The 72,089-nt window shown below is 43.9% G+C and overlaps 4 protein-coding genes across 4 annotated transcripts in view; all 4 read right to left on the reverse strand.

The window, feature by feature from the left end:
• Positions 1-4,354: 4,354 nt before the first annotated feature.
• LOC310854348 (rho-related GTP-binding protein RhoE-like) lies at positions 4,355-17,858 on the reverse strand. The gene is made up of 5 exons (XM_083758946.1): positions 17,604-17,858; positions 17,104-17,191; positions 9,251-9,360; positions 5,702-5,836; positions 4,355-5,214 (listed from the first exon to the last, which is right to left on the reverse strand). Exons 1-5 carry the CDS (start codon positions 17,760-17,762, stop codon positions 4,960-4,962), a joined length of 747 nt encoding a protein of 248 aa, XP_083615072.1. The 5' UTR covers positions 17,763-17,858; the 3' UTR covers positions 4,355-4,959.
• A 2,871-nt stretch (positions 17,859-20,729) lies between these two features.
• LOC310853921 (uncharacterized protein) lies at positions 20,730-23,156 on the reverse strand (the record flags this gene model as incomplete). Its single annotated transcript, XM_083758395.1, has 1 exon — positions 20,730-23,156. The coding sequence occupies one exon, from the start codon at positions 23,154-23,156 to the stop codon at positions 20,730-20,732; it is 2,427 nt and encodes an 808-aa protein (XP_083614521.1).
• Positions 23,157-39,385: 16,229 nt separating this feature from the next.
• On the reverse strand, positions 39,386-42,340 carry LOC310854184 (uncharacterized protein). Its single transcript, XM_083758723.1, has 3 exons — positions 42,077-42,340; positions 40,982-41,076; positions 39,386-40,661 (listed from the first exon to the last, which is right to left on the reverse strand). Exons 1-3 carry the CDS (start codon positions 42,261-42,263, stop codon positions 39,582-39,584), a joined length of 1,362 nt encoding a protein of 453 aa, XP_083614849.1. The 5' UTR covers positions 42,264-42,340; the 3' UTR covers positions 39,386-39,581.
• A 505-nt stretch (positions 42,341-42,845) lies between these two features.
• LOC310854201 (R3H domain-containing protein 1-like) overlaps positions 42,846-72,089 on the reverse strand; it is a 67,490-nt gene continuing 38,246 nt past the window's right edge. The window contains exons 12-22 of the mRNA XM_083758740.1: positions 68,149-68,463; positions 67,282-67,451; positions 66,316-66,462; positions 63,679-64,095; positions 61,676-61,802; positions 56,289-56,446; positions 54,735-54,889; positions 52,631-52,737; positions 47,243-47,340; positions 46,737-46,812; positions 42,846-45,177 (exon numbers count right to left, since the gene is read on the reverse strand). Of these exons, the coding sequence (XP_083614866.1) occupies positions 44,954-45,177; positions 46,737-46,812; positions 47,243-47,340; positions 52,631-52,737; positions 54,735-54,889; positions 56,289-56,446; positions 61,676-61,802; positions 63,679-64,095; positions 66,316-66,462; positions 67,282-67,451; positions 68,149-68,463 (1,994 nt within the window). The 3' untranslated portion in view covers positions 42,846-44,953. The remainder of the gene's footprint in view (positions 45,178-46,736; positions 46,813-47,242; positions 47,341-52,630; positions 52,738-54,734; positions 54,890-56,288; positions 56,447-61,675; positions 61,803-63,678; positions 64,096-66,315; positions 66,463-67,281; positions 67,452-68,148; positions 68,464-72,089) is intronic.

Raw genomic sequence — 72,089 nt, forward strand, 5'->3', positions numbered from 1 at the left:
GTATAATCTTTCCATTATCGAGTGCTAGTTGCTTATGACGTAACTGTTCATGAAGTGGTTTTGTTTAGTAACCAAGATTGAAAAGACAGTTGTGGCCAATTCACCCTGAGATCAGATTCTAAAAATGTCTTCTACATCCTGACAGTTTTCTGAAAAAGCTATGTTTCTATGTCAGTCGATTTTTCAAAAATAGCAGACCTACAAGCTTGTAGCGCGCCACTCGGTGGAGCGCCATGGGCTTGTAGATCTGCTATTCTTCAATAGCTAAAGCACAACATAATGCTAACACCAAAAGGGGTTCCCGCCCAAAATGGGTTAGGTTGCTGCTTTCTCTCAGGCCTGAAATATAAACTTAGTTGTAAATCCAGGTATCCTCTACTAGAACTTACAGATGATATCCAGCCTTGGTATTAAAACAATTAATCAGAAATGGTCTTATCCGAGAGACAATATCACAACATGGTTATTCAAAATCGAGGAAGAAGGTTGACTATTAAAATGTTGGATTCAAGGTATTTGTCTCTGTATATTTCATGTAATGGATGGGTTATTCATGCGATAGGTAAATGGGTTATTTGTAAAACTAACACATCTGTCCAATTAGGAATTGGTATATCCTCCTAGCTATATTAACTTTTAATAGGCGTACAGCCTGGGGCCATCAACCATCATTGTAATGGGCTCGAAGACAGACATATGTGCAAGCATTTATCTTTCCTGTTACATATGTTGACAAGACTCACCAATCTCATTTTCTGCGATTGATTTCTTTCTTCTGTGCCTGTGAGGACAAAAGCTGCAAAAGTGAAGCCAGGCTTTGTATGATGTGCATGAACAGGAAAGGATGCTTGTTATGTTAGACTTTTCTTTTCATATGAAATCGGTTAGCCTTGAGCTGTGCGATTTTTTGTTATTGTCAATTGTCATCATGATAATAATATGCCCAACATTGGGACACCAGGGTTAACCAATGAACACAGCAGCTGCAAACCATTTAAAACCACGCAGCCTTGGGAGGACCCTGATGGAAATCACTGCCAGCACATCTGCAATCAATCGATTAGCTCACTTCACCCCCTGAACTTACATAACGGTTTAACATGGCTGCATAATGTTGGACATCATATGACATGGCTATGGGTGGACTAACAGGCCTTCACCCATGGGAAGTGTGGGTGGCTGGGAGAACATCAGGGTGGTGTTCAGTTAACATTTTGAACGCTTTAACGAGATTCCTTACTTATTACATTTTCTGGGTCAGCCTAAATTTCATTACACGTCTTGACCTAAATGGGTCTTCAATCAAATTCTCAATCTCAATTCAACTTGAAAGTGTAAAAATGGAACCAAATGGACCCTACCATTTGGAATTTACACCTTTAGAATTAAATTAACATTTACTGTGTAGTATTAAAAAGATCTATATAGCTCTCTTTGACAGGGTCAGTGAATGGAACATTTCAATGGACTGCAGTAAGCTGTGTATGTATGTGTATAAAAGCTAAATTACCACATGGGATGATGACTGGTTTCCTTCCAAATAGCATTAGCATTTCTGACTTCTGGCTGTATGTAGGACAGGTGTACGTGATATTCACCCATGGCACACCTGACACATTACCATCACAAATACATTAGGCGTTCAGCTCTCATGTGTACAGTATGGCCAAGTCATTGTGTGATAAATAGAGAAAACAGTTTTTCCATTCCGTCACTGACTAGCCTTAAAGAATGAGCCCTTTCCAAGGACTAGAGGCGCAGATTCAAACTAGTGCTGAAAACCGATGCCGGCTCCCTATTGGTTCACCAGCCTATAAGATGAATTTATTTTTTTACACGTTTGGAGCAAATTATTAAGCAAAGCATTATTAAGCTATTTCAAAGCAACACCCTGTTATAATGTCATGTGCATTGCACACCTCTAGAGCTGTGTGTTCCACTGACCACTGAGTGGTTAATCATATAGTATACAATACTTCATAGTTAATCTAAAGAAAATAACCTATTTACAAGATCGGAAAAGTTTAGAAAAAACATTTTTCTGTGCAAAATAAGTGTGTAATTAAGTGTTTTTTGTCAAGGTCACCTTGGCTACAGCATTACTTCTGCGTGGTTATAGCAATAGGATTGCAAACTGAAGAAAGGAAAGTAAATCCACCACAGCTGCTATTAAAGCACCATATTGTTACTTTTACAAGGACAGCTTACAGCCCACCAATAAACACAAAATACACCTCTACTTAATCAAGTTTGCATTTATTCAAAAGGGAGAATATACAAGTCAATAAATATCGTGGCAACATCATTGGGGAAAGACATTAAAAAGTGGCATCAACAATCAAAAACAATACAAATAAAAAAAGGTAATGTACACGAGGACAACACAACACATCCCAGAATTCAGATCAGGAATAAAATACAAAATACTAATAATCTCGTGTATTTGAAAGTGTTGGAGTCAAGCCTTTTAGCCAAGCATGTTTGGCCTCATAACAAAGTGCATCAATAGCTTTTATTATTAATTTACCCTCTTGCAGAACTGTCGTTGACAAATTAGAACTCTTTAATCTTAAATGCCCATGTTATTTTGAATGTACGAGCTCACCTGGCTTACTCAATTAGTGGACTATTTGGTTTCTAGGGCTAGTCAACAGAAATATTTCAATATTTCAAAAATCCTGGAAAATTGTATGGATATGTCATGGTGCAAATCGACCCATATAGTCGAATAGTAAAATCCACAAACATTTCTTAGATGGCGACTTAAGCCCAGTAAATTATACCCCAGAATACATTTGTTCGGTTCGGCTGGTCCGAAACTACAATATTCAGAGGTTCGGGTGGAAAGGATCTGAACTAAATTTGGGTGTTCTGTGCCTCCGACATGTTGTGAGCACCTGAACCAGTTTTTGGTTCAGTTTCTGCATTCATTCGGCCCAGCTTCAAGCTCATTCTGTCAGCAGTGAAGCCAGCGACAAGCAGAGGTAGTTGGGAAGAGACCCGAGTCAACTTCCAGGAGGCACAGACACCTCTGTGAAATCTCTCTTTAGTGACCATTCATAAACGCAACAACGTCGCGATATGCCAAATCCAGGTATTATTTTATCGGGTTCCAGCAGTGCTGCTGTCTGTAGTGTACGGTACACACTGCCACCACCAAGCCGTGGTGGACGCCATGTGCGGGTTCTGGCTTCCAGAACACAGTTGTGTTTTGAGGCAGTAAGAAATGCAATCAGTCTGTCAAGACGTTTCTTTCGGCTCGGGGAGCCGAACTGACTTTGGTTGTTCTGGTGTAGTGTGCAGCTACCTTTTTAGTACCTAATGGCTCAGCAGTACAATATAATAGAAAGTAGAGGTGCTCCGATCCATCGGCCACCGGTGATCGATCGGTGATCGGCTGACTTTCACTCCAAATGACTCGATCGGTGATCGGCAATTTACCCGATCTGGAGAAACCGATCTTTTATATAATTTAAGTGGTATAAAAGTCAATAATATAGTATACTTCTATACTATAATTTTGCATCTTTGTGACAGGCATAAATATTCTCCCCTTCCTCCCTACACACAGGAACAGTTTTGACGTCGGTTTTGGAAATATTCAAATGTTCCCCTTACGCACAAGATCGGTATCGGCCGATTGTGAGATCGGGATCGGTCCCCAAAAAGCTGACCGGAGCACCTCTAGCAGAAAGGACCCCATTCATATCAGCATGTACACAATCTGCTGTATGTTAACAGTGGAATGTCATTGAACAGCCAGAGACGCTGAGCTCAGATGAATGGACATACAATGGGTGACTGGCTGGCAAAGAATTATAATTCTATAGCTTCTAATCTGTACTACCCTGATCAATAGAGCTTTTCAGCTCCCAACACAACAGCATGCCTTTTATATTTGGTTGAAACCTGTCCAGATAATACAATACAAACATGTCAAGAAATATGGGAGGTGGGGGCAATAACATTTAATGAACGTAATTTTTTTGTCCCAAATTTTGACAAAATCTGATTAGTTTGTAATTGGTAGACTATTTTACAGTTACAGGAGGTGGTGTGAGATTGAACGAGTTCAAAACTTCACTGAACTTTGGAGCCTTTTAATCCAGTGCAAATGAGGTCCATTTATGTGTCCCAGGTGGTCTGACTTGCAAACTCGCCTGTCAGCTGACCAATGTAAGCAGCTTTGGCTCTAGTCCAAAACATGTTGTCATAACCTTACTTTTACAAGAGAAGCCCTACTACTGACCCCCCCCCCCCCCCCCCCCACCCATTTCCTATTCCTGTGGAAAGGACATGACTGCTTCCTCTCTTCATCCGCCTCAGTAGAAGCGTGTCACTTCCTGGAGCGCAGCGTGTCGACGGATAGCTTCCTCTTCTTGTGTGGGAGGTTTGTGGAGACGCTGGGAAGGTAAGTACGTGTAAAATGAAATAGAAACTATTTTTCCGCTATAAAAAGGTAACCCAGAACCTGAAACTTTCCAGAACCTGTGACATTCTGTGATTTTTTTTCTTCTTTTTTCCGTTGTAACCATAGCCACCCGTGAATTGGGAGGTACACGCTTAACACACAAAAGAAACCTCAGAAAAAGTGATAATACAAGCTATACATGACTCATTGTGAGCTTGTAGATCAGTTATTTTCACCATTAAAATAAAAAACAAACAAAACATTTCGAAGTTCTGGGTTCACAGAACTTCCAAGAAGCGTATGGAATCAAATCAAAAAAACGTTACACGACACGGTTCACTTAGTTCTTGTAGTCGAAAAGAGACTGAAGAGTTCTCATTTTCATTTGCACAGTGTTTTCCACCAGCATGGGATGGAGCGTATTAAAAAAAAAAAACACTTCAGGATGAAGGAAGGGGCATTCACCTGCCAGCTACCATCCTGTGCTCTGTCTTCCTTGGCATATACCCCACCCCCCTCCCCCAACCTCAGGTCTGAGTCCGCCCCGATCACATGACCGAGCAGCTTTTGGCTTTGTCCTTGCGGAGGTCGGAGGTGACGACCGCCGCCAGGTCGGGCCTCACGGGCATGTGAGAGATCCGCTTGGCGGAGCGGGCAGCCTTGTTGCCGCGCTTGACGTTCTTGCCGCTCTTGTTGACGCAGGCCAACGTGGCCACGTGGAAGATGTCCCTGACGCTGTTCTCCGACTGCTGGGCGGAGCACTCGATGTAGGGCGCCGAAATCTGCTTAGCCATGCTAGAGCCCTGGGGGAAGGAGAGAGAGAGAGAGAGAGAGAGAGAGAGAGAGAGAGAGAGAGAGAGAGAAAGAGAGAGAGGGGATGGGTCAAATTTAGTCACCATTGAACGGTAAATGCCAAGTGTTTTTGGCAAGAGAGGGATTGAATTGTGTCACCATGGTGTAGGGATTTCCCTTCCTTAAGGGATCAATCAAGGGTGACGTAAACTAGAACACAATGTCAACTCATTCATGAGTGATATGTTGTAATGACTGTATTGGCATTGCAAAATTATAAATCCTCCATTTAACCCATTTTGGTCACGAGGCCGAATTTAAAAACACAGGCTTTAGTTCCGACAAAAAACATTTGAGACTGTTCAGCTGACTTCAGAATCAGACAAGAATACATACATACATTAATACAAATAATCTATTCGGTCAAAGACATACAATATTATTATTATTAATAGCTGAAACTAAAACAAATAGCCTGTTACTTTTAGAGCAGTGTACCTGATCGTAGGAGACAGGTGACTGCCTGTGGTTGGACAGCTCCACCAGTGTACTCAAGTCAGTTCGCAGGTCCGACTTACAGCCCACCAGCAGCATCTTGGTGTTGGGGCAAAACTCCTGGATCTCTCCTTTCCACTGAGGAGAAGAGAACATACGCTGTCAGTTCAATCACTGAAATGCACAGTATTCATGCTAAGACTTCATGTGCTTATGAGCTTTGTGCCTTGCTCAAAGGCACTTTAACGTAGCTACACACACACACCACACAAGTGCACAATTTCTGAAAATATTATGACCAATACCTCTGCAGCTACAGAGGAAACATCGCAGACACAAAACCTGGGAAATGTACCGAAGCCCAAGGCTGAGAGCTCCATTTCCTCTACCTCTGCTGAGTCCCAAATCCATCTTAAAGTTATATTTCACTTTGTTGTTAACATCGGGGTCTCAAAGATAGAAATGCCATTGAATGGGGGTCCGTAGATTAATACATGTTAAACTGAGGGTCCTTGAAATTAAAATGGTTGAGAATGGGGGTCCACGGGCTAATTAGTGCCCATTTGGGGGTCCTTGACATGAAAACGTTTGGGAACCAGTGTTTTACAGACAAGGTGCTAGAGATGAGCATTGAGTGTTTGTCCTTCTCCTCCCTGCCTGCGAGGGCGCAGCTGCTGGCTTTGATTCTCTCTGTGCAGCAGAGCTCTCACTGGACCACAACTTGCTTATTTATGAGGGTGTCACTCATACCTCGCAGGGGTTGGCACTAATGGCTTGCCTGATTGCCCGGGGCAAGTAAAACAAAAATAGTTGTGAGTTTGTGGAGTTTACTTTCTGCTTGCCTGAACTGGCAAGTAAGTGGGATTTTGTCACTGTACAGTAGCTATGCCATACAACCCCAAAGTTCAGCATCGCTTAAGAGTAAAGTGCAGACGTGGGGAGAACCTCACTTGTACAAGTGACACAACAAACTACACAAGCACACTCACTGTGCACTGTGGGGCTAAATGATCCAAATGTATTATTAGTGTGTTTGTGCGTGTGTAGGTGGGCATTATTATTATACATTCATATAGTGAATATATAATTAACAAATTAATTCATTAACAATTAATTAACAAATTCACAATAACAGCAAAAGCTTTAAGGTGAATAAAAATACATAAACCTACAAAGTGTCTTTAAAGCAGAAAACAAGGGGTTGCGCTTGATTAGAAGAAAGGCCGTGGGGTCAGTAGGGTCAGTCAGTCAATCAATCTGCCCATTAGATTTTGAGATATCTTGTGCAAGTGGAAATGTTGGCCTAAGGGTGGCACTAGAGGAAAGGCCATGGGGTCACCGAAATCAGTAAGGGTCATCGTCTGCAGAGCATGAATGTAAACATGTAATTCCATTTCTATACAGCCAGTAGATTTTGAGATTGTACTGCGACCAAAGAGTTAAGTCAGTGTTTTTCAACCTTTTTCATATCAAGGCCCATTATAATGCAGGTGTTTAACCCTGACAGGTCCATTTGGTTTCATGTTACGCTCCCAAGAGTTGAAGATCTAATAAGGGTCCATTTGGTTATCAACATCATTTAACTGGGGAGTGGGGACCACCTGGAACCCCGTCAAGGACCACTGGTGGTCCCCGGACCACTGGTTGAAAACCACAGAGTTACTGTAGGTTGATGGACGGACAGACACCACTAGCAGGGCAAAAAAACGACATGATGTGACCAATTCATATTGTTGTTCACAAAGGATCCACGTATTTTATTGAACCAGCTGGCTCCATATTGAAACTTTATAACCTTTCTAGCGAGGAGTGTAGTAGTGGAAGCATGCAGTATAACCTAACGCCCACGAGGATCTGCATGCAAGAATGCATGGTGACAGTGGCGTGCACAGACATTTAGAGGGGCAGGTGCTCAAGTGAAAAAAGGGCACCTTGTGCAGCGAGTGGAACCGGCCTGGTTGCCTTAATAGTGTGAGATTTATAGATTTTGGGGCATAAATAATATATTAATATAATATTATATATCAAGAATTGATCAATGTCACCACTAGTGCTGTGGGAACCAACACACGGGCACCGGCCACGAGGACGTCCCACGCTAACATATGTGGATGTACTCAAGAATGACGCAGGAGCGCAAAGTACCAACGAACTGGCCAGATTTATGGAGAACCGGGATGACTGGAAACGACGATGGAGGGCTCGTCTGAGGACGACCTAGAGAGAGACCATGGTCCACATACTGTACAGTACACTGTACCAAAAAAAAAGAACTTTTTTCTCTTCAAAAGGGAACATTGCTGTCTAGAGGGCCACCTATTGTCTATCTGTGCACGCCACTGCATGGTGATGATCCATTCAGTGCCAGCCTGAGGAAGGGAAATGGGGTAGTAAATCAGGACGAGTCAAGACGCAACCGATATGAGATCCTCCATCGCCACAAGCAGCACTTTGTGAGGCAGAGATCTTTATCCGCCCCCCCTCGGCCGCCCTTTAAGTACCAAGGTTAAAGTAGCCACTTCCTGCTCCCTCTCACATGGGCCGCTGCGCTTTGAGCCCTGGAAAGAAAACCGCACGTAATCCCCATGGCTTCCTCCCGGAAAACAATAGGTGTTCTGTGATCAATGGCATTTCACTGGGAGAAAATCCTCTGGGGTTAATGTGGCCGTGGGCAGGCTGGCTGGTCAGTTGGGGATAGAGTTCACTTTTTTGGATGTTGGACCTCGATAAAAACCCACTACTAAACCTTGCATGGTTGGTAGCACGCGTGCACAACCGCACAACCACACACACACACACGCACACGCGCGAAAGCCTAGACCATTTAAGTCTGATTGTCTAGACATTCCCACGACTGAAATCTGTCCAATAATTGAAGCAATTCTTTGAAGCGATTGTTTTGAGCAAGACTCTTACATGATTGATCCTTCCTGTTCTGTTGCAGACAGCGTTTTCCTTTTAATCTGTCTTTAAACTGGAAAAGCTCACAGTTTGTCCTTTCCGTATAGCAACATACACTCCTGCTTTGCGTTACACACAAACGCAGCATGCAACACATGCACACCTGAGAGTCATTCTGTACAACCACAGGTTGCAGTGCCTCTGTGGCAACTGTTCCTTGCTCGGCAGCCTTTTCCTCGTGGGCCCAGGACAGGTCCTTGTTTGTTGTTTTTATATTGTTATAGGTTGTTATTGTGTGATATATCATATAGGTTAGGTATAACTGTGCCAAAATGCAGTTTTCTATGCATTTTGGGGGTATTAGGGGTTTTGACCCACCCAACATTTTTCGCATACTGTATATCACAAGATGCTGCTGACCGACCACCCAAGTGCACCTCACAGCTATAAAGTCTCTGGAGTGGACTTAAACTGGGACTTTGTTTTAACCCTTCCGGAGCAGATAACAGGAAGGTGCTTTGAAAGACATGCACTTAATTTACATGAGATTTGAATAAGACAGAGAGACAGACAGACAGAGAGAGAGAGAGAGTACTACTACTAGTATAGTAGTAGAGTATACAAACAAACAAATGGCGAGAAACAACAAACCTTTTTCACGACACTATCGAGGGTTTCCGGCCGACTGATGTCGAAACAGATGAGGACGGCGTCGGAGTCCGGGTAGGAGAGAGGTCTCACATTGTCGTAGTACGGAGAACCTGCAGAGACACGAGACAGTCGTTTAACCAGTGGAGAGACATAAAGAAAAGAGAGAGAGAGAGAGACTCGAGTTTCAAATCAGCGATGTGAAACCTGGCTGACAAGTGCAGTTACACAGTATGACAACAGCATTTCCACTTCCCATGAGAAAGTCAGACCAAATACAATTATTTAGATTTAGCTAAACTGTGTGAGCTGAAATAACATTACGCCACTGAAGGATATATTCCACAGAGGCATATTGCACTACAGAGGCCTTTGAAGTTGTTAAGTTAGAAAGGTTTATTACCACAGTGCAGACAGTGTTAAGGAGACACAGGTGCAAGGCTGTGTCAGGATTCAATTTGAGGCCGGAAAATAATCAGACTTGAACTCTTGGGAGGCCTAAAGCATCAAATCTACCGGTACAGACACAACCCACTCAAGCATCACAGGATTAGCTGACAAAATACATGGATGGACATGACTCACACCTACACCCCCTCAACCCCCACCCTGAGTATGATGACAGAGCAAAATTGCTGAAGAGTGAATATTATGATCAACATAGCAGCACTGATACAAGGAACTGCAGAAATGTGAATTGAAGTTGACTAAAAACCAGACAATACTGTAAGCTTCCACTGAAGATGTGGGACTATCAGACTACGTAGTGTAGATCCACACAGTCAGTGGAAAAAATGTTGCAGACTACTGCGAGAATCCTTGTTTGAACTGAACCCAGAACGGAGGTGGAAAATCTTCCATGGAAAATGGAGCTAGGAAGTGGCTTCCACCACGGATTGAGACCATGTGTGAAGGACACTCCTCTCTCTCTCTCTCTCGAACAAGGGAGTGCGGTGTAGTGTCAAGGTGAGTCAAGGCCATTTGGCCACTCTGGCCAGGTGCCGGGGGATTCGGCACTCTGACCCCACACCAGGAATCTTGGGAATGTAGCTTTTTTTGCAACTGGAGGAATCCATGGGAGATCCTGTTCACAACAGATTCTAGAGAAATGGCAGGAAGCTACTATCATGCACATGCACAAATACAACAGTTCACTGCCATGCACGGCTGCACGCACACAGATCTAGTGTTCCTAATCCAAAAAGCCATTTGGGGTGGGGTGGGGTGGGGGTGATTTAATTGTCCTTACAGATAATTAAACAACAACAATCCATGACACTGTAAAACAAGACAGTCTTAATGACCTTTGACATTATACATTTTCCTCTGCTGATCCCTGAACACTGTAAATCTGTAATGTCAACATACTGTAGCTAAAATTATGTTGGGCTATCAGATGAAAATGTGGTTCAGTGGGATTAGAAGAATCCACGGTTTGGTGGCACCGTGGCAGTGTGTTCTACTCGATCATCATTTTCTATTGACTTTGCGCATGTAGCTTTTCCGTGGAGGCCGTGGCACGTGACACATACACTGACCAAACCAAAGGCCCTGATTTTAAGTGCTATCGGTGACATAATAAGGAGAAGTACAGTGCAGAGATGAGATCAGCCACAAGAATGTAAGTCCTATTTTCACTGGCTGTCTCAGCGTCACTCACAAAACCGCATCCCAAAGATTTAAGGTTTTCATAGCCTCCAACTCCTGGGAACAATAACATAAAAAACATACTGTATGAGCTTGTGAGGGCGTTAGATAGAAAGGAATTTTATGCATGTTTGCAGAATCCTTTGGCAATTTTAACAAGTTCCTGCACTGCACATGGGGGCCTGCTGTTTGTACCACATGCGTAAGGTTTCCATACATGGAGCTGCCATGAACCCTGCAAGTCTTATGGCTGTGTCTCTGCACCACATTCTCCAAGTCACGTTGACGTTCATTACGTTCTCTCTACAGCAGTGGTTCCCAAAGTGGGGTCTGTGGACCCCCAGGGGTCCTTGAGATAGTTCCAGGGGGTCCCCAGCTAAATGATAGTTTAGAACCAAATGGACCCTTATGGGTCTGTAACTCTGAGAGTGTACAGTACAAATGGAACCAAATGGACCCATTGTACACTCTCAGAGTGTCATCTCAGATTAACATTGATTTTACAATAGAAATTGGGGTCCCAGAGATAGAAATGCCATTAAATGGGGGGTCCGTACTCCGTAGACTAATGCGTGTCAAACTGGGGTCCTTGAAATGAAATGAATCACTGCGAGAGCCATAACAATCTTCTCTCATGGGGGTCCCTGGCATATCTCTTGAAATGGGAGTCCGCAGGCTAATAAATGCCAATTTGAGGGTCCTTGACAAGACAAAGTTTGGGAACCACTGCACTGCACCACATTCTCCAAGTCAAATTGACATTTGTTACGTTCTCTCTACAGTTGAAATTCAGGCATCTTTTCAAAGTGCACAAAATAAAACCCGACCAACAGGAACTCGTGCATATTAATACAGTTAGGAAATAAGTAAAACCAGAGGACCTGAAAATAGCCATCTTGACATTTTAAATTCCAGTCTAGACACAGTAACAGCATTAGGGCTGGGGTGAGGCCATGATGCCACTGTGTCAACGCTGCTTTGAGGTCATTTCCCTTTACGGACCGCCGAGCGGACGGATGAGAGGAAATCCTAGGATGTGCACACAAGCTATGCACACGCACAAGCATGCATACGCTCGAGCACGCACGTACACACACACACACACACACACACACACACACAGAGAGAGCTGCTGACTGTCACCTAATTAGCTCCTGTGATTGTTCCCCCACGGGGGTTCTAAATCTGGAAGGAAGGAAGACACCCACCCTGTTCCTTCTCTCTCTTTCTCTCTCTCTCACACACACACACACACACACACACACACACACACACACACACACACACACACACACACACACACACACACACACACACACACACACACACACACACACACACACACACACACACACACACACACACACACACACACACACACACACACACACACACACACACACGAGGTAGTCCCAGCTGCATTTGACAGGCTAGTAGGGCTGGGCGTATTACTTCAAACTATAATAAAATAATAAAATAAAATAATTCGCTATCGCGATTATTTCAAACTTTTACCGACGATTTATTTGTTTTAATAGTGAAAATGTTATCATTCAATATCGGCATCGGTGAATAAACTTGACATTCACGGATGGCAGTAGCTGATATTTATCCATTATTGGGATTGGGTAGCATACATTTTGTGTTGGCTATGTGAAACTGTATTGCAGGGATATTCAACTGGCGGCCCGTGGGCCAAATGCGGGCCCTTTCTTGTGGCCCCTTACCTGGAGCAATGTATTAATTAACACACCAGCAATAACAGTGCCACTGGATTCACTGGTTCTAACTCTGCACACAAGAGAAATTCACGAGTGTAAATTCAATTCTGAGAGGGTTCAAATAGACTCTCAAGAGTAAAAAAGAATGACACGCGTGACCTCACAGTGGATTCCAGCGTGATTTGATTTCCTCCGGAGGCCTAACGAGGTATTTTAAGTGGAAATGCGTACTTCTCCTTTGGAGTGCTATGTCTGCCATCGTGTGTACAATGGAGGTCTTTGTGGAGGGGAAGCAGCAACCTTCAGTTGGAGGAATGTTAGACATGCGGCTCCAATAGCTCAGCGCAGATATGTGATCCCTAACAACAATGGCTGCTGATGGGCTGGCAGAACGGTGCCCACCCTACCCCTCCCTCCACTGTATGTGTGTGTGTGTGTGTGTGTGTAGTCAGGCAGGTGGGGGCAGGCACATGCACACATAGATCTCAAAGGGGGCTTGAGGCTGAGCCCCTGCCCTTTCCCCATCTGTAAAACATACGCATCGCAGCGCAACTTCGTTGTGAGCTTGTAGATTTGCTATTTTCGCTTTTTTTGTCCAAATGTGACCTCTTGCGGGATTTCAGCCCCTGCCTCTCTAACACTCTCTGCACATCCCTGGGTGGGAGAACTTACTGACAATATCTTACATGTTTGTGTGTTATAGTGTGTGTTCATGAGCAGGTCACTGATCTCTCATTGACTCCAGTGCATTCTGCCGAACTTCCGGGTAGTTTGGCTCCCATGAACGCATCCATGAAAGTGTCATGGCGCAGCCCAGTCACGTGACCATTGCCTTTCCTTCTCAAAGCTTCCTTGTTGGCAACCAATAAGTGCATGTGCGCGTCAAATCCGTATGTATGCTGTCTAACATGTGAGTAAAAGCAAAATTATTATAACAATAATTAATTGCTGGATTAAATTAAATTAAAGAAAGACGAGGTCCCTCGTCTTGGCACAGGCGGGTCGCGGAGAGAAGAACGAGGCCCAGTGTTCTTGGCATACGAAGCGGAGCAGTTGGGGGTTAAGTGGATATATATATATATATATATATATATATATATATATATATATGGAAAATAAAGTGTCTCGCTCAGGGAAACATCAACACATACTAAGGTGGGCTGGAGGGGGGGGCATTGATCTTCTAACACCAAAACAGCCTCTCCACCCTTTCAGCTATGGCACTTTATTATTGCCATTTTATTTACAGTACTAAATAATAATGTAGTACTTTTAGTAACTTTTCATTATTGAATTATGTCGTCAGAGTCATGCAGGCAGAAGACAGATAAGCAACAAACAACATGCGCCAGTGCACGCACACACACACGCACACACACACACACACACACACACAAACACACACAGTCAAAGGCAAAGGCAAAGACAGACAGAAATGGAAGGACAGAACAGAATCTAGCACTTCCTTGAGACAGCACTGAGCTGCTTCAAAGGCAAAGTCACCAGCCCCTGAGGCCAGGAAGCAATATCAGCAGAGGGAGAGAGAGACAGATAGAGAGAGATCGACACACAGAGAGAGCGCAAGAGGACAAATGGCAGGCAATATAACTGCCAGACACAGACATTTACCTTAATGAACTGAATTACCCCATAAATGACCACCCTCCCTTTCTCAACAAACACGGCATGCACGTGCGCACACTCCGTGCGTGCACACACACACACACACACACACACACACACACACACACACACACACACGCACACTCAAAAGACAGTACCGGTAGGTGTACTGTAGGTGTTTGCATGTCATTATCTCTGTGTCTGTTCTTGTATGTGTGGTCCCTGTCTATTGCCCCCCACGGCACACCCACCCACCCAATCTCCAAAGCACCACGACCATTACCACTATTACCACCCCCCAATGAAAAGCCTCTACCCTAACCTACTCCAACCCTCCCTCCACCTCATTAGAGGGACAGTCACAGGACCAGGCGGATCGATTGGCAGTAGCATGTCTGATAAGGTGCCAGTTCAAAGAGGAAGGGCCGGGGGGGCCCAGTCAAGACAAAAAGCTATCAATCAGTCAACCTGGGAGGGGAGGGGGAGACTGCATGGGGGATGAGGATCTGGATGAGGTCAGTGGGTCTGTCTATATCTTAGACTCAGAGAGGCACCACACATTCCCCTGTTGTTTTAGGTTCACGGAGAGAGAGAGAGAGAGAGAGAGAGAGAGAGAGAGAGACCCCCCTCCCAGTACTGCATCCATGGAACAACAAGAAACGTTTGTTTGTTTCTGCACCTCATTTCTGCATGAATATTCCCCGGATGCAGGCCTGTCCTCCTGGGTATATATGAAGGTGTTCCCTGCATGAGTGTATGTGGAGGAAATGGAAAATATGCTGTGTGTGTGTGTTTTTTTGTGTGTGCACAAACCCAAATTGGGGGCACTTGGCGCTGAAGCAATTAAAGTCTTCAATTCAAGTGAAATGTGATCCATGTATTGTGGCTTTGACACTTGTATGTCTGTTGGTTGGTTGCACGTTACTGTAAAGCCAAATTTGTGTTACCTCGCAAAATTAGGCATAATTGTGTTGCTCTTGGGGAGTTTTTAAGCTTCTTCTACTGTTGTGCACGTTGTAACGTAGTTGAAAGCTAAATGCAAAAGAAAAGAAAGAAAAAAGATATCTAGACTTAGACTTGAGACACCATTCCGAACATTACAATGGGGTGTTATGTGTGCAAGGACATAACAAAGCAGTTCAGTTTGTAGGGGTCATGGAAAATCAATGTGTCACTGGCAGCTGATGGCCTTTTCAATGAGGTGCACAGTGGATGAGCTTGTTAATTGCAGTGGTACTGGTTAAGTGTCTTCCTGTACCCATCTCTCTTTGTGTTTGATAGCGTGAAAAGTCTTGCATGCAAAGTAGTGAGATGTGATTGTGAGAACATCTTTTCAAACATCACTCATGATACGAGAATGGAATCTGGAGCCCAAAGCCCAACAGCTGGCTGTCAGCCTATCCCCTCCCTTCACACACGCACACGCACACACACACACACACACACACGACATACGCCTAACTCACGCCTGACTGCTGTGCTATTCAATGTCTGGGCATTGATGGATGGGCCAGTGGGTGAGCGTGCACACACACACACACACACACACACACACACACACACACACACACACACACACAGCACAAGGGACGGCAGCTGGTTTGGGTGTTGAACATAAAGCCCTCTGTTCCACAAACAATCTATGCACTGAGGCTAAGCAGTTTAAGAGCATGTACACGTGCTGGTCACAGCAACTATTTCAAAACCTCAAGGAGCAATGCACAGCATGATCCTCCAAGGGTCTTCACATGTTTCTGTCCCACTTCTATCTATCTATCTATCTATCTATCTATCTATCTATCTATCTATCTATCTATCTATCTATCTATCTATCTATCTGTCTGTCTGTCTGTCTGTCTGTCTGTCTGTCTGTCTGTCTGTCTGTCTGTCTGTCTGTCTGTCTGTCTGTTTATGCAGTTTGTACTGTAGCATTGTGAACCACTGCTTTCAGATTTATTTATTTTTTACTTAATTCTCACAAATGAATTCTATTTAATTTCTTCTAAAGCTTTTTATTATGGTTTGACTTTGACTGCATCCTTACCAGAGCTGTCTCATCTGGAGACCAAAAAACGTTTTACCTAAATCAACTACTGATGGAAACAGAATCATTCAGTTTTTTTAAAATAAAATGTGAAGGGGTTAGCTTAATGCATTAGTGTCGAACATAAAGTGTCAGTCAGCCAGTGCTAATCAATTAAGATACGCCGGGAGTCGGGACATAAAACACACTTTAACTCAATATTAGTGGTAATCTGGTTTCACGCAAAGCCAATCTGCGGCAGAAAGCTGTGCATGTTCAGAAGGGGGTCACTGGGGGATTGGGGCAAGGGTCCAACCTTCCAACACGTCTGGAAGACATGTCAGTGCTCATTTAGACGGATCAAAAAAAGCCTTTAATCGATAGCTGCAGACCTGTGCAAGCAGAAGGCTCAAGCTGACACTTCCATCCTTGCTGTTTCACAGAATAGGCTATATGGATAGATACCTACCTAGTACCTAGTAGTAGGCTACATACATTAACACAGAAGGGATAGAAAATATGGAATGGCTCCCATGGTTTTCAAAGTGGGGTCCCCAACTAAATTAGTTAATAGGCCTTGATAGCCTCAAATCAGTTCAACGGAACCATAACCCCATACTGTATCTATAGGCTTCCAAGAAATGTCTCGAATATCTTTTGAAACATTTCTGACAACACAATTGGGATCTCTACTCTCTAGTCTACCACAACAAATATTTTCGGATGGGTGTGTGGACAAATACATTAAATTGCGAGTAGTTGAAATGAAATGGTTTGAGATTAAATAGATATATATGCCACAGACACAGCAATGACACAGAAAAGCGATAAAAGATGTTTACCTGACGTGTCCCACAAACTGAGCTCAATCCTCTGCGTGTCAATTTCGAAGCTGGCCGTGTAGTTTTCAAAAACCGTCGGGACGTACGTCTGCACAAAACAGTTAAAATAGATTATACATTTTGATGCGTAAAATAACTAGCCAAAGCTTTCATTTCAGTGAACGAATAATATTCTAGGCCTACAGTAAATAATCCTGTGTAAAGCTGAACATTTATTTAGTCAGAAAACAAATTAATTTGCGGTTATTGCATAATAATAACTTTATGTGTAGGCCTATTGGCCACGTTCATATGCAAAACATACCTGCTAAAAGGATAAATGAAACACAAAGCTCGAGAGCTTATTTTTGTGCTTTTGTGGTCGTAATAATCATAATGAAGATGATGATCATGCTGATGACGATGTACAGATGTAGTCATTGGTTTTGCTGTTTAATAAATGTATATTGCAGACACAGACTGTGACAGACATGCACATGCGGGCAGCTCACAAAACTCACCTCCGGAAAGCAGTCCTTTGCGAACACGTGAAGCAACGCAGTCTTTCCACATCGACTGTCGCCGACCACCACTATTTTGCACTTGATGCTCTGCTGCAGCAGCGTAGGATCCATGCCGGATTTCAGAGACAGTTTCTGGCAAGAGCGTCTTTCCTTCATTGATAGAACTTTTGATCAAGTCACTGTTCCGCAGAGGAGGAAGAAGTAAAACACAAATATTATGTCTCCTTCACGAAGTAGTATATAGTAGCCTACTTCTACGTCCTACGTCCTAAGTGACTGTACTGTAGATGTGTGCTGCTCTGCTCCTCAGCTGTACTGGGCTGCGAGTGAGCCGGTAAATTGCAATGGCATTCATAATAGCCAATGGCTGTCGCTTAATGCTCTCATCTGGTGGTCCCTCCCCTACTCCCCTGTCCCCTCACTCCACAGTCGAGTTTAATCAGTGATGCCCAACATGTGGGCCGGCCCGGGGCCCCCTGGTGGGACGCGAGGATATTGCAAATGGGCCCTCACATCATTTGAAAAACACAATTTTTGTATGGATATTTTAACATTAATAATTAAAAAATAAAAATGCAAATAATAATAATAATAATAATATAATAATAAATATAGCTGCAAGCAGCTATAAGGCGGGGTCAAGCCAGAAGAGAAACACTGATGACAAGGGATGTATACAAATATCAACATGTACATTTTCTGAGATAACTGAAAAAAAACCATGGAAAAATTAGTAATAAGTAATAAATAAAAAATAATCACACAAGTGAGGGGCGCTTCGTAGTTTGTGTGCAAATATTGAGATGTCTGGGGACAAAAGCTGTAGGAGAAATCACTTATCACACCCGTGTGAAGTGAGGGGCGCTCTTATCATCGTACATCATCATACATCATCTCACATCATCTCATTCCGGCCAATCACAATTTGCGTCCTCACTTTTGTCATCAATGTTTGGGTTTACAAAAAAATCACACTTGTGTGAAGTGAGGGGCGCTCTTATACATCATCACATTCCGTAGATGATGTATGAAATATGATATCCAAAAATAAAAACGATTTTTCCATCTAGAGATCTAAAGGTCTTTTGACGAATGAGCGTGAGCTTCAGTTCCTTAGGCATCCTCACAACCCTCTACCTGTCTATATTATTGCTGAATTTCTTGAAAACGGTTTTAACTGCCCAAACTGTTAAAACCGCAGAATTTTTACGATAACAATAAGGACTTTTTTGGTGCTTGACCCCTAATAAAACAGCTGAGTGACATGACAGCATTTACATCAAAATGACAGAACATTTTGTGTTGTTATTCTTGTTAATGAATAAATAGGCTGCATTTTCCAATACAAAAAACAGAGATATGTCTTTCATTATCTTTTCACTGACTGGGTCACTGGGAGATAAAGTCAACCTATACGCTCAATGAGCGTATAGGTTTACACATGCACTCCGAACCTGTATTGAAACAAATTAATGTGTTTTATTTTGTACTATACAATAACTAGTAGTATGATCTAGATTCACATTCGACCCATTGTGGTTTATAACACTCTGGAATGCAGTGACATTTGTGACTAAATGATTTATCATTTAGATTTTAACGTTGTTTAATACAATCAGATAGGACTTTTCTGTTTGGATGAATGGGCTGTCAATGGAAAATTGCATCTAGTTAGCACCTTGCTGGCAAGATGGCCGCAGTCTGCATATGGTCAATTGCAAGTTGCTGTACTCTGTCCTCTAACCTGAGCCATCCAACCCTATAGCGTTTGTTTTGAGAGGTTTGTAGTCGATGACATTGGATGAGCTATAGTGTCCTCAGTACATTCCTGCTGACCAACAAGGAGATCCTACCCAAAAGTCACATTCGTTGGTTTACTTTCTTGATTGAGTTAGACCTTTATTATTGATGCCATGGGGGGAACTCAGTCGCCAGAGGCAGCACAACAGACAAGGCAGATACAGAGTAAATAGTATACTGTAAGGTAAATAAGACCACAAAAAAACACCATCAATAATGAACCATAGTAACGGACAGTATAAGTACACCCTATATACATATACAATAGCCTGCACTATGCAGGTCATGACGAAAAATACACACAATCACGCGCCGCCATTACAGTATCACCACCCAATGCATATAGGTAAATACTGCCACTAGGCCAATTAAGGAAGTCAGGAAGGAAGGCTACACGGCCTGGCAGAGATATGCGTCCGTTGGAGACAACGCAGATGACTGAAGTCATAGACAGGCCTCCAACTACTGATAACAGGTACCGCATTGGTTTAGTCACTCACTCATACAAGCAATTACATGTCAGTGTGGCATGTTCCACACGTATTTGTCATTTAAAACCCATGACACAGAGGGATATAGCTGCAGCGAACACTCCCATCTCCCATTTCCCCTTTGAGTTGAGTTGGTCTTGTGTTAATGTGTGCAACATTACAAATAAGTGTTCCTATGAAAACTCCAAAACCCCTCAAAGTAAGTAAGCACTGAAACCTTAATATATCCAGGAGTTCCTATGTCCAGCTTTGTGTTTGTGTGTACCCCATAGCGATGATTTGATTGGATGAGCAACGTACGTATTGAGGATAAAAAGTGAGGACTGAAAAATATGATGATGTATGATGATAAGAGCGCCCCTCACTTCACACAGGTGTGATTTCTACACCAAATCTATACCAAAACTCTTACATTTAGATTAGATTTGCTATTTTCATCAAATTGTCATGTTGTCTACCTTCTTGGAGTTAAAGTGGTCATGACAATCTGTCTGCTGTATCATGTCAGGGGGCAGTACAGTGGGATGGGGTGTGCTATCTGGTGAAGGACCATGCCAATGAATTGTAATTGGACACAGAAAGTAACTGGCAATTCTTATGTCATACATTTTCTTTACTATTGCCTCGAATATGACAGCAGCAAAAAAAAAGTTCACTTGGTAGTTTCTGTTCTCCTGTATGATACTGTAGTTCCTCGCAGGTATCACTGCTTTCTTTAAAGCATACGTGCACATCAACAGTGGCTGCTAGGCTAAAGAAACTCATTAAGTTAGGGTTACTAACCTTAAGGAGGTACTCATTGTCATATTCTTTCTGTGGGATCGCTATTCATTCACTTTTTACGTGGGCTGTTTTGTTCTGTTGCTGTAGTCATGGCTGTTAGTTCCAACTTGATGTCATTTGGAAGTCTCGACTGCTCCAGACCATACTGAATAACCGCTAGCTTACATAATATCTTCAGACTGGGACTTAAGTCTAAGATGTACAGGCAATCGGTGATCAAAACTTCATCTTCGTCTTCAGCAACTTCAACATCCACTCTGCATCCTCCAAAAAGGACCACACGATTTCCCACCATGCAACAGCGCATATTGCGCATACTAAACATTAGGGACGGGCCTTTTCCCTTGGGCTCAACCTCCGTCCAGGAAAGGCTCTCTGGATTGAATTTCCAAAGATCATTGAAGTTGTAGTTGTAGTTGTAGTTGTCACCACCAAATATGTACAGCTCTCCATTGTAAGCAAAGGCTGAATGACGGCAGCGATGTTCTGGAGGGAGCTGGGCAGGAGGCGTGCTCAGCCAGCAGTTGGTCTGTGTATCAAACACTCTGATGTTGTGGTAGTGGTCCTCGTCCTCATCCTCATCCCCTTCGCCCCCAAATACAAACATCTTTGACCCGATGATGGTGGCAGAGTGATAAAATGTAGCAGGTGCCGGAGTGCCACTCGAGATAATCAAAGACCAGACCATTGTGAGGGTGTCCAACTTATATACGTCATTGGAGCTGTATGTAGCTGTCAGGCAGTTCCATCCTCCAAAGATATACATGACCTTCCCCAAGACACAGGCTGAATGTTTGCTCCTTGCCTCTGGAACGGTCCCAGAAACCTTGGGCTTGACCCATCGGTGGGTGTTGACATCAAATGCATAAAGCACGTTGCAGCACACCCTTATGTCGGTATCACCACCCCAGATGTAGGTTATGTGACCTATCAGCACAGCTGTGTGATACCAGCACATGTCGGGAACATCAAGGGGACTTTCCCCTCTTGCGGGAGTCACGAGGGGCAACTTCATCCAGTGCAAAGACACTGTGTCAAAGACATGCACATCAATCTTGTGATCGGGCCGCCCATAAGGAAGCCCTCCAAAGGAGTACACTGTGTGGCCCACTCTCACAACAGCGTGATAGGCTCGCTTTGGTCCTCCTTCCAAATGGTGTGTCCAGCGCACCATTCCAGATTGAGATTCAGATTTGTTGGTAGTCATGGCTCTCAGCTCCCACTTTATGTCATGTGGGAGTCCCGACTGCTTCAGGCTGAATTGGATAACTGCCAGCTTGCATAACGTTTTAAGACTAGGATTGAAGTCTAGGATGTACAGGTCATCAGACACCTCTTCATATTCACCTTCGTCAGATGAGGAATCTCCATCCGATGAAGATGGACATTCTTCTCCCGATGAAGATGAATGCTCCTCATCCGATAAAGATGAACATTCTTCTGATGAAGATGAACAACACGAGAATTCAACTTCATCACATGAAGATTCTTCATCTTCAAGATCTTCTAAATCATCTACTCTGTATCCTCCAAAGACGAGGATGCGATCTCCCACCATGCAACAGTCCATGCTAATCATTGGACACGGGCCTTTCCCCTTGGGTTTAACCTCCTTCCAGGAAAAGGTCTCTGCATTGAATTTCCAAAGATCGTTGAAGGTCCTGTTGTAGTTGTCACCACCAAATATGTACAGTTCTCCATTGTAGGCAAAGGCCGACTGTCGGCAGCGTTTTTCTGGAAGAAGCTGTGCAGAAGGCGTGCTCAGCCAGCAGTTGGTCTCTGTGTCAAACACTCTGAGGATGTTGTAGTAGTTCTCGTCCTCACCGTCATCCTGGTCCTTGGCCTCATCCAGGTCCTCAAGCTCCTCCCCCTGGCCCCCAAATATGAACATCTTTGTCCCGATGATGGTGGCGGAGTGATATAATGAAGGATGTGGCCGTGTGCCATGTGTGTTAATTAAAACCCAGACCATTGTAGTGGTGTCCAACTTGTAGATGTCATTGGAGCTGTATGTAGCCGTCGTTCCATTCCATCCTCCAAAGATATACATGACCTTCCCCAAGACACAGGCGGAGTGGTTCCGTCTCGCCTCAGGAACAGTCCCAGAAACCATGGGCTTGAACCACCTGTGGGTGTCGACATCAAATGTGTAAAGCACATTGTAGCATTCCCTTATGTCACTAACACCCCCCCAGATGCATATGAAATCTGCAATAAGCACGGCTGTGTGGCCCCAGCGCCTGGAGGGAACCTCAAGAGGACTTTCTCGTCTTCCGGGGGTCACCAGGGGCAACTTCATCCACTTCAAAGACACTGTGTTAAAGACGTGCACACCGATCTGAACCCTGCTCTCCCAGTACCCTCCAAAGGAATAAACCTTGTGGCAGACTGCTACAGCAGCATGATAGGCTCTCTTTGGTCCCCCTTGCAGATGCACTGTCCATCGCACTATTTGAGATTCACCCTTCAGATTCATTGAAAAGCATCATCACATATCAGTACAAATTAACATAATGTTAAAATACTGAGTTATAGAGTGTGTGCGCACCATTTATATCGGCACAGTGACAGAAACATCACACAAAGCTTGGTCAATCCAAGAAGCCGATGGGTTGGGAGAAGCTGATGTAGGCCTAATATGACATTACATTTAGAATTCTTAGAGGAGAATGTTGTGAAGCTTTTCTTTCCTTATACAGTAGATCCATTGTGTACTTTGCCGGCAGTGATGTTTTCACAGTGTGTGCATTGTGACAATAAAACTATATTATTCCCATAATGGTTTGGCCTGTCCAGTAAAGCCTAATTGATATTTTGTTGTACAACCACGTTTTGTTGTACAACCACAAAAATAAACACATTTTCGGCAAAGCAACACAGCTGTACAACAAAGTATCAATTAGGCCTAAGTACAGTGTTACACAATCAAGACAATAATTATAAATCTGGCAAGTATATTTGCAGAACCAATAAAAAGGTTTATTAATTTACAGGATACAGTCCTGTAGATCAGTGGTTCCCAAAGTGCGGTCCGGGGGCCCCCAGGGGTCCAGGGGGTCCCCAGCTAAATGATAGTTAGGAACCAAATGGACCCTTATGGGTCTGTAACTCTGAGAGTGTACAAATGGAATTTTACAATATAAATTGGGGGTTCCAGAGATAGAAATAAAAAGACAGAAAAAAACTGGGGGCCCTTGAAATTAAACGAGAGCCGTACAAATCTTCTCTTATGGGGGTCCCTGGCATATCTTTTGAAATGGGGGTCCGCAGGGCTAATTATTAGTGTCAATTTGGAAGTCCTTGACATGAAAAAGTTTGGCAACCACGGCGGTAGATGTCCTTGAGGACATTACAGCCTCGCAGTGGCCAGACGCGAATCTGCCAGTGGCAAAAATAATTGCCTTTGCGCGGACAGTGTGATGAGTCTGGCTTACTACGCAGGCTAAATGTCTTCATGACTAGTGTGTACTGTAGGTCAGTGGGTCTGAGATAGACCTCCCCCAGGTTATTTCTGTCCGTGTTCATTGAATCAGGGAAGCACTGACATTCACCACTACAGAAAACACGTGACCACCACCCCTGTGTAGTGTGTTGGATAGACTTGGAAGATTAGGGAAGATTTGATAAAGCTCATTCATTGAGAAATGATCGCCCAAAGATGATAAAGAAATTGTTCTTATTATGTCTAAAAGTAAACAATGGTGAATTAATTTCCTTTCTAATGCAGCTTCCATTATAAGTCAGTGATTAACCTGGATAAGCACTGATTATATGAACAGTATCTTGTAGAAAAATTATATATTTATTCAGCAGAAAGTCTCACACACACACACACACACACACACACACACACACACACACACACACACACACACACACACACACACACACACACACACACACACACACACACATAAAGACAATACTGTAACAAATTAAACAGTTAATGAATTATGACACATTGACATATTGTTCAGTTTGCGTGCATTTATGAGAAGGGAAGTGTGCATGCATGTGCATGCGTGCGTGTGCATTTGTGTGTTTTGGGTTCTGGGCGGGTTAATGATGGATGAAATTATGTTAATGTTGGATGAAATTATGTCTTCATTAGCATCTCTTCAACACAATCCACAATTATCATATCTGTCAGTCAAGCTACGAGAATGAAACTGTTGACACAAAAAAAGAATCAGTGTCCACAATGAAGTGTCCGTCGTTATCTCAGATAACACAGGAAAAAAATTAAGCTTAATGTTCATGATAAAATAAAAATACCACAATTTCTTTCTACTCAGTCTGTGTCTCATATAGGAGGGCTGTCGGCAGTTCAGAAACCCGTCCACCAGTGACATCATCGTTAGGCAGATTATTTTTTTAAACAAGATAAAAAAAAATATATATATTTCGATTTTTCGTGAGAACGATGGCTTCCATTATCGCATTGCAACTTTTCAGGAACAGAAAGCCTGCAGTTTCTATTAGCTTGGATTCCCCATCGATGATGTCACTGGTGGACGGGTTTCTGAGCTGCCCACAGCCCTCCCATGAGACACAGACCGAGTAGAAAAAGATTGTGGCATTTTATCATGAACATTAGTGAGGACCAATTATATGAAGGTAGGTTGAAAAGTGATGAAGTGGTCCTTTAATTGACAGTGGGAAAGCTCAGTGGGAGATGACATATATTATAGGGAGGCATACAGTAGTAGGACAAATATTCTGATTGGAGCCACGTTACCACCGCTACACTCAAAAGGAGCATGCTTTTAACAACTTAAATGGTAAATGGTGCATTTACCGGTATATAGAGCCTTTATCCAAGGCACTTTACATAGATTGTGCATGACATTCACCCATTCACACACCGATGGCGGCGGAAACCATGCAAGGCACCAACCAGCACATCAATTAAGGGTTCAGTGTCTTGCTAAAGGACACTTTGACAGTATCTCTGGGGGAGCCCGGTTTCGAGCTAGCAACCTTACGGTATACCATCCAGCCACTCTACCCGCCCTGAGCCACCGCCGCTCCACTTAACTTAAACGCTATATAATTTGTTTGCTGACTTGGATCCCCCAAGGGACTGTACTTGGTACCTTCCTTTTTTACCCACCACCGCTTTGCCCAAAAGAGCTGATCTACAAGTTCATAACGTGACACAACTCGATGCGTTGTGAGCTGGTAGATTGGCTATCTTTTTGCCAAATGTTCAGAATATAGGAACACGATGGGTTGGTGAGGTTAAAATGTGTTTTAGGGTAACCCTGCATTTCAGTAGGGATGCACCGATCCGATACTCGTATCGGAGATCGGCGCCGATCCAGGCAAAAATTCTAGATTGGGTATCGGTGGCAAATCCATTATCCGATCCGATCCGATAATTATGTGTAATTACAGTATGAAAACAACTCTACCTCCTCTGTGACACAGCAGTGTAGTATTGACAGTATAACATGTGGAATGCAGCCAGGCTAGCCTGCTCACACATTAACCTGGTCTAATTGTTGCACAGTTATTTAATAAATAAATCAGTGCATTTATATCTGTGTTTGTTACATTTTGTTTTACAAAGTTGGGAAAGTAATGTTTAAGTCAAGCCTTGATGTTGCCTTACACAAAAGAATGATTCCAGACTCCACACAGTGAGCCATACAGCTTAATAGGTTATTACGTTTCTTTGTGGGGGGTATCGGATCGGTACTCTGTATCGGCAGATACTGGACCCCCATGTATCGAAATCGGTATCGAATGCCAAAAAGCCGGATCGGTGCATCCCTACATTTCAGTAGATCACAGAGTAACAGGACGACGTAAAGCAGCAAAAAATGTTGGTCCTGGATCTGCAGCTTGTCGGAAGAACACACATCTTCTCGTCTGAAGGCACGCCTTTGAACTCCCGGGTGATCTGATTCCGATTGCATCTCCTGAGCAACAGTGGAATGCGAAATTCGCACTAGCGTGTGTGTGTGTGTGTGTGTGTATGTGTGTGTGTATATTCCCTCTGATCTTGCAGTATAGGAAGCGTCTGGCCACCGTGAGCGGATGTGGGACTTAACGGCTGTATGGAGTACAGACCCACCACAGTCTAAAGCAGGCTGAGGAGGTGTCAACTGTCAACCTCACATCACAACGGCAGTGTTAATCTTTTCTCAATATTTTGCTTTAGTCTTTGGAATAACACACCATTTAGTTTTAGCTTAGTTTAGTCTTAGTCTTTAGTCATAGTCAACAACAGTGGTGTAAAGTAACTAAGTACATTTACTCAAGTACTGTATTTAAGTACAATTTTGAGGTATTTGTACTTGTACTTGTACTGAGTATTTCCAATTTCAAATACGTTTACTTCTACTCCACTTCTACATCTCAGATCCAAATATTGTACTTTTACTCCACTACATTTATTTGACAGCTTTAGTTACTATAGTTACTTTGTAGATTTGGATTATTACAAAAACAAAAAACATACATTACCCACGTCAAGTCGTCAACCATTATATACATTTTGGCCATTTGAAAATAGCAGATCTACACGCTCACAATGCATCGCTATGCGACGCATCGTGAGCGTATAGATTAGTTCAGATTTTAGTTCAGATTTTCAAAATATTTTGTACACATTTTGAACTTGTGAAATGGGACATTCTGCAATATGTACATTTTGATGCCAGTGCTTTTGTACTTTTACTCGAAATTTACCTTTTGAATTCCGGACTTTATACTGTACATTTCAGTATTGATACTTTTACTTAAGTAAAACATTTCAGTACTTTTTCCCACCACTGGTGATACGTCAACCTCACATAACAATGACTGTGACTCACATGACTGTCTACTGGCGTGTGCACATGTCATCATGCCTCCGTTTTGTGGGTCTATTTTCGTGTGTGCGCACAGACGCCACACACGCAGTGTGTGTGTGTTTGTGTGTGCGTGTGTGTGTGCGGTGTGGTGTGGTGTGTGTGATGTGTGAGGTGGAGATGATGCTGACAGGCAGGAAACAGCCTTGTGGAGGAAAACTAACAGCCTCTGGTGTCATTCAGACTCTCTATTCCAGTGATGACATTAAGAACTCCTAAGTCTCCCTGTTAATGTCAGGCTCTATTACAGCACTCCTCAGATCACATCATTCAAGACGTGGGGAATTCAGAGCAATGATCCTATCAACACCAGCATATTATCACTAATACAGTACTCCAGAAAGATGACCCGCGTGGCATTTAAGTTTAAGTTTAATGAACGTGTCTCCTTACAAGTACTAGTGCTTAGTTTAAATACTGCAGATCACTGGCATTACTGAACAGGGATTCACTGCATTTCAATTGACTGCAAACGTTAAATGTGTCTCGTTAAATATGTGAGAACAGACTATATGTACTTTGGAGCGCAATTACTTCGTATTTGCAACACAAACCGAAGGTTAAAGAGTTTAATTTAAAAAAGGCTGGTCGTCGGGTCCTCCCGGGTCCATCGTTTTCAGATGGACCAACCCTAAACCTAGGCTAGAACCAGGTTATATAACCCAGCACACAACACTAATGGAGGTCTAGAACAGTGGTTCCCAAAGTGGGGTCTGGGGACCCCCAGGGGTCCTTGAGGGAGTTCCAGGGGGTCCCAGGCTAAATGATAGTTTGGAACCAAATGGACCATTATGGGTCTTTAACTCTGAGAATCAGAGTTAAATTAACATTGATTTTACAATATACATTGAGGATCCCAGAGATAGAAATACCATGAAATGGGGGGTCCATAGTCTAATGCATGTCAAACTGGGGGTCCTTGAAATTGAACGGGTTGAGAATCACGGCTAGAGCCGTAAAGATCTTCTCTTATGGGGGTCCGCGGGATAATTAGTGTCAATTTGGGGGTCCTTGGCATAAAGTTTGGGAACCACTGTTCTAGAACCAAAGATCTCTAACCCAGCCCATAATAATGGAGAGAGGTTGGAAGGGGAAGAAGAAAAGGGAAGTGTACAATGATGCACAGTTGCACACATGCTGATTGTACGTTGTGTGCATACAGTATACACTATACAGCATGCCCATGTGCCTCTGTAGCACACTGCAATCCATATGCATTTTGTATGGCATTAGGAATGTGTGCGTGTGTGCACTGTGTACGTGCCTGTCACTGTGAATGCATATTTGTGCATGCATATATTATGTACACACTTGTGTGTGTGCATGCATGCATCCATGCGTGCGTGTGTGTGTGTGTGTGTCTGGATGAACACATAAATGCCTGCATGTGCATGCCTGCTTGCATACAAGGGGATGCACATTATAAGTACTTATTTTTTTTAATTATGCGTGTCTGTGTGACAGTTGTCTGTTTGCATACATGCATTTGTGTGTGTGTGTGTGTGTGTGTGTGTGTGTGTGTGCATGCGTGCGTGCATGCGTGTGTGTGTGTGTGTGAGCCTGTGCCGTCCGTATGTGATGAAGGTGGGTCCGCGGCTCCGCGGGGGGCGTTGGGGGAGGGAGGTTCATTCCAAACGGTCTTTGATGTGCTGGAGTGGCCAGAGGTCTCTGTAGCCTCATAGGTGGATCGGCGGGTGGGGGATGGGTGCAAGGATCGAATACAAGATTGCCGAGTATTTGTGTGGACAAAAAATGTCTCTACATTGTGTTTCAGTAGTGTATCCATGACTGTATGGTGCAGGGATAGGAGCCCATGGTACTCTGACATTACAGCTTACTACCAGATGAAGATGATCCCCTTGTAATACAAGGTTACATATATTATTATTACAAACACAGCAGAGGTTTGGTGAGCTGGAGGCACAAGAGAGGGAGAAAATTGTCGCTCGTCTCTCCTCCTCTGAGCTCTTTTCTGTCTCCGCTTATGAGGACCCCCATAAAACCAATAATGCTTCGCAGATGCAGACATTTTGCCCGCGAGCTATAGAAATATAGGAGGCGCGCTATGTCGAGAATGCCTTTGATCAGCACTTTATGAAGCCGACCGCTCCTTTTGATGATTGCGCTGACATTTCCAGGGGACTTTGTAAAAAAAAAGAAAGACTGAAGCGTCGTGCTAATCAAACCAATGTGCTCCCTCTCTCTCTCGCTGTTCACCATGAGGCTGCAAAGTTCTAGTGGCCCGCGGGCCGGAGGGACGATCAAAGGTGGCGTCCTTTGACTTTTTTCTGATTACTTCAGAGGATTATTATTTATTAGTGAACTATAGGGTGCGAAGGACAGATTGAACACACCAGGGGTGGTAGGGGAGTCGGAAAGAAGTGACAGAAGTGAGTTCAACACAGTTGAGGCTTGGGACCCTCCCCAAGCCGGATTCAAGGCCTCAACTGTGTTGAACCCACATGGGTCCAGCATGTGTTGTAATCCACTGAACATGGGTGACATTTGTAATTTAATTCAGAAATTACATGATGTATTATCAGTGTTTTGGCAGCAAATTTCTAATTTAGTTTTTGTCGTAGTCTCTTGAATAGCTTCAATTTAGTTTTAGCCACATTTGATATAGTCAGCCAGAATGTTTTAGTGTTAGTCTAGTTTTAGTCGACTAGATATCATAAGATTTTAGTAGACTAAATCTACAGTTGATTTAGTCGACTAAAATGTATTTTTGGCGGGCCTTGATGCCGTCATAATGACTGATTTTACACAAAATAGCAGATCTACAAGCTCACAACGCGTCGCAGCACGACACGTTGTGAACTTGTATTGAGCTTGCATTGCTATTTTCAGCATGCAACCAAGTGTAAAATGACTTATACTGGATCTCTTGTACATTATAGTCCCTTCCTAATTTTAGTCTAGTTTTTATTTGTTGACGAAATTGTCAATACATTTTGTCTTAGTTTTCTTTTCTTTTTCAGCGAAATCTGAGAGAGTACACATGTAGCCTACTGTAAGGGACCCCTAGGGTTCCTTGAGGGAGTTCCAGGAGGTTCCCAGCTAAATGATAGAAACCAATCCATCCGTTCCATTTGCACACTCTGAGTTAAATGAACTTTGCTTTTACAATACACATTGGGGTCCCAGAGTTAGAAATGACAGCCTAATTCAGGTCAAACCGGGGGGTCCTTAAAATGAAAATGGTTGAAAATCACTGGTAGAGCTGTAAAAATATGATCTTATATGGGGCGGTCCCTGCATATCTTGTGTAATGGGGGGTCCCCTTGCTAATGAGTGTCAATTTGGGGGTCCTTGACATGAAAAGTTTGGGAACCACTGTAGTAGTGGATAAACGTCTGTACGATCTACCTACCTGTATGATCTGTTCCTCTCAGTATGAGCACGTCACGATAAACCACTGCCATTCGTCATCAAGAGATTCATTTAAGATGCTGCCAGCATGCACATGTGCACTTATATACATAGTGCACATACCACACACTACTACACGCACGCACGCACACTCAGACAAAGAGTTGCACTCTGCACATGGGTGGCAGAGGGACGGTATGTTCGTTCAGATATACCAGCATACTGTATATAACCAACATTGTAAAGCAGACATGTTTAAAAATAATAATCTGAGGGCGCACACACACACACACACACACACACACACACACACGCACATGCACATGCACACGCACACGCACACACAGACACACACATGTACACACATGCCGAGTATGTGAAGCCATCTTTCATGCGTCCTTCCGGCCCTCACACGGTGCTTTCAGTATGTTTCTTGAGCTAATGGAGCCAAACACTCACATATCAATCTTGTGTCCCATGAGGTTTAAGACTGATGATCTCAATTCTGCCTCACTTATACTGTCTGTCTCAAATGTTGCCATTCATCACCTTCACCTCCGATCATCAGCCTCTAGTCTAGAGCTATTTTAAGCATTGTCGTACAGCTAGGAGTACCATCCAATTTCATTCCTGCGGGCTCAGGCAACCTTAAGAAAAAACAGTGGTGCTTGAACACAAAAACAAGGGAATCACAGTGTTAGATTATTTTTTACAATTACAGTTTATTCCAAATTTCCCAGCTCTGAGCCCCACTTACTGTAACTCAACATCAAATTCAATTCAATTCAATTCAATTCAAAGGAGCTTTATTGGCATGAGAAAACATACGTTTACATTGCCAAGTGTGCAAGTGTCAAAATACAATAAAAACAGTTGAAATGGGGAACGTATATGGAGGGGGTACAGCATTTTGTAAACAGAGCTATGTCACATTGCATCGTTACAGCGTATAAAGCTTTTCTGAGACAAATGGCAGCATTTTCTTGCAGTCACTTTGGGACTGCAAACACAATTTAAATAGTATACAAAAATCTGATTTAAGATGTGTTTAAAGGTAGCGTAGTAGGTCTACGTCAAGGTGTTGGGTACACTTTTGGGTTGTCAGTTACAGTCACAAGCTAAATGAGTGGTACTAACTAGGAAGATAAAGGCAAAATCTTCAATGCTAGATTCCATCCCCCCCACACACAGAGGACCAAAACATCCGTTTGTGCTAGTCCATGTGGAGTCCATGTGTGAGCGTTGTGGCCCTCAGGCGGCGCAGGTTTTTTTTAAGAGGGAAGCACATTCCCTCCTTACACCACAATAATTGGAGCTGTTTGACATGCACATTGGACAGGCTGCTGATTGGTCCACTAGCTCCCCCGTGGAGAGGTGAGGTCAAACAGATGGGACTCTTCCAATGTTCAGTGTGGTTTGCGGTAGCCAATGCAGCAAAACGCACAATTGTTACTTTAAGTGTGAAGATGCTGGAGTGGATTCACACGTGCACACACGCGTACAAGCACACACTACACAGGTACTGCAGGTAACTGGTGCAATCCGTACACACACACACACACACAGGTACAGCAGGTAACTGGTGCAATCCCCGCTCCTGGAATATAGCGCCGAAGTGTCCTTGAGCAAGATAGTGAAACGATAGCATCATGCTCCTCGTGAACAATTTGGTGCCTTTCATGGTTTCCTCTAAACACTAAACAGAAAATCCAGAGGAATTATTTCCAACACTGCTATGAAACCAGCTCAAGCAGACACAGCCAGTTGACAAACAGTTTGCTCTGTCTGTTATCTTCGGTTTCTCCCACAAGCCGTCCTGCATGCAACCCCCCCACACTATAGTCACCAATCCCATGATACATTTGAGGGCCATGGCAGGGGGTAAAAAAACAAAACAAAAAAAGACATTTCACCAATTTGACCTCCCCTGCGGGGCGATGATCTGAAAAGACATTCATAATGGAACAATTTGTCACTGCTCCTCGTGGCACCACATAGAAACACATCAATGACCTGCATACATACTGTACTGTATTATGACTGATGCAGACAGACACATGCATGCACACTTAGTGACTAATGGGTCCATGCTTCAACATAAGAGCGAGATGGAGGCTACGCAATCTACAAGTCCACGTTGTGGGCAGTATAGATTGCCTATGTTTCCTGTGCGACACACACGGCACACAACGTTATATATTGGGTGTAATTGTCTCCACCAGGCCGAAGGCATGGGGAGAGAGTATGTTTTGCACTCCGTCCGTCCGTCCGTGTGTCCGTCCGTCCGTCCGTTAGAAGCTAATCTCGGCCACCGTTAACCCGGTCGATGCCACATTTTGCACACACACTCCCTGGATGCCAACGATGAACCTCTGCCCCAAAATTTCCAGAACGGCCTGTTATAGCGCCACCAGGAGGCCGCTTTGTGCAAAACAAGTTTTTGCACAGTACACCTACAGATTTTGTCCAAAAATCCCGCAAATCGTTACACAGTATCTCCATAGTCATGTGCTCAAGACGGATGTGTCTGATATTTCATATTCCATCCTAATTGGCTAACATTGGCTTTCAAATTTGCAGGATTGGCCTGTTTTGAACAAAAAACCTCAAATCATGAACGCAGCGTGCAATTTCACGTGAAATCTTTCACGCACTTTCCTACTAGGCTGAGGAATATAGCCCACCCATTTCACATTGCCCTGTTATAGCGCCACCAACAGGTGGATTGTGCATGCGTGCCATCAACACGGATCTGCACCATTTCCCATATTCCATCCTGATTGGCAAAGATTGGAACAAACAAACAAAACATGTTTATATTACTCCTAAATATTCCTATCCTCCTGGTGGAGACCTGTGCCCAGAAGGGCACTTTTTCTAGTTATATATATTATGGGTGTAAACTCTGGCTTGGGGACATGACTGACTATATACAGACTGCTTCATGTGCAGAACATGGCAACATAGCATCCTTTTCACTTTCATTCAAGCGAGCTGATGAGCTTCTCTGTACCGTACTTCCTCAAATCTGTCTGAGTGATGATGACACCAATCACGCAAACCAATCATGGTCCAATATGGTAATTGGCCACTTGCTGAAACCTGAATCCACTTTGCCTTGAGCAGTGTGTGTGTGTGTGTGTGTGTGTGTGTGTGTGTGTGTGGGGGGGGGGGGGGGGGGGGGGGGGGGGGGGGTCATGAGGCCTGTAATATTTGCTCTCAATGAGGGAGAAAGAGTAGACCTCATCCCCCTTTTCAGACTTAAAAGTGGGAAAAACATGTTAATCAAAGCAGAGTATTTGCACATATACCTACACTAAAACATGTCTGGGGGAGGGACTTAAAAGGAACATTTCAGATTTGGCTGTAGATCTGTGCTTCCCTACAAGTCTCTTGTCCTTTACTTCCACTATGCATGGCACTCCACCACTTATTTCAAGGAGCACCACTCCTCGCTGCCTCCCCCACCCCCTCCCTGCATCTACGGTGGAGGTCTTGTCCCCTTTATCATCCAAAACATGGACATTGTACACCGTAGCTCAGAGTGGCGAAGAGCCTCCATCAGGAGGCAAATACTGCAGGTACGAGAGGGGAAAGCAGTGCTTAAAGGTCTTATAGTGAAAGGGTCTTTTGTCAGAGGCAAAGACGAGGCGGCCTCTTTGTCCTATTCAAGAGCTCCAGCTAATGGTCTCCTTGATAACATTTCAGCTGTGTTTCTATGGCAACATCATCACTGTCTGAACACTATTTCAGGCCTGCATATATCACAGGTACAGCAGTCGTGTGTGTGTGTGTGTGTGTGTGTGTGTGGAGATGTACAGTATCTGCGCCGGTCCTGCCAAACCCAGCCTCTGCATAATGTGAACCACCGTGAATGGGAGACAGCCATTTAATTATTATTTTGTCATGTCATGAAAACAGGGAATCATAGCTTCAAATTGACATAATTGTTTAGGAACAAAGTGAGTCTACCAACGTGCCTCAAGCCTGAAACGACTGATCCGGTGCTTCACAGGTACAAGGGCATGAGTTGCATAAGGAGAAGAGACTGGAGCAGCACGGACATTTAGAGCCTTTTATATACTTTAGAACCTAAAGTATATACACAATATAGTATATAAAAGGCTCTAAATGTCCGTGCTGCTCCAGTCTCTTCTCCTTATGACATATTGTTTGTTCAGTTTGACCCATTAGTCTTGGAGAGTAATAATGTCTTGCAGAAAACAGTGAGATGAGAAAACAGGTTTGAAAGGTTCACTTCTGTGGACTCTAGTATTACACCTATAGCTACATGTTTAAGCATTTATTTCATATTTACATTTCAGGCATTTACATTTATTTCGGACATGCTCTAGTATGTGAAGAGTCTGCCTGTGCTATTAACCCATTTTGGGCGGGAACCCCTTTTGGTGTTTTAAACATTATGTTATAATTTAGCTATTGAAAAATAGCAGATCTACAAGCTCATAGCGCGCCACAGAGTGGCGTGCTAAGAGCTTGTAGATCTGGGTTCATCTGGGTTAGAACCTCCCGGCCATGGCCTACAGTAGCCCCACCATCTGGGTTAGAACCTCCCGGCCATGGCCTACAGTAGCCCCACCATCTGGGTTAGAACCTTCCGGCCATGGCCTAGTCATACTAGTGTCTAGTGTTTCACAAAATCAGAGATGATGATTAGATTATCAGGCCCATGCAGTGAAAAATCCCCATACCCAGGTCTAAACAACCTCCCCGCCTCCCAAGTCACCACTGCAAGACCATCTGTTTATTATGCACATTCTACAATCAGGTGTCTTGCTGTTATACCGTTCCTAGAGACGCGTTATCAGACAACGTCACACTGATAAGCACCAGCATGCATGGGTGTAGGAGGGCAGAACAGACTCAACAGAGCCATCAAGCAAGGCTGTTTCGTCACTTTCGACTCCCATTGAAAATAATAATATTTGATTGATTTATTTTTGTTGTTGTTGACAAGAGCTTGTCAGGAGTGATTCAAACCCACAACTCCACTGGGAGAAATCCCATTATACTGGAAGAAAAGTAACCTTGAGTCTGGCGCCTTGGCTCGTCAATCCTGACATGTCATTTTAATGAGTATCATTATGTTTAGTCATTATGTCCGTCCCCCCCATACAGTTGGCCATGTGGGGTGTAGACGAGAAAGTGTCACCTCTGATACACCTGATGCACAAATATTTCACTAGTAATCCATCTTAACCCATTTAGACCTGAGACCAGATTCTACAGAATGTCTTCCAAATCATGACAGTTTTCTGAACAACCTACTGTATGTTTCTATATCAGTGGTGCTCAATATTTCATGTCAAGGACCCCCAATTAATATGTAATTGGCCACGGACACCCATCTCAAAACATGTTGTTCCAGGGATGCCCCACAGAGTGCCGCGATGAGCTTGTAGATCTGCTATTTTTCAACAGCTAAAGTTTAAAATAATGTTAATTTAAGTAGTTCAAATCTATAGGGCGACACCGATGCAGCCTCAGGTCTTGATATTTTGGAACTCTATGCTTTGAATAAGGACACAGTGGCTAAAGCATGAACACTGTCAGGATGGCCAAGTGGTCTAACACTATAGCATGTCTGAGAGGTCATTTTGACCGTTTATTTTTTATTTTGAAGTTTATTATCTTTGCCTGTGAAGCTTTCAGAAGGTTCCCCTTTATCATTATCATCCATCATCATTCTATCATCTCAGAAATGTTTGACATCTGAAACATTTTCTAAATATGAATTTAAGCACATGCTACTTGTGTCTCTTTTTACTTCAGTCATGCTACTGCAATCAATAATCCGGGACATCTGATATCCCGTCTGAGGTGTGGGATCAAATCCTACTCTTAAGGCTCATACATACTCCAGTTTGTGGAGATAGGCTATCACCGCTGTGTAGTTTTTAAAGGGTTGGAAAACTACACCATTACGTCAGTCGCGGTGATGATCAGCTATCACCCCGTTCACTGATTGGTCTAGAAGTTGGGTAAACCACAGGGAGGCGGGTCAATCCTTAAGGACATCACCGCGAGTATGATGGCCTCAACTCTTATCACCGTTTTATGAGATAAGCTATCACATAAAACGGTGATAGCCTATCTCCACAAACTGGAGTATGTATGAGCCTTTAGTCTTGACAAGCTTTTTTACAATTTCTTCCTCACTTTATTTTTACAGATACTGTAAAAGGATTGAAAGGTGATTCTGAATCAATCAAATTAAAATCATCATAAATTTGAATACTTTCCTTGCCCGACTAAGGACATTGGGTGTTGATTTTTGGTTCCTTTGCTCAATTTTAGCCTTTGTAACTGTGATAAAGACTATACAAATGAACTTGAATTGACTTAAAATGATGACAAAAATAACGTTTCCAAAGGACTTGTGACAGCACGGCTGCTCGGTTGATTTCTTACAAGTTGGAACACTTTCCTCCTTGATCTACCACGCCTACTAACGAATAGGAACGCATGTGTTATATCACAACTTCATGATATAATACACATGCATTGTTGACAGTGTGTATAGAATGTTTGAAAATGTCTAGGCACAAACTAAACATTAGGCTAGAGATAAACAATAACTGAAGTTAATCTACATTAATCAACCAACACTCAATATTATCCACATGCTTAATAAGAGTTGAACATCTGTGACTGTGTATTTGCTCAGTGTTGGATCAAATGTCACGGAAAATATTGTACAATATCTGAAACAATTGAACAATTCAGAAACAATATGAATCGTGATAATTTGTTTTCGCAAAACACCTTGTCAGGAGAGGGATTTGAACCCACTCCTCCACTGGGAGACTAGAAGTCCCATTAGCACGGAAAGTATTCAACCTTGAGACTGGGGCCTTAAAGGTATATTCAGTGATTTCACACAAAAAACCTTAGGTTTCGTTTTTGGCTGTGGGACCCAGCCTTTCGTCCAATCAGGATAGAGAGTCAAAAACGAAACCTAAGGTTTTTTGACCCCCAGGGGTTAACTGGGGACAGGGAGGAACTCCTTATATGGCCAGCACACTCTATAGTAGGTAGGATTATCACAACAAAACAAAAAAATAAGTGATATTTGAATTAAGTGAAATCACTGAATATACCTTTAAGCCCTAACCACACCAAAGGGTCAAGGCGGTTATAGCGTTGTCCCTACGGTGTGATATGTCCTGTTGCACGTTGACGTCCCTAGTGATTCAACACATGGAATTCAATGGCCCAAACCACACCAAAGGGTCGAGACGGTTTTAGCGTTAACTCCTTGCAACCGTTTGGACCCAAGGAGTTGCATGGTGACCCTTTGGTGTGGTTAGGGCTTTAGACCACTTGGCATTCCACGCTAGCAGAGTAAGTTGGAGGGAAACCTCATTGATCTTCCACTGCTAGTAACACTTGAGCAAAGCAGTTGCCAACCAGAGACTAACACTGGATAAGATATTACTTCAGACTTGTTGATATCAGACCCACGATTGACTTCTTTGTGGGATTATAATCAATTGTGATGCTCAAGTTATCACAATAACTCAGCCATCCATCTGTGTAACGCACTCAAGAGTAATTAATTAAAAAGTGATTGCATCATTTCTGGATGACGGAGTAGATAGCCATGGTTGTGGGAGACAGGTCAGTGTCTGTTGTTGGGTGATTTGCTGTGAGAATTATGATAATTTCAAGTTAGGAGGCGTCCATCACTGTTGACAGGACATAATTTGGATCGCATAGTTGCTGCATAAATCTTGCTACTATGAATGTAAACCCAGGGTGAGTGACTCAACTGAAAATGAATGGACTTAGGACAATTTAGAAGCAACTAAATGTTTTCGAGGCGTACCATGTTTATTTTCCATTTTGGTGTTTTCAACATTATGTTATATTAATGAGAGTTTGGGAGAATTCTACATTCATTAATAAAACTCTGAACTCGATCTGGGGAGAGAGTCTCAGAGTGTACATCTGCACTACGAGCTTGTAGATCTGCTTTTGTTTTTGAAAAATCATGAAAATGTGGCGCAGGAATTTTAATAAATATTCTTTCAGAGCGAACATTTTTAACTCAAATCTTTGCTTTTGGGGGGTCCCTGAAACAACATATTTTCAGATGGGGGTCGGCAGCCAATTACATATACATTTTGGGGTCCTTGACGTGAAAAGGTTTGAGAACCACTGACATAGAAACATGAGGTTTTTCAGAAAACTGTAGAAGACGTTTTGTAGAATCGACCTCAGGTCTTAATGGCAAATGAAAGATTCAAGCACTGGGAAAGCGTTACGCTAATATACTTAACATTCTATTTTTATTGACCGATATACTATATTCATCAGTTCTTAATAACTCGAGTCATACAGTACAATGGTGGTCACAGTTTGCTGTTAAGAGGTAATATTCCGTGTGCAATGGTGCCACCCAGTGTTCACTAAATTAACTACACAAATTTCAGAATAGTTTGTCAAAGTGCATCCTGCAAATCCTGCTGGATCAAGTTGTGAATTTTTTTTAATGTAATTTAATCATGTCTTTTAAAAGGACGTTTCAAATCACAAGCATAACCTTCTGCTTCATTTCTGAATAAAGACAAAAGAATGTAATTCCAAACCACCAATTCACTTGGTTTTGCATCACTTAAATAACAATAAATAATAACAAAAATACCAATTTACACAAATGTGCTGTCCACTTCAAATGCCTCTTTCACAAGCAAGGAGAACAGGTAACTGGTTCTGGAGGGGCCGATCACTCTGATGCAGGAACCCTCTACTGTGTAGAGGACGTCCTTGACCCTGGTGTGCACGTCATCGCAGACCTTAAACACCCACTGTCTCTCAGGTGAGCCGATGCTCTCAAATTGGATCACGTGGACTCTCAGGGCCGTCTGCCAGTGCTCCACCAGGTGCTTGAGGTGTGCCAAGGCGCTCTGGACCTCCGTACTGGGACCGCTCAGAGAAACACACGTGAGATCGGAGTCACCTTCTTCACACCCAAGGGACATGCCATTCTCTCTCAGACGCCTATCAAACTCCCTCATGTCGAACTGTTTAATGTAGCTGAACGTGTTGGAGTCGACCCATATAGACTCTTCGTGCAGATTCTCCATGGCTCTTTGAGAATACCCGGGATCTCTGGCGCCGATCAGATCGGGCCGCCCTGTAACGGCTCTGTCATTCTTGGACGATTTTAACGTGTTTTCGGCGGGACTGCGCCCAAAGGGCTTTGCTGTGACTGTAGCATTGGTCTTGTGTCGTTTATTCATATAGTCAGAATTTGTGTGGTAACTTGGTGTTGCGGAGATGTTCTCAATTCCGGCAGGTGACACTGAAATATCATATGCAGATTTTGGGAGAGGGAGTTTGGAGTCCACATTTGGTGTAGCATGACTTGCTGAATTACTGTCTGCTCTGGTGTGAGTTGATGAAATGTTATCCCCGACCTCAGTTTCCAACCTTTGCCCCGGACTGTGCTTATTATCGGACCCTGTCAAAGACCTAATGCTACCATTTTTCTCAACCGCACCTGAATGTACTTGCTCTGCTCCATACTGAACGTTGGCTCTGCTGATGAGGTCCTCCCTCAGGGCTTGGATGGCCTTGAAAGGCCCCTCGGCCGTGGCCCGTCTCTCCAGAAGCACGGGCTGAATACGCACAGACCTGTGCGCCGACCGTAGACTCTGGATCAGCTCCTCCAGATCACCGTCAAATTCAGAGAGGTTCACTGTAGCATTTGTCACGTAAAAGAACACCTGGGGAACGACACGCACAAAGCAAACACACACGAACTGATGACCTCTCACTTTGAACATACTTAAATGGAATAAAACAACAATATGCAATCACCACTTTCTACCCTTGACATCCGGACAGCTAAAATACCAGGCTCAGCTATACAGTATGTACCCGATCACACAGTACACAGTCTACACACATTAAGTAAGATTAAATAATAACATTTAAGCAGATAGTCAGAAGTGTAAAATATATATGAGACATATACAGAACTTGGATAAATATAAACCAAAAGAAAGGCATGATTATTCTTATGACTTGAAGCTAACATACGTACGTGTGGAGCAAAATGGAACACGGTGAGGGAACATTCCTCAGGGATCTCTTTATCTCTCAGGATATGGCACTTCTTTCGGACAACCCTTTCTGCATCTGCAACAGTTAGCGCAGTTTGGACTCTTGTTATCTTCATGAGTGTTTCATCAGTGTAGGCATATACGGTAGTGGCAGTGCAAACTACTGTACAACATTGCCACTGGCCATTTCAGTATAGCGGTGATAGCCTATCCCAGTGGTTTTCAATGTGGGATCTGTGGATCCCGTCCCACTCCCTGATAAATGACTGATAGATACCAAAATAGATACTTTATAGGGATCTGTAAATCTGTGAGTGTAATCCGTGTATAAAGGGAACCAAATGCAGCATTGCTTCCAGTTATATTCACTCTAAGACTGAGGATTTTACAGGGTCCCATGATCGCAAGAAAAAATCAAAGGGGGGGGGGGGGGGGGGGGAAGGGGGGTCCGTGGCTGTATGCATATCAAACTGGGGGTTCCTACAGTACATTAAAAGGTTGAGCATCACTATGACTTGGCTAGTAGCCTATATCAGGGGTCTGCCATTGCAACCTTTTTGAAACAAAGTGCAATGTTTTATTTTCTAAATAGTGTGCCATTGTAATTGACAAAGAATTCCAACATATTTTGATTGTCCACGAATGATATTTCATATCACATTGTTATTCATTAGGCAATATATCTGAGACTCCCTCCCCAGATCGAGTTCAGAGTTTTATTAATGAATGTAGAATTCTCCCAAACTCTCATTAACAAAGTCAAGTAGCAATGCGAAAACATTAGCCTAAGATTTAGACTCTCGCATACCTGTAGATGTATTTGATCGATTAAGACATTTTCAATCTGAGAGTCTAAAATCTTATAGGATAGGAAAACATGTGTAACAGTAGCCCAAACATTTAGATTCTCGTAGAGGGCTAGTGTAACAGTAAACAGACTCCAATTGTGTGTACACACACACACACACACACACACACACACACACACACACACACACACACACACACACACACACACACACACACACACACACACACACACACACACACACACACACACTGAATAATGCGTTTACCTTCAGCATTGTCAAATGTGACAAATGCTACCCCGGTTAAGTGCGTGGGATATTCTACATCCTCTACGTCTCCTCTTGAGCTTTGTTGTTGGAAATGCTTCTGGAGTTTGTCGATCATTCGAGTGACTGGGAGGACGTCAGGATCAGGAACTCCTGAGACCACCACAATCCTGTTCATTCTCTCCATATTCTCTGAATTAACAGCGACCACATTAACACAACAACAACAATCAACTGCAGCTGCTTCTGTCGCGAGGATTGTTTACTTTCCTTTCACTTTCGTTTCAGGCAGCCATGGCCGCTCCTCTAGTCTAGGCCAAGATCTATAGTCCCACCTTGTGTCCGCATTGATACAGAATACAGATCTGAGATCAGTTTCAGTACTTTTAGTCCCGTTTATACATTATGGGACTTTTCTTTGGTGGACAGATCCCGATACAGCGCTTCTGGGTCATGTAGCTGCGATAGGAATTCTAGTCCAGCAGGGGTCACTGTCTACCTTTTATTGTTGCGGTTCTGATGACTTTAGAGTAGAGTTGTAGACCATCATGCCCATTGACCTCCCAGACAGTCCCCTCCCTTCAAATTATTTAATAGTTATAATAGTTTGTCCTTGGAAAATAATGCATTTCAGACTTACGTGATGTAAACATTTATTAAATTCAGTAAACATAAGTTAATTAACAAGTCACATGCGACCTTGCAGGCCACATGCACCCTCGTGAATTGAGCACAAACTTAAATAGAAACAGTACTAGGGTGTTGAATTCAGCCGTTTTACCATGTGCACTTTATCAAGCAAGTGGCCCTTCAAATGAAGTCTCAATAAGATATAAACAATCACTTCAATATAAAATAATCTGGCTCAGCCAAAATAATAGAACAAGGATGGGATTTTTCATGTTAAACATGAAACGTATGCAGGCGGACACCAAAACATCCCCCCCCCCCCCCCCCCCCCCGCAAAATAAATGACCATAACTTTCGTAATGTCAAGTGCAAATGTATGTAACATTCAGTGTGTGGAAAGGTGGCATTAAATAATTCAAGTAGCAGATATATATATTATTCAGCGTATACTGTATAGGGTTCACCTTTTACTTTATTTTATTTTTTACAAGCGAAATCCGTTAGGAGTTTTGAGAAAGCTATACAGTCCACCAGAGTTGTACTGTATATTTCAAAAGGCACAGAAAACCCCATTCTCATATCCAAGATGTTTAAGATGCTCTAGTGCAGTGGTTCCCAAACTTTCTCATGTCAAGGACTCTCAAATTGACACTAATTAGCCCGCGGACCCCCCATTTGAAGAGATATGCCAGGGACCCCCCATAAGAGAAGATTTCTAGGGCTCTAGCAGTGATTCTCAACCCATTTAATTTCAAGGACCCCTCCAGTTTGACATGCATTAGTCCACGGACCCCCTTTTAATGGCATCTCTATCTCTGGGACTCCCAATTTATATTGTAAAATATTGTTAATTTAACTCTTGAGAGTGTACAAATGGAACCACCACGTACACTAGTACACGTATCATTATGATACGTAAATGATACGTATACCATGTATCATTTGTACACTCTCAGAGTTACAGACCCATAAGGGTTCATTTGGTTCATACCGGTAACTATCATTTAGCTGGGGACCCCCTGGAACTCCCTCAAGGACCCCACTTTGAGAACCACTGCTATAGTGTATTCGGCAGCATACCAAATCACCATTGTCTCTAATCATCCTAATTTTAGACGCATTAACTGAAGGCTGTCAGTTGTAGAGTATGTTGACGTCAGACGTGACAACATCGACATCAGGTTGACATGACAACACGTTGACAGCACTTACGTCCAAGCTATGATACAGCCAAAAGGAGATTTGTTAAAAAAATAAAATAATGCACATTATCATTCGATATAGTGACTGCAATTTCAATGTAAAACAAAACAAATGCATACCACACTAATGTGTCTGTCTGTAACCTCTTTGAGTGTCTTTTTCGGAGGTTTATCATTTACAAAAGTGAGCATAAAGACTATTAACGCATTATCCAGTTGGGCACCTATTAACGGCTGATTTATACTTTGTTGCATGCCGGTGTCTCCCCCCCCGTGAACGGCTGATCTACAAGCTGCGATCTACAACGCATCATGAAATTGTAGACAGGGCATTTTTGGTGTGAGAAATAATGCTGAACAAACCATAAATCAGACTTAATGTGGCTGGCTGAGTGACGTAAAACCGACTGAATATCTCATACGGAGAAGCATTGCTGGTGGTGAGACAGACTTAACGAAATAATATTTTGCATGGTTTTGAGAAAGTTTAGGTGCCCTTGACTGATAATTTTCTTACAGTGCAATTATTTTTTAAGACAGCAGAACAGAATAGTAATCTCTCTTGCCTACAATTGCATTAATATCCTCCAAACCTTCAGCCATGCCAATGATTTCCCCGGTGCAACTAGATCTTTTTTTGACTGTTCAGTTATCTGTTCAAGTGGCTGGAAAAATATACAGACACAGAATAGCCACAAATCATCATCAGTTTGGTTGGTAGATTTTACCCCCAGCTTCACAAACTCAAAAACAAATCAAAAACACACTTCAAAACAATCAAATAAGGAGCAAGTGTCATACTTTGGCAAAAGATGGGTGGCAGCGAAGGCCTGCGCTTCAGTGTTCATTTTGGGATCCTGCACCCCCATCTCTTGCACTGAGTGAGTCAACGCTACTGTGTGCGTTGGCCTGGATCGTTGAATCACGCAGCTCCTGTTGGTTACTCGTTTGCAGTTTGAAAAGCGTTGAGAGGGCTGAGGGCCACTACGTCGGAGCAGGGCGCTCTGTGCAGCGGATTTGGAGGGGAAAGGTGGCCAGGATGGTGTTATGACGACGCCAGGTCTCTCGGAGGCTTGCAGCTGCCGGGGGGAAGCTCCTGGACGGGAGACTCTTGTTTCTTGGCTGCGGATTCGTCCTGTGGCCGGGGCTGGCGTTCAGACAGCCATTTGATCATAGCGCCGCCTCGGCAGAGCTCTCCCAGGAGACGGTGGGCCTCGCCACAGCTGATGCCCTCTGGTAGGTCTGTCACCTCCAGAATCCGTCCGCTCACTGCACACAAACAAACGGACAGACGCCGCCGTGAGGCGTAGATGTACGAGTGAGCCAGTGATGATGGATTGTCCAGCATCCATTTGGCACGTTACACATACAGTATGTACCTTAATGGAGACTTCAATATTCACCTGTTTTGTAAATTTTGGGGAGCTTGCTGATTTTAGGGGGCACGTGAATAAGACAAACATTATAAGTCCATAGACTTGGCTGCCACATGACATGTCTAGTGAAAACGTTGTGTAGAGTGATATGTCTTTGTATTTTCTTTCAATCGGAAAATACAATATGTAATTGCGATCATCGGTTCTTTAGTTATGGGCTGTTGAATAAAGCTTGTTTTGACCAAAACGAATCTGGGAAAAAGGCGGACGGAGACAGACTTTTCACTTCCAGTTAATTTCCGCCGGGTATCGGTTGCCTAGCAACCTAGAACCATTCATATGTAATCACTGAAAACACGGTTCTGACGTCCAGGGGGTGTGACGTTAATTGGCAACATTTACAGTATAAGCTTATTGAACTAACTTACCACATGAACCCTAGTGTCCTGTCATAACAGATGAATATTCGGTGATGGTGAAAATCGGTGAACATTTTGTGAAGAACGCGTATGTGCTATTTTCGGCGAAGATATTTTTGGTGTAGAAGGAAAACGGAGGGGCCAAGTACAGACGCCTGGGGGCACCGCAGTGCACAGGGTTTAAGTGGTGATAAAAAAAGTCATGGTTGTTCAATCTAAGAATTAGTCTCTTTTGTCTTAATTTCTGAAATTTTAGCAAAGTATAAAGATAAACCACCTGGATATGAGCCTATTTTCTTACACTATCTATTATAGTGGAAGGGCCATTTCATGACAACACCTGAATAATGAAAAAAAGAGGGGAAAAAAAAGTGTGAAGCTACGATACAATATTTGGAATAATCAGCACTTTCTTAATACCGCTGGGGGCTGCAGGTTCCACTACCAGGTGTGAATTGTGCCCCGTCTGTAATTTAATTCTGCTTACATTCACAAACACCTTTTCCACTACTGTGGAGCGCAGCAAGAATATTCTGACCACGAAAAAAAAAGGAAAGGAAACTTGATGTTGCACGGCCGTAAATCTGCTAAATAGCCTATATAGCAATTGGTTTTTAACCCTCACAATCTGCGATGTGAATTTCCACTCTCTGCCCAACAGCTGTTTGAGGGGGGGGGGGGGGGGGGAAAGAAAACGAAAACCCAACATTATTTCATTCGAGAAATTCCACGACTTAAGTGTTGGTGACTCTCTGCGCAGTCTACACCCCAGGTGAAACGCCCGGGAAGAGCTCTTTACTCTGATATCTCATGCTTTGTTAGGACTCAGGAGAGCGCCGGAATGAATTTGAAAATGCCTCTCTTATCTGTGAAAGTGCATGACATGCTCATTTACACGGTTGGGAGGCCAGTAATGACCAGAGGCCTCCGATAAAATATATGGAGTCTACTCTCCAGACAGAGAGTCCGTCCCGTCGTCGTCAGTCTCCGCTAGCGGAGGCTTCCCGTCCAGAGTTCCTATTACCTGGTTCACCTACACTGAGATCTGTAGCCACGGTCTTCCTGCCGGTCCTTCTGCCTTGGCTGCCGTGCCAGATTCCCATGTGAGCCTAAAGGAGGATACACATTGTTAATATAATAGACACAAATTTCATCTTCCTTTTGTAAATAATGAAAATAGCCGATCTACAACACCGATGCGGTAGCCTACATTGTGAGATTGTAGATTGCCTATTTTCGCCATGTCACACCATTTTATAGGAAGTATAAATAACTGATTAAAATAACATACTGTCAAGCTAACAATTCAGCTTGAAAATCAAGTATAAAGTATAAAGTAAGCTTTGGACAGACATGCTCATCAGTGGCTGAGTGCTTAAAGGTATTGCTGTGGCCATTTTCAACACACAATTGAGCATCTCTGAAATGGAGCCGAAGCCGTTCTGAAAAGTTTACTCCAGTTGATTGCAAAATTGCAACCTTGGCTTTAGAAAAACTAATATGAATGGCATTGATGCAATGGGGCAGCTGTAGAGCTACCTGGTGGTTGGCCATCATGTGCGTTGCATGGATCAGTGGTGGTCCCATAGGAGGTTTGTACTGAAGAGGTTGTCCCAGCAGAGGGTAATGTCCTTCACCTGAAGGTGACAATTCAAACCACGTCATCATCACCACCAGGAAACACCTGGTGGGCTGAATCCGTTAGCCTATGTACGTACGCTGCACCACCGCATACAAAAGAGTTTAGAGTTTATTTTCAACTTGATAAAGTCAACAGACATTGTGAGAGACCTGTGGCATCAGTATCGTTTATAATTAGTATAATATATAATGCTGAATTACAGTATAATTATGCAGTTAAAACCTATATACTTCATTGACCAGTGTCCCCTCTTTTCTCCCCTCTATGCCAAATAGCGATCTATAATCCCACTTGTGAGTTTGTCGGTGTGTGTGTGTGTGTGTGTGTGGGGGGGGGGGGGGGTATCAACAAAGTTCCATCTCATGTCAAGTCAGATTGATGCAGGGGTCAGTCCCTGAAGCTGACCTTGTCCATTGGGGCAGAAGGCTGGAGGGAGGTGGTGATGGTGCTGATGCTGGTGGGACATGATGGAGATGGCCGAGAGGCCCGAGGGGAGGCCCTTGAGGCCGCCCAGGAGGCCCGGTGACGAAGACGGAACCGGGGAGGGAGAGCCGGCCTGCTGGACTCTGCTCTGCAGACAAACACACCAGGAGTAGGAGGAGGAGGCCGAAGAGGACAGGACAGCACAGGAGAGGATGTAATAAGACTTCCATTTCAAAAACACAAGCCTCATCGGTGCAGTAGTTTAGGGGAAAAGTGGTTCTTCGTTTTCTCTCGTCTTGTTTGAGTAATTGTCTTTGATGTAGAATTTCATCGACACTCCCCTAATGTACCATTACAAACTGACACTAGACTAAGACAATACTGTGTGTGTGTGTGTGTCCTATTCAATAATGTTATAAAACCTGCCCAGAGTACCAGATGGTGGGGTTTACCAAATGATGGATATCGTTGCTCTCAGGCAGAAACCTTGTATCTCCACATTTCAATTTTCATCCCTCTATTCCCGACCTGACCGGACATTTACATGAATTGAAAATATTTTTTATTTTCTCAGTAACTCGTCTGTGACTATTTTCACATCATTCATAAAGAAACATATATACCAGTGGTTTTCAACCAGTGGTCCAGGGACCACCACTGGATGGAGCCTTCCGGGTCCATTTGGTTTCATTTTATGCTCTCAAGAGTTAAATTATTGTTAAAAATCTACATTATTTAATTTACAAGAATTCGACACAATTAGAGATTGTAGAAGAATATTGTTATTTTGATCACCACATCAATACGGCACGTAATTGTGGACACAGTCTTATCCAACGACAACAGAATATTCAACTTTTGGGACTGAGAGGCTAAATATCATCAAATGGTGGCCCGTGGCTCAAATGGCAAATAAATAATGCATAATGGTCCTTGATATGAAAAGGGTTGAAAACCACTGGTATATATACTCCATGATGACGGAGAATGTGACATTCTTGGCTGGCCTTTCAGTTAGCTCTCACAGGCAACGCTTGTACCTGGCAGTTGTGGAAAGAAGTACATTTACTTCTCAGACCCAAATATAATTACTAATTACTTTGTAGCATACATTTTTATTTTTATTATTATAAAACATACATTAGCCTCTTGAGCCATAAATGCATTTCAGCCATTTGAAAATAGCTTGTGAGCTTGTACAGCCATTTCCAAAATATTTAATACATTTGAAATGGGACATTCTGCATAACGTTTACTTTTACTTTTGGTACTTTTTGATGCCAATACTTTTGTACGTCTACTCAAGTACATTTTGAATTCCTTTTTACTCGTAACAGAGTATTTCTATATTGCATAATTTTACTTAAATCTGAATTGTGAGTACTTTTCTCCACCACTGGTACCTGGGGGCTCTCCAGAGGTGCTAGTGGTGGCGGCGGCTCTGTTAGCATGCGGCTGCGATGGTGGGGTTCCTGGCTGCCGGGGTACTTGTGAGCCAACGCTTTCCTCTGGCAGGGCGAGTGGGGCCGTGGCTGGTGGCTGGATGGCACCGTCACCTGCATCATCACCATCCCACTACCTGGGGGTGGTGGCGGCGGGAGGACCCCTGCTCTCAGACACACACGCGTAAGCAGACCATGTGATCAGGGGGACTCGCAGAAAAGTCATATAAGCGGGAGTCAGAACCTTCATATAATTGGTCCTCACTAATGTTCATGATAAAATGCCACAATTTCTTCCTACTCGGTCTGTGTCTCATAGGAGGGCTGTGGGCAGTTCAGAAACCCGTCCAGTGACATCATCGATGGGGAATCCGAGCTAATAGAAACTGCAAGCTTTCCATTCCTGAAAAGTTGCAATGCGAAAATGAAAGCCTGTGGTTTTTTATCGTGAACATGATAGGCTAAAAAGTGGTGAAGTGGTCCGAAAGCAGCTGATCTATAAGCTCATTGTGCGCTTGTAGATCGGCTATTCTTTGGCTAAATATCAGAGTCTCCAGTATAGAACCCTGGGGGACCCTGGTCAACTAAGTACATAGAGTTTAAGTGGTTAAATGCTGATAATGAAAAGGCACACATTCCTGACTGCAAAGTGTTTCGTGTGGCTTGGTTATTTCATTAGTTGCTCCACATTTCATTGACCTCTACAGATCTCAAAGTACAGGTTTAGTTTCAGAAAAGTGCCTCGAGAGTACAGTCGGCGGTCAGGGACATGTACGTATAGCGCTGACACTTGATTGTATCTGTCAAGTGTAACTGATCGATTTTTCCACTTACAGTCTTTGTAACCATGAGGTGACCCTGTCATCCTCCTATAACATGCCCCGGGCAAAATAATTTACGGCGGAAATTGCTCAATTAATTTTGCATTTACTGTTGGTACAGTAAGAGTGTGTGTGTGTGTGTGTGTGTGTCTGCTGGGGGCGGGTATATTACACGTGTACATTAGAGAGCTTCACAATGAGGAAATGTTTCTCACAACTCCTGCGTGTTTCTGCCTATAATACATTCAAATCTAATTAGCTAACTGTTAACATAAAGCTTAGCCCAGTTGCTCTCTGAGCTCTAATCGTATGCAAACTTTGCTCAGCCAAAGGCACTGTTGATTTATGAATTATTAAAGACCGGCCGGCGCGTAATAAACCAGCAAGGACAATGGATTCTGCTCGGACTTAATCAGGTGATTATTTCTGGACGCAAACTAGCCAATTAAATGTGTTTACAGGAGGAGGCTGCAGTTAGGAACCCTTGCTGGACCTCCAGCCGACCTCATTACAGATGAGCTGAAAATGATGGCTCTGTCTATTTCTCCCTCATAGTCATCAGACATGAATAATAAAAGGTCATTAGGAGGGAGATAACACCTCTCCCCACCCCACACACACACACACACACACACACACACACAAACACGCATGTGTGTGCACAGACGCACGCATGCATGCCTCTAGACAAAGACAATGTTGCCTGGAAGCAATCTCAAGGGTAATGCAAATGTGAGAGACGGCACTTAAAAGTTCTCCACCAATGGAAATGATGTACAGTAGGCAAATCAGAGGGTTACTGGCAACAGCATATTTCTCGCGATATAAAATCTAGCTTTAGATTGACAGTTTTAACCACCCTAGCGTCCCTGTACCGTACGTGCTGGGCATGTCATAATAGGTCCATGACGTTTGGCAAAATATTTTGTGAAAATAAGCAGCTCTACAAGCTATATCTTGGCAGAGAGATTTGGTGTTGAAGGAAAACAAATCACACCCGTGTGAAGTGAGGGGCGCTCATATCATCATACATCGTCATACATCACATTCCGTGCTCAACAAAAAAATGTCATTCCTGCCAATCACTTTGGGCGTCTTCACTTTTCTGCCCTCACTTTTATCTTTATTATGTACTTGTACTTGTGTGCTCAGCCAATCAAACCATCGATATGGAGGTGATCAGCCAATCACAAGCCAATGTTTGTGTTTACACAAACCCGAGAAGCTGGGCATAGGAGAGGCTAGCGCCCCTCAAAAAAAAGGCCAAGGATAGGGCCCTGGGGGACCCCGGTCAATGATGTATAATAAGTGGTTAATTGGATCAGAGTAGAGCAGCCCGGTGATGAATGAGACCTGAAACATAACTTTACTTGACCCTGGAAGGACATCTTCTGGGGGTATAGAGGCCCTCAGCTGCCATCTATTCTATAGCATGCCTTTGAATTATTTTTCTGCCATCTACGAACATATTCGGACCCCTAGGCTAGGGTACGGCAGGTGCCAACTATACGTACATGTTACATGCCATACATGTGTCCATGTATGGCCTACTTGTGTGCAAGCCTGCAAGGTGCAAGATGTCACCTCGACAGAGTGCATTTCTAGTTTATTATGCGAGCACAGAATTTTACACAGCTTTTCTTCTTTTTTTTTGTTATATTGATATCGACAGCGTGTGCTCTGGAGCTCCAACGAAAGCCTGTGTGGCTCCATGCTAACATTAGGACTTTAATTGAGCCGTTTCTAATGAGACCCTACTACGGGGTCATTTCCTGGACATGTTTGTCAATAGGATATCGTAGTAGTAGCAGTAGTAGGAGGAGGCAGCAGGAGCAGATGTTAAAGCTGCACTCCTTAAGTTTCATGTCCTATACTGCTCTTCCAAAAAGAGAACCCCTGCTTGACAAGGGGAGAGTTTCAGGCATAAGGCTAGACGTTATAGTGTTTAAGTGGTCAAATGCAAGGCAGTCTCTTGGATCGCACAATATTCAAATATTAAAACGCAATTTTTGTGAATGGCAAATGACACACATGTGACGGCTTCCGTTCGCGACTTTCTGTAGCATTTCAAGATGGTGGAAGAGTTGTCTGACAAACAGTCTATTCCAAGATTGATTGGCCTGAAAAAAAAAGACGTTTTTTTCTCCTTTTCCGTATTGATTGGTCTGCCTGCCAATCTCCAGCAGAAGTTGGCGTTAATTCCAGAACAGCACCTCTGAAGGGATCTGCAGTCAAGGGTATGTCTTGATGTCCCCCGGGAGCTTATAGCCAGTACCTGATCGATGCTCCACTTCCATAGGACATTCAGGACGGGAACCCCTTTAGGTGTTTTTAAGCATTATGTTATATTTTAGCTATTGAAAAATAGCATAAGATCTGCTTTGAATATATATTCACAGCGAATGTTTTTAAAACTTGTATCTTTGCTTCTGGGGAGGTCACTGGAACTACATATTTTCAGATGGTCTAAATGTGTTAATGACGCTGGTTCTCTGACTGAAGATGCTTGTTAATTATTGTATTGTATTGTATTGTATTTTCGTCATTATGATAACTTTGTGGCTAGGCTGGGTCTTTTGGGGGCTGGCAGGGTCAGTACCTGTATACTGTTGTCCTCCTGTATGCTGCTGGGAGACACAGGGCGATGCGGCTTGGGGGAACTGAAGCTGCTCAACAGCCTGGGCGGGCAAGAAACTCACTGTCGAACTGTGGAGTGTAGCGTACGCGCACATGCACAGTCGCGCGCGCGCACACACACACACACACACACACACACACACACACACACACACACACACACACACACACACACACACACACACACACACACACACACACACACTTCAGTGAATGTGCTCAGAGATTTCACACAGTGTGTCGACATATAAAGAAAATCATGTCGCGCTGCATCAATATTCTAGTGTTCACACAGTGGTTCTCGATGCCCTCGAGGGGGTTCCAGCCAGGGGGGTCCTTGAGGGGGGATGCAGGGGGTGCCCAGCTAAATGATTGGTAGGTAGTTACTGTAGTAACCAAATGGACTCTTACACTGTAGGATTGTAACTCTTAGAGTTATGGGGGTCTGTCTGTGGCCTAATTCATGCATATTAAAACAGAGGGTTCTCAAAATGAAATGAAAAAAAAAAAAGTTTTGAGAAGCGCTGGTCTAGTGCACTATAAAGGGGACAGATGCCCTAGTTGCTTGGCTTACACCGACAGTAAGCCACTATGATCTACTTATGTCTTGTTTCCCCTCACGCTGCTGGTCCGATTACAAATGATGTACAAATATCATTCTTTAGGTGACACAGAGAACAGGGCAGGGTCTGTGCGAGATTGAACACCACACAATCGCATGCGAGTGTGAGCAATTTGCTCGTGCAGTCGGTCCGAACGAGACACATCTGTAAAGCGAGTGTTGTGCCGGTGCAACACCAACGCTCCAGCAGCTCCCCGTGCTGTGCTGAGGCTGGTGAAATGCAGGTTGCAGCTGGGCAGCGGGTCCTCATGGGAGAGCGCCGAGCTGTCCTGACAATGCTATATAAATCACTCCCACACGGACTGCCCTACAAAAACCAAACAACAGCCTCATTTAACAGTCAGGGACGGTGAGAAAGTGTCCTTCGGTGTTATTCATCAGTGTCGTGTAGTGCAGTGTGTGCGTGTGCACGCGCGTGCGTGCATGCTTAGCCGTCTACACTTTGTGCTTGTGTTGGCCTGTGGACATGTGCATGCTCGATGACCCTGACACCATCAGGCATCACTAATCCCACTGTCTGTTCCCAGATTGATTGGGGCCCGCGGCGGAAGATATTAATTACACGTTTGGTTTTCTCATGACTTGTTCCATCAATCAGGCGTCACGGGAGACCTCCAGCACACCGACGGACGGACTAACGGGGGAAATTGACTACAGCACCTCAAACAGGCTCTCGGAGCACTGATTCATCAGCGATCACGAAGAGGCCAGTTCACCGAACGCACATCAGGACCGCGATCGCAAATTGTTTCCAAGTCGAGTCAAGATAGCCTTCTTTGCATTGAGGTGATGTTGATAGGTAGGGCTGTACTGAAGTATTTCAGCAGGAAGCAAATAAAAACTTTTAAAACTTTTAAAACGCGAGAACAGCTGTGGGTTAATTGGACTTTACAAATATTTCTGGAGTGGACTGGCCTTGCACCTTCTCTCAGTTGGAGGAAGTAGAGACAGTATAGGAGCATGAGAGTGAATGATATGCAGTCATGAGCCCTAAAGCCTAATTTACAGTATACTTGAAAATAACTGTGGTCTGTCTCGTTAACTTGAAAAATATTAATTATCAACTGGGCTTAAGAGTCAATAAACCTGATCCAATGGGCTGTGACACAACCTGGATTTCATGATTTCAAAATTGAAGTTAAAGAGCATGTCATTATAGGCAAAACAATTATCATCCAAAAGAAACCTCACACTCGTGTGAAGTGAGGGGCGCAGCCAGCAAGGGCAGCATTTATATCAGCCAGATGACGTCTTACATTGGCATTTACTGCCCTAAACAAAGACAGTTATGTTTAGTGTTAATTAGGCTCTAAACAAACGTAAAAAGTTAAAAGAAAAAAAGAAACAAAAAGACATAGGACATAGCAAGCTTTCAGATCGGCCTTTTTTTTTGTTGCCATTTCTGAAAAAGGGCTTAGAAGGGAAGCCAAATGGTGTTTTTCACCTCATGGTGGTGTGCTGGTTGGGAGAGAGGAGGTTGTAGCAGGGCTGCATGCCGGCCACAGGCACCGCACCTTGGCCCTGCTGGCACGCGTACATGACTGGCTGCTGGTAGCTCTGCTGGGGCACCATCTGGGAGCCTTGGGGCACCAGCACCTGCTGGGTGGGCACGCACGCACACAGAAACACACACACACACACACACACACACACACACACACACACACACACACACACACACACACACACACACACACACACACACACACACACACACACACACACACACACACACACACACACACACACACACACACACACACTCTCTCTCTCTGTGATTGGAACAGAGCATTGACAGAGCAAGCAGAGACAAATGTCCCATTATAACCGCATAGGAATCAGATATTCTATTGTCACACGTGCCTGAGTTTGCAGCAAAATTGCAGCAAAAATGAGACCTCATGAAATCGGCTGCATTGGCTGTGTGTGTGTGTGTGTGTAACTGTGCATGTGTGCGTGCGTGCGTGTGCACTTTATTAAATATCATTCTTTCCTCATTTGCTGGTTGCTAATGTGAATACTATATAAAATAGTAGTTTAATTTGCAAGATGCCGTATTTCAAGAGGTTGCATTTCTTTTTAGAATTTAACATCTCATGAAATGACGAGGTGACTGCAAAAACTCTGCATCTATTCTATTGTGGGCGTACAAATGTGCTGTTTTTTTCCCCTTCTGAATGGTGGGAATAAGTCAGTTGTTATGAGACAAAATGGATGATGAACAGAAAGCCAGTTGAAATATATTCACATGCCAGGATCCTTTCACAGGAACGCTGTCTCTATTTTGGGCATGTCATTATAGGTGATTTATTTTCTCCAAAAAATAAATAAAACAACATAAGTTACTTTTTTGCTTGTTAAAATGTCAGGGCACCGGCCTAGTGGTTAAGATGCATACCACTATAGATTCCCAAGCCTGGTGGCCTGCTGTGTATCTCTCTCCCAGAAAAGGCCTAGAACTATTTCCATATCAATATTAGCTACAGTGTCTCACACACTCGCACACTCGCACACTCGCACTCGCGCACACACACACACACACACACACACACACACACACACACACACACACACACACACACACACACACACACACACACACACACACACACACACACACACACACACACACACACACACACACACACACACACACACACACACACACACACACACAATCATGTCCAATCCTGAAGTTTCATAGTTCTCTTGCCTCGTTTCGTGTCTGTCTCGCTCTGTGCCTCGATACTATCTGATCACGAAAACAGTCTGATATGAAAACAGTCTGATATGGGGGCCGCTGCCAGACATCAGAAAACAACACAAATAACTCGTTGGAGGGCATCACAGAAACGGCTAAAAACAAAAAACACAGACTCATAATGGCGAATGATGTTTTCCAATTTCGAGCTTCAGTTGGCGTCATTATTCAATTTTCCAGTCAGAGGAGATGCCCAGGGAGGCATGGCGTCATCAAGGTTTCGCAGGGGGTGAATACCTGATAAGACGGCATTGGAGGGTACTGGACCATCATGCCTTGCATCTGGCTGCCCATATTGCTTTGCTGGCTGCCGGCGAGGGTGGGGTTGGCGGCTGACTGGACTCCCATGACCGTCTGGTAGCCGGGGACAGAGTTTGGCATCAGAGTTGCGTAAGCTGCAGGTCAAAATGAGGAGAGAGCAGTGTTGATTTCGTCGACTAATACTATGACAAATATGTTCGTCGATTACCTTTTCTCACTGACGAAAACTAAATGGAAACTAAATGAAAACTAAGCTATGATGACTAAATCTAAGACTAAATATATTGACAATTTCGTCAACAAATAAAAACTAGATTAAAATCTTAGGAAGGGACTAGTGGACAAGAGATCCAGTACAAGTAATTTCACACTTGGTTGCATATTTTCAGCAAGTGTAAAATTAGTCATTACGACGGCATCAAGGCTCGCCAAAATACATTTTAGTCGACCAAATCAAATGTAGATTTAGTCGACTAAAATCTTATGATATTTAGTCGACAAAAATAAAACTAGAAATTTGCTGCCAAAAACAACACCGGGAGAGGGAGAGAAAGAAGAAGCCACAAGAGCGTGACCAGGTGATCCCTATAGCGAGAACATCAGGGAACGACAGTTTTCTACCTCTGGTCTCTGCTTTGAGGCAGGATTCCAGAGAAGAAGGGAAGATATAACCTCATTGTCAATGAGGTGGGGCGCTAAGGAGACTATCAAATATCTAAATACTGAATCAAGCAACTTAAAAACTGGTCTCTGGTGTTCACAAAAGCCTGAGTAGATGATAAAACGACCTAAACAATTTTTGAAAGTGAAATATCCCTTTAAGTATTCTGTCATCCTAAAACGGTTGTGTGGATTCTTCAATATATAATAATATTTTAAAGGTATAATGACAATGTCATTATGATATAATTTGTTTAACATTTAAATTCTTTGTCATGGTCCTTCAAAAGTGTATTGAAGTGAGTGTTTGCCAAATGTCAATGTTTGCCTAATTGAGGCACATTCTATCAGACCCTGACATTTTTTGCAATTAGGATGGCACACTGTAAAATACAGCAACGTTTAATGGAGACATTAAATTCTATGTTAAGTGGGGCAGAAGGTCCAACTCATCCAACTTCAATGGATAGACCGTGGTTGCCAGGGCCTTAGGGAACAGTGGGCGATATAAACCAGTCACACTAAGTGGAAAAGGGTCTAAAAGGTAATATTGAACTATATTTCTGGACCACTTGTTAAAGTCCTATTTGGAGAGCCCAGAGAGAGAGAGAGATAGAGAGAGAGAGAGGAGAGAGCACGGCGCGCAGATGATACAAAGTCACCTATGCGCATTCATTTAAAAGAATCCTAAAATGGTGGTGTGCCTCGCCGAAGGGGAGTCGGAACAACTTAAATGTCAAGGTGACAAAGAGACATTTGAAAATACTGTCCCTCGCGATGCCCACGCGGTAATCCCGCCGAACAAAAGGAGAAAATGTCCTTTTGTGAAGGTTGCTCTACAGTCCATCGCCCCCAGGAGAGAGAAAAGTGCGACGAGACAATGAAAAGTGCCCCGCGAGGTGCGTGTGCGGCGGGGGTGGTGGGGCAGGGGCGGGGGTCGATGTCTATTTTTATCCCCGCCCGCCTCCCACCTTCACTTGCAAAACCAAGCATGAAATGACTACAATATCAAACACACCCTATTCTGCCTCAGTGGGCAGGGCAGGAGTGCAGATTGAGACTTCCGCCACAGTAAAGTAGGATGGAAGTCGCTCAGAGGCGATTGAACTGTCCATATACTGTATAGCTTCTGAAGGGCACCTTTCCTACACCGCGGTGTGGCAGGGGGGATGACGGTAGCCATGGGCTGTGGGTCATTCAATCAGAGAGAAAGAAGTGCCCTAATTTCTTCCCCCCGTTCACCTTCATATGTAACAATGTCCGGGAAAGTTTTCAGAGTGGTTTGTCTCCCGGCAGAATGCCCTACTTCCTTGGTCCACTGTGACTATAGCAGAGCAACCCTGCCTGATACACAGAAGCCTATAACATCTCCATTGGCTGGCAGGGAGTTCCCCCTCTGGCTGAATGGTAGATGTTTGGTTTCCCATTGCAGAGACTCGGGATCCTGTCCAGGTGGTCACCTTACCAAAGTCTTTTGCTCATCAGTGTTATGCATTGAAGTGTCCGACGGTCCACGGCAGATGAGGATTGAGGGGCTGGAAAAGAGACCGGTTCACTGTGAGAATTACAGAGGCCTCTCAGACAGCGTTCCGGCCCCGCGTCCTGCCTCTCTGCTTCTTCTCCCTCGATGGAGAACATTATACAGTCTGATTACAGACACTGCTGTATCAAATCAAGCATGCCGTTTGCACGGCGATCCACTGCAACTAGGGAGTTAAATGCTGCCAGCGACACGATGTGTCCCATTGTAACGAGCAATTTGTAGCTACCTTGTATATAATTCAGACTCACGTCTACTGGGGAAAGAAGTTTGGCAGTTGTTTTAGTTTTCACTAACATGAATACGTTAAATGTTAAAAAGGCACTGAGGATGGGGAAGACCACCGCGCTCTGACTTCTGGTGTGATATCCACTCAAAATACCATCATGAAAAACATTGGTAGTGGATTGCACACAATGGCAAGAGTACATTTAAATTATTTGTTATTTTCTACATAATAACTGAGAGACAGACGTTTCGCCTAATGAAGGCTGGATAGCCGAAATGATCGCGAGCGGGGGGGAAAAATCACAAATCAAAAACCACGGACAGCGCTCGTAGTTTCATAGATAATGGCACGGAGAGGTCGCGCAAACACTAATTTATTTATTTAAAGCTTACATACAGAGCATGCAGAAGTTTCCACTCTCTTCCTTTTGAGCACAAAACAGCCACGAGTGTACAACTGTTACTTCGGTGTCCGGGCAATGTTCCAAAATGCCTTTAGCTCATTGATTATTGGGCAAAGAAAGAAGACCTGTGTTGGATAATAGCTGCAAATGATACTTAGGTTTGTGCTAAACCTGCAGGGAGTAACCGACGAGACATGCTTCACTTCACAGCATGAGAAACATTCTCGTAATGCGTTTCGAGATGGTTATTTGATAACCTCCTCCTGAACAATGATGGTATATTGGATCATTGTATCCCTCTGTATAATCGCAGAAGCCGCCGTTCTGGTCTGAAAGCGAGGCCCTGTCCTGCTCCAGATTTACTGATGTGCGTAGAATTCGCCACGTTCCCTGTGGACATTGATTGGGGCTGTGCAGTAATCCCTACTTCCCGAAGTCACACTCATGAGAGTGACAGTAGCCTTTTTTTATTTCATCATTGTGTGGCATCAACAATGCTGCACTATCTATCCCATAAACCAAAAACTTTTAGTCCTTAGAAATTTGAGTAGCTGGCAATTTAGCTCAACCATTCCATCCTACATTTGTAACCTCGCAATTTCTCCCGTGGGCCAAAAAGCATACAGATCCCCTGAGAGCTTCGGCCTGGAACTTTTTAGAGGGGTCAAATGTGCAGTAACTGCACAAACATTGCTGTAAGTGTGAGGCTTTGGAAGTCATTTTTCCTAGGTTTTCGCTATCCGTAATTATCGTCCCTTTGCCTTTGTAGGGCGGCTCAGAGGTATAGCTCCATTTGTCCTCTGTCCTCTTTTATTTTTCTCCCCACAGTCCCCAGCAGGGAAGCTATATTGCTGGAACAGATGGTGGAACACTGCTGCAGAATCACAACCACTTAGAGAGTATTGTGTGTGTGTGTGTGCGCGTGCATAGATGTCACAATAGTGTGAACATTACAGCCAGTTAGCAAATGAAGTGTGTTCATCTCTGTGTGTATGTGTGTGTGTGTGTGTGTGTGTGTGTGTGTGTGTGCGCGCGTGCGTGCGTGAGTGCGTATACATGTGTGTATGTGTGAGAGAGAGAGGGCGCACACACAGCTGCAGTGAGCACTGAGCAGGAGCTAACAATCTCATCTCCTGCAGTGAGGAAGAAAACAGCATGGTGGAATAATCAAGTGGATGACTCCTAGGGAGACGTCTGAACTCACTGAAACAAACAAACACGCTGAAAAAGGGGGAGAGAAAGGAGAGATATTTATTCATCCTGCGCTTAGAGCCTCCTTTTACGCAGGAGCGAAAATAATAAATAACATTTTAGAGCGGGAGCCAAGCTGCAAAGTGAACAGTTAATGGTTCACTCAAAGAAGTGAAATAACCTCTCGCCATGGCAGCCGTGCAGAGGGAAAATGAGGGCTGGGTGAAATATCGATGCAGTACATCGTGATATGAGACTACTGTAGATATCGTCTGGGATTATGGATGGTAATATCGTGATATGGCATACAGTAAGTGTTGTCCTTTCATGGATTTAAGTGTGGCTGTGTTTCCAGTAGGAGTCTAAATACGTAAATATTATGTAAATGTATGCAAATCCAACAATAACCACGTTATCAAAACACTCCTTTGAAACAGGTTGATGACTACAAGTATTTGGGTTCATATATCTTCCCAAAAGGACTTTCAAACTAGGAAGGGTATGGCCTGGTCAGCCTGCAATGACTTGCATAAGATCTGGTCATCCCAGTTTAGTAAGATGTTCAAACTAAGTAAAAATATTTAGGAAGACCGTCGAGCCGATTCTACTCTAAGGCTCCGAGACATGGACACTTTCAAAGAAATTAGAGAAACAGCTGGATGGCACCTACACCTGCATTCACCCATCGACTTCTCCAATATACGGCAACCTTCCCTGTGTTTCTTCACTAGTCTGATCCAGAAGAACACAGTTTGCTGGCCACTGCTACAGAGCTGATCATCATGAGGTCACAATAATATTATGATAATATCGTTACAGTATCAGTAGGCTACTGTATATAGGGTATGCGCGTGACATCATCATCAAACCCAGAAGTGATTCGGGAAGCGGGAATGACTACTACAAAAAAACTTTCTGGCCTTGACAGCCCATACATCCAAACAGAACAGTTGTATTTGATTGCATTACACTTTGTCACTCACTTTGCCACTCGATTTGCCATTCACTTAATGCATCTATAGGTATGCCATGTATGATGTAAAAAAATATATTGTGATATTTGATTTTGTCCATATCACCGAACTCTAGGACAAATTCCAAAAGAAATGAAGACTGTGTGTTGTGTGTTCACTATTTACGAACAGTTTATGAACCGTACATTCCCACCATGCAACCATTTCAACTGATGGAAAAACACATAACCAGTGACATTAGATACCTGTTGATACATATGTAGTCATTTGACTATAATACATTTAGAGCAACTTGACACAGCAGTTTTTGCCCCATTGTCTTGGTCAATCATGACTTTCAGCCTGAGGGTGCATGTGTGTGTGTACCTTGCTGTTGGGGCAGGTGTTGGCTCGGTGGGCAGTTATAGGGCAGTGGGGTGGCGGAGGGTCGATAGTGGTGCTGCTGCGGGCCAGAGCACTGGGTATAGTTGGCTGGTGCACAGTAACATGCAACCTACAAGAACCACACACAGCACATAATGCTGTTCAGAGCGCGTCTGCAACCTTTTTTAATTCGGTTAAAATTGTAAATGGTGCATTTATATAGCGCCTTTATCCAAGGTGCTTTACATAGATTGTGCAGTACATTGACCCATTCACGCACACATTCATACACAGATGGCGGCGGAAACCATGCAAGGCACCAACCAGCCCATCGGGAGCATTCCGGGGTTCAGTGTCTTGCTCAAGGACACTTCGACACTAACTGTGGGGGACCCCGGGTTCGAACTGGCAACTGTGTGTTAAAGGCTCAATATTTCAGTTTGTCACCTCCCCCATGATCATTCAATAGATCCCCTGATCATTTGTGGCCAGATGCAATTTTATGGGGTCTAGTAGGAATATAATAAATAATAAAAAAATAAATCGCTATAAAATTGTCAAAATATTCATATTTAGCCCCTTGTTCGAATGTCCCCGCCCCCCTGTCAAAAATAGCAAAAATCGCTAAAACGAAAGAAAGCAGCAAATTAAACAAAATTTACGCTCATCTTTTACTTTCTCCAATAACAACCTAAAACATGAACCTTGGTAGAAAAAAACTAAAGTTGTCTTTTTTAATATACATTGCCATGACAATATCGGTAAACAGACCCTTTTCATTCACACTCACATGGCAGAATAACAATGCAGGTATAGGGAAACGTTTTAGAGTGACAGTACAAAAGAAAATATGTATATGGACATTTGACGTCGGTGCCTGCTCCCACAGGATGCCGATATTAAATATGCTACTAAGGTACAGGCATTTTATGAAAGTGGGAAAGAGGTTTTATTTGCGGTACGGTGCTACGGTGCTATACGAGTCGGAAATCGCTGACTTTGCCTGATTCGTCCTGGGACTGCCTCCTTTAATTCCTTTGGAGCAACATGATCAGTCCACGAACAACCACATGGAGAACTTCGGTATTAGAGGCATTTGAGATGATAAGCACTCGGCATTCCAATCTAAATCCACCTCCAGATGGAAATGAAAAAGAGGGATTTGGGAGTTAAATATGAAACCTTTTTATCTAAGAAACTAAGCTAAACTAAAATCTCCATAGTTTGTTTTTTAAATTAGAGTCCTGACACCAGACAGAGACGGAATTATGTTTCTAATGCAGGCCTTTACTATAGATTGTGGATGAAGACTTTAATTAAGTAACCATGAGTCCAGACTGACAGATTTAAGTCAATTTGGGCATGGCATAATAGGCGAATATTTGGTGAAACAAAGCTGATCGGGGGCCTCCCTCCGGGCAATTAATAGCACATGTCAGTGACCATACATAATGTAGTCTCGCATGGCCAGACTGTTGCCTCTCTCAATTTTCAAATGCTTCCGTCATACAGTTTGGAGAACGGAAGCTCTGATCATGAGCAAGAGATAAAGCTTCAGTTTCCTCTTTACAGTCGTGCAAATGTATCCTGATATAAATCGAAATCATCTAAGCATATATAGCTTGCTGCTTAGCAGCAATGGAAATAAAATAATATATATTAGAATATATATTTTATTTATTTTTTGCTTTTCTGCCTTTTTTATATGGAATAATGGAAATAAAAGAATATATATTTATTTATTTTGTGCTTTTCTGCCTTTATTGATAGTTTGTGAAGATAGACAGTGTAATCCTTGGAGCAGTGTCCTGTAGGCCAGGTGTAGCTAATCAGTGCTGCTGCGCTTAATGGTACGCCTCAGTAATAGCCGCACCCAGGGCACTCCTCTGTGGATTCGTCTATATAGCACTCGGAGATTGTGGAATAGTTGTCTGGCTACGGGAGACTATGGATAATGTGACATTGGTGAGTGGTAACTAAATCGATGGGGGGGGGGGTGTTCATACTTGCGGGACAGGCTGCTGGATGTAGGTGTGTTGCTGGACAAACGACTGGTTCATGGCAGGCCCGGGGGGGTAAGCTGCGGGGCCCGGCACGGTGCTGGGGTAGCCGTGGTGGGCACCAGGGTTCGTGCCGTGGTGGGAGTAGGGGGTGTTGGCCGGAGCCAGAGCCGGGTGTCCTCCGGTAGGGGGGAGCCCCCCTTGGAAGCCCCCAGGAGGCCCAGCTAGCACGTAGCCGGCCACCTGCTGCAGAGGAGGAGGCCCGTGGATGACGACGGAGGGGGACGCGTGGTGGTGGTGGTGGTGGTACACGGCCGGGGGGAAGTGGTGGTGGTGGGCATCCGGGGCGCCGTCGCCAGGCGGCTGCTGCTGCTGCTGCCTCGCCAGGCTCATGTGGCTGAACTGTGCGTTCAGCGTCTCAGGCTGACGGAAGGAAAAGAGATTTGTATTTGTTACACGTGCAAATGTGTCAGATCGAGTTGCCCACTAAAACCTCTTAGACCTGGAGACGTGTTCCAGGTAGCCTTAAACTGGCCCAGCCAGCGTGCTTTCTGGTTTAGAGGAGCGGCACGAATGGAGCAAGCGCTGTTGAAATATTGGTTCACTGATCAAAATCGTGCAAACGTGTGCAAATCTTTGAATATCTATTCTTTCACATGGAACGTTTTAACTCAAATCTTTGCTGGGGTGGGGGTCGCTGGAACAACATATTTTGAGATGGGGGTCTGCGGCCAAATACATATACCTATCATTGTGGGGGTCATTGACGTAAAACAGTTTGAGAACCACTGATATAGAAGTTTTTCAGAAAACTGTTAGGATTCAGAATCTGGTCTCGGGTCTTAATGTTTTAAGAATGCGAGAGAGAGAGAGAGAGAGAGAGGGGGGGGGGGGGGGGGGATGGTCTACAGATGTATCTATGTCATCAGCTCACGTTTAGATCTGACAAGCTGCTGGAGAAAGGGACATCTTTTGGTCATGGATTATTCAGTGTCAACATCTGGAAGCGAATGAATTATTAACAGATTGACATTTTCCATCCGTGTAATTATCCATGGCGACTTATCTGTGGCTGAAAGCAGGTCAAGAAATAGGCTAACCAGTTGCATGATCTACATAGGGTAGAGTAATACTGTAAGTTCACCAGGAGACCTTATTTATACTTTTTATTTATACGACCTGCCTGTCACTCCTGAAAGTAACTTATTTAACTTTTTTTTAGTTTTAGAAATGTATTACCGGTGCAATGCAGCAAAGTATAAATTAGCCCTTACTTCACCAGCTGGATGGATGCATCTTCACTGTTCAGCAAGTTATATTTTAATAATAATCATAATGACAACAAAAAACCTTAGAGGCTAATATTATATTGTGTTATTCCTGGCATGTAGCATACATACTGTACGCTAGTAGAAGTTCAACTTTAAGTCTATACGCAGTACCAGAACAGTAGCTCGACCGATCTGAATTACATTCCCACATTTCGTATTCAATTATTATTTCAAAACACTTTAAAAAAGCATTAACACAAAAAGCTAAAACTTTCATGAATTAAGATTTTATTTCAGTAATTTCATGAAGAAATCAAAGAAAAATCAAAGAAACAAATCTTTAACCGTTTCCGTCCGTAGGACGGCTCCACACGTCGCAAACCCAAACAACGCGTACATAGGACAGGTGTACACGTCCTAACGCATCCTCAATGATATCAGGCGAGGGGAGAATATTCTGAATTTTTTCCTTTTTTTTTGTCGGACACTCGGCCACCGTAGAGCGATGGCCGTTAGCTCTGTTAGTCATTAGCTTACCGTTCACTTAGCTGTTAGCGCGGCAGAAAGAATGCCTTGTCTCTCCTAATCCAGGGCGCTCTCTGTGGTTTTGATCTGATGGATATACTGCGCGCTTCATTTCTGACTTCAACATGCCTCTCGTTCAAAATATGAATGCTTTGGAGCTTCTAGCGATATAATAGACTCGAGACCAAGGTAAGCTAACAAAATATTTCTCCGGTTTTCTTCCGGATTGTTTCCAAACTCACAAAAATTGGCATGGCCCTAGGCCAATTTTGCTACTGTAGGCACTATATACTAGGGATGCACCGATCCGGCTTTTTAGCATTCGATACAGATTTCGATACATGGGGGTCCAGTATCTGCCGATACAGAGTACCGATCCGATACCCCCCACAAAGAAACGTAATAACCTATTAAGCTGTATGCCTCACTGTGTGGAGTCTGGAATCATTATTTTGTGTAAGGCAACATCAAGGCTTGACTTAAACATTACTTTCCCAACTTTGTAAAACAAAATGTAACAAACACAGATATAAATGCACTGAATTATTTATTAAATAACTGTGCAACAATTAGACCAGGTTAATGTGTGAGCAGGCTAGCCTGGCTGCATTCCACATGTTATACTGTCAATACTACACTGCTGTGTCACAGAGGAGGTAGAGTTGTTTTCATACTGTAATTACACATAATTATCGGATCGGATAATGGATCGGCCCATTTGCCACCGATACCCGATCTAGAATTTTAGCCTGGATCGGCGCCGATCTCCGATACGAGTATCGGATCGGTGCATCCCTACTATATACTTTTTCAAAACATCAAAGAACAAGGGATGAAAGAACTGTACCACAGTGTACTGTTGGTTAGGACAGAAGGGCAGGAACTGAGGAGGAGGAGGAAGAGCAGAAGGAGGAAGAGTAGGTGGAGGAGGATAGGAGACCGCTGAATACTGAACAGGCACGGTCGAGGACGACTGGAAAGGAGAGCGGAATGGCTGAGGAGGGAAAGACAAGAGAGAGATGGAGAGATGGGGGGGTACATACTGTAAGACATGAGACTGCGAGGGGAGCAGAGCGCTACGGTCTGCGTTGCGTCGCGTTTGGACGGCGTCAAAAAAATTAACCAGGGCGAAACGGTGACGCCGTCCAGACGCAACCGTCGTGAACTCAAGTTAAAGGACCATAACAGCTGTCATGTTTGGCACGTTTAGCCTTGAGCCTTGAATGTTGCTTGAGATAGAGCCAACACACATCATTGTGCAATTCTTTATGCATTTTTAATGAACAGTCTGGTGCCCATTGGGAACAATGTTGTAAATTGAGTTTGCAGTGGGTCAGTCAGGCGGATCTCGAGATAACTACGTCCGTCATTGTTAGATGTCCCGTTATTATTGCGTTTCAATGGAGATCAAGAGCAGATTGATTTGAAAAGTCTAGCCGAAAATAGTTAATTACCGAGGTATCCAGGATTCCGTAACATTTGAATGACTATGGATAAAATGTCCTTTTAGGTGCCGCCAGGCTTGAGAAAGAGTTGCAGCTTTCTAACAGAACACGTCCTTGACAGAGAGGCTTCCTGGACGGCGAGCTGGTTTTATCTTCACACTGCTGCTACAAAGGCTGCTTTTTTTGAATAACGTCTTTGAATAACTCTGACGGAAAGGCCTTGGGCAAATGTTGCCGTGGCCTCATAGCTTCGTGAATCTCGAAGAGTGGCTGAATGAGATTTTAATGAAGCCTACAGTAAAGTTGCCAAACCCCATGCGCCTCCACCCCAAGTCTAGTGATGTAGCCATATAGCCGTGCCCACTGACCTGCGAGAGGAGGTGATTGGTGGTTGGTGGTTGTTGCTGGGCAGCGGTTGGCTGGTGGTGATGCGGGGTCTTGGCCTGCTGTGGCCTGCTGCCAACCATGTGGGCGTGGCCTCCGGCGGTAGCAGGGTTGTACAGCACAGCGCTGCCGTCAGAATTCACCAGAGGCAGGCCTGTCAAAGAGCAGCCCTTCAAAGGATCACTCGTTTGCCCGCGGCCAGAAACCACATTGTTGTCTGAACCATATATATGCAAGCAACAAACGTTTCATAATGACATGCTAAAGACTGTTTCTTTTACTCACGCTAGGGCTGGGCGATTAATCTAATTTAAATTTAAATCAGAAAATCGATTTTCACTTAAATTAGGGTAATTACGGTAGGCCTACGGATCTCGCTCATTAAAGCACTGCACAGGGCCAAAAGTATAGCCCGGTCCTGCTAAAGCATTTGAAATCTGAGTCCAACACCAAATTAATGCATGTAATCTCTCTCTGCCGTGCATTTCTCTGGTGCAAGCAGCTCACAACTCCATGATGTTTGTGTGCTCACTCGCTCACACTAACCCGTGTGTAGGCAAGTAACGATTCACTCAACTCACGATACGATTAGTATCACGATATGAGGTTCACGATAAGTAGCATTACTTTTGACAGAAACATTTGCATTCCTTGATGTATTAAGCATTCCTTGATGTATTAAGCATCAACGACCATCACCTGGGCACAGTCACAGACACACTCTACAGTGCTCTACTACTGAAATTGACTGCATGGAGTCTGTCTCATTTCTCATTGTCAATTTTATTTTTATTTGTATTAAATCAATTCATATCGGCGGGATTAATATCGATATATCGTTACATGCCTACCTGTGTGTGTGTTGACCAGAACAGTGGCGCCGGGCGGCATCCCTGTGCTTTCCAGAGGCACCAGGTAGAAGTTAGTCGCGGTGGGGGCGACGGTGGAGAGCGCAGGCTGCAGCGCTGCTGCAGCCGGGCCAGTCTTGGCTGCTACTTCGGGGCGGCAGGGAGAGGCTTTGGCCTCGGCGTTGTTGGGCAGAGCGCCGGTGGTGGGCGTGCTGCCGGGGACGCCATTGCCTAGGGGCGGGACCGGAGCCGGAAGCTGGGGAGGCTGGGAGCGCGAAAGAGAGCTGGACGAAGAACCGACGCTGGAAGATTCGGACCCTGGGGAAGCGGGAAGAGTGATTTCGGATGTTATCTCCGTATTTAACAACCAATGACACAAATGAATGTAAAAAGGGCCTGAACGTACAAAATAAATCAACAACAATACAATTCAATCTGTATCGGAGCGAGATGCGGCAACTGTCTGATTTTAAGCAGACATGCGGTGCAGACTATTGCATAAAAATGTGGTCTGTGGGCGAAAGAGAGAGAGAGAGAGAGAGAGATGAGAACAGCACTGCAGGGAGAAAAGGCAGCAAGTTCCCTGTGGAAAACAGAATAAGATCTATCTTATTTATAAAAAAGTACAGAGTCAAATATGTGTCTCCATACTGACAGACAAAGGGAAAAACCAGAATGTATCTTCCCTGTTTGCATGTGTGTCACAGAGCACAACATATGGCAGAGCGAGAGAAGAGATATTTCCAACCGCGCAAATGCCGTTGCGCTGCAGTGGTAAGTGTAAAGGAACTAAGTACATTTATTTAAGCACTATGCTCAAGTACAATTGAGGCATTTGTACTTTACTTGAGTATGTCACATTTTTGCCAGGTGACGCCTGGCCTATTTTCGCTCGGGTTGGCATTCTTCTACTCCACTACATTGCAGAGGCAAGTAGGCCTATTGTACTTTTTATTATTATATCCTTCATCCGAAAATGGCTTGGGCTGCCACAGTGTTTCACAGCAGCTGGCCTTATTATGGTCGGAACTCACTCCAGCTACCCCTGAAATCACCCTGGGCTACAGGCAGGAGAAATCCATCACCCTGGGCTACAGGCAGGAGAAGGCAAGGTTCTCCTCCAACAGGACCGTGGCAGAAGCAAATGCTAGAGTTGCGACTGGAAGGAAGTGGAGGGCAGTGGAGGAGGTGATGGGCAGGCTTCAACATCAGGAGGTTGTGGGCAGGGTCCAGACAGGGCGGGCAGGCCTTGGATGGAGTGACCCACTCATCCTCTGGTCCAAGGCAAACAGGAAGGAGAGGAAGGACCTTGTTGTTGCCGAGGTCACCAGAGTGGAACAGGAGGAGCTCCGAGTGAAGTCTGTAGCACAGGGACAGCAGGGCCGGTGGACTAACTGGGAGGGTGTCGTGAGCCGAGCAATCAACTGGGTCTTCTGGAAACTGCCACAAGCTCGACTCAGTTTCCTCATTAGAGCAACCTACGACACGCTCCAGAGCCCTCGAATTCTCCATCAGTGGTTTGGAACAGAGCAATCCTGCGATCTCTGCGGGACCATCAATGTCTCACTCCAGCATGTTCTGTCAGGATGCAAAACCGCTCTGACACAGGGCCGGCTCACATGGTGGCATGACCAAGTGCTCAGGAAGCTGGCAGAGGTGCTGGAGAAATGTCGCCAGGAGGCCAATAACCTGAGTCCATCAAGGAGCCAACAGAGGATCCACTTCCTCAGGCAGGCGGATCCTGCAGAACACTCCAGAAAGAGAGCAACACCCTCTAAGCTGTTAACACCAGGGGTGGAGTGGAAGATGGAAGTGGATCTGGGTAGACAGCTCCAGTTCCCCCCGGAAATCTGCACCACCACCTTAAGACCAGATGTGGTGCTATGGTCTGCAGCAGTGTCAGTCAGTACTGCTGATCGAACTGACAGTGCCATGGGAGGAGGGACTGGAAGCTGCTTACGAAAGAAAGATGGCAAAATATGCAGACCTGGTTGCGGAGTGCAGGGAAAGTGGATGGAGTGCAAGGACGTACCCGGTGGAGGTGGGAGCTAGAGGCCTTGTTGGTAACTCCACGTCACGCCTGCTCAAGGACGTGGGCTACGGGGAGCCAGACTGAGCAAGGCCACTAAAGAACTGTCAGAGGAAGCAGAGAAAGCAAGTCACTGGCTCTGGCTGAGACGACGAGACAAGTTTTGGGGGGGAAACATCAAAATAAGTTGTGCTGAAGGGGGTGTCAGGGAGACGTCCATGTTCACTGCCCCATCACCAGGAGATGTTCTGGATAAGGGGTGAAACATCCATGAATGGTGGTCCCCAGCTGATGACCCTGCAGCAAAACTTACCTTTCTGGTATGCGGTCAGGCTTAGGCTTGGCTCAGGGAAGAGGACGCCCCTGCCATGCATAGTCCACCACGGCACCGTTGGAGGTGCGACAAAGAAAGCAGGAAGACCATCCTTCTGTATGAAATTATTTGAAAACTTTAGTTACTAGTTACTTTGTAGATTTTGATTATTATTGCAAAACATACATTACCCACTTCAGCCCTATATACATTTAATCTATTCTCAAAATATTTTTATACATTTGAAAACTTGAAATGGGACATTCTGCACAATGACTTTTACTAAGTACATTTTGATGCCAATACTTTTACTTGTAATGGAGTAGTTCTACATTGCAGTATTTATACTTTTCGTAAAGTAAAACAACTGAGTACTTTTTCCACCCCTGCCCAGATGCACTTGGAGGAATGGCACAAACGTTATCTGGCCGCCGTGCCGCGGCCCAGACGTTATACATTATGCAACGGAACGGCGCCGCTTTATTCTGCCTCTGTCACGGTTTTTGGTGTGGCTCCTCCATCACTGAAATTCTTTCTTTTCTCCTCCCCCGATGCATCCTGCTGAGAAAAAACCCTTGGTAGAGAGAGACGGAGAGCTTCCTGCCACAGCACAGCAAAGCCTGAAGACTTCATTGGCATATAAAGACTTGACTCTTGACTTTTTCCCCTCCTCTGCGAGATTGGGCCAAGAAACACTACTCTCCTCACGGAAAGCGTGGAAGATTCTGCTTTTAAACATCTCTCGGGTGTTTGTTAATGCAATGTGTTGTGTAATTGGTTCCACCGTGGAAGATAGGACGCGTTATTCCAAGACAAGGAACGGAATCTTGATTACGGTATAATCAGATCAATGTTTGACACGATCTCTGCCGGTGCTCAATGTTGAATAAATAAATAAACATTCTAGAAATAAGAACGACAGGCTAATACGAGTCTGGCATAGCAAAGCGCGCCCTGCAGTTTATTTATTTACTCATTTATTTTGGACAGCAGACTATTTGTGTGCTGAAATTGAAGCTGAAACTGCATCCGACAACTTGATCTGCTCCACCCTACCATCGCAGTTGATTTCGTCGACTAATACTATGACAAAAAATGTTCGTCGCCTACCTTTTTTCACTTGTTGTATAAGTCATTTTAGACTTATGCATGCTGAAAATAGCTGATCTAAACTATTTTAAACTCAAATATTTGCTTCTGTGCGGCCCCTGGAACAAGATATTTTCAGATGATGGGGGTCCGTGGCCAAATACAGATAATTCTGGGGGTCCTTGACAGACATGAAACAGTTTGAGAACCACTGACAGAAACATAGGTATTTCATATATCATGACGACGACAGGCCCGGAAGATAATTCCCCGTTCATTTTTCCCATAGACGTTTCAAAAAGTATTTATTTAAAGACATTTAAGCCTCGGACAAAGCCAACTCTTGTTGTGACAAATCATGACAATAAACACAATGTTTTGGGCCGATCAAATAATTAGAAAGAAGAAAAACTAAAAAGTGTTGTACCCTGTGCTTTTTTTCTTCATTCTAATTATTTGATCGGCTTATTGTCATGATTTGTCACAACAAGAGTTGGCTTTGTCCGAGGCTTA

This window comes from Protomyctophum parallelum (assembly GCF_964188405.1).
Source record: "Protomyctophum parallelum genome assembly, chromosome: 23".
Taxonomy (NCBI): domain Eukaryota; kingdom Metazoa; phylum Chordata; class Actinopteri; order Myctophiformes; family Myctophidae; genus Protomyctophum; species Protomyctophum parallelum.

Coding starts and splice junctions, on each gene's coding strand:
- LOC310854184 (XM_083758723.1), bottom strand. CDS start 42,263: ATGGAGAGAATGAACAGGATTGTGGTGGTCTCAGGAGTTCCTGATCCT. Junction 41,077..42,076: donor CACATTTGACAATGCTGAAG/GTAAACGCATTA, acceptor TAACTGTTGCAG/ATGCAGAAAGGGTTGTCCGA. Junction 40,662..40,981: donor TGTTCCATTTTGCTCCACAC/GTACGTATGTTA, acceptor GTCGTTCCCCAG/GTGTTCTTTTACGTGACAAA.
- LOC310854348 (XM_083758946.1), bottom strand. CDS start 17,762: ATGAAGGAAAGACGCTCTTGCCAGAAACTGTCTCTGAAATCCGGCATG. Junction 17,192..17,603: donor CAAAGGACTGCTTTCCGGAG/GTGAGTTTTGTG, acceptor TGTTTTGTGCAG/ACGTACGTCCCGACGGTTTT. Junction 5,837..9,250: donor TCGATAGTGTCGTGAAAAAG/GTTTGTTGTTTC, acceptor TCTTCTCCTCAG/TGGAAAGGAGAGATCCAGGA.